Below are 71663 nucleotides of genomic sequence, written 5' to 3' on the forward strand. Positions count from 1 at the left end.
TTGAGTTGTTTTCTGTGCTTGCCCTGACAGGAACGTTTTTTAAACCCCCCCTTACAGGAGGAGAACAGAGCTTTTCTCCTCTTCTTCAGGGTTCAGTACTTTCATCCCCATACCTCTGTTTGGGCTTCAAAGAGCCTATTGTAGGAAAGCAGGGCAAATGAGGGAAGGATAGCTATTGTTTATCTTAGTGTTAAAAATGACTCACGCCATGCAAAAGACATCACTGATTAGCTTTTAGAATTTGACTTTAGCCATAGCTTTCGGTTTCTGTCATTGTGCATTTTCGATATGAAGCCCAGTGTGAGCCTCTTTGTATCTCTTCACTGTGAGCTCCAGGGGTCATGCCTCTGCACTGCACACACACAGACAGGGCTCCATTCATTTGTTCGCTTCTCAGATTACCTGGAACCCCTAATGCAACGCTAGCATGAGAACAACACTCTTAACTCTTCAAAAAACTAAACTTTCAAAGGGGCAGAGGCTTCAGACGAACATGTCAGTGTCTCCAAAGACCACTACAGACATTTCACACTTTCTAGTGAAATAAGACGACATCGCCTTACTATCTAAAAGTGCTGAATTTTCCAGCCCTGGGAGGATAGTGATAACGCAAAGTCGTGCAGATACCTAACAGGAGGCGGCCGGTTCATTAAAGATTCAGAGCTCTGACCGCCGTCACGTGAGGAGGGTTCAGTGCGGTGCGTACGGTATAGGAGCCTCTCTCTCTCTCCGAGAGTGTGTCTGCACCCGAGGCTGTGTCAGCTGCTCTGAAGCAGAGGTTCGACCCTCTCCAGGGTTCATTGTCTGCCCCCCCCCCCCATTGGACCCCGTCCAGCTGAGGACCGTTCGCCCAAGAGCCACTGGCCAACACTTGCCCGACCAGCGTGAGCTTTGAGACGAGGGCCGTCTAGGGTTACTAAGACCTGGCCATAAAACATTCATCTCTTCAGTTTACCCCACCACTGCTGCTGCCTGCAGAGAGGGAGAGCGAGATGGAGGGATAGAGACAAGAGGCAGAGAGGGAGAGAAAGTGGTAGACAAATACAGATAAAGGGAGGGAGAGAACGAAGGCAGGAGGAAAAACTGATAGAGAAAGTCATAAAGAAAGAGAGGTGGAAAGGAGTGAGCTGGAGGGAAGATGAGGAGGATAGGATGGCGAGGAAAGTAGGCCAGGCCTTGGGTTTGGGCTGGCAGCCTAGGGTCTACTTATATGACATCTGACAGGACACACACACATACACACACACACACACACACAGGAGTACGGGACTGGAGTGTGCATGTGTGTGTGTGTGTGTGTAGAGAGAGGGTTCAGGTGCGTTTATGGTGTATTCATAATCGCTTTAATGTCTCCCTCCATCAGGAGTCTTCCCCTTCAGCCTGCCTCTCAGGTGTCTGCTGATGAATAAAACAGGGGCCGGGCCGGGCTCCGCTTTCAGCTCCTCTTTCACATGGAGGAACCACAGCTGCAGACGGGGGTCCCTTTCACCCCCCCCCCCCCCCCCCCACACACACACACACCCACAGACCACCCCCCCCCTCCCCACACACAAACACACCATCCCCAACAAACACACACACCTATCCACGTTCCTGTATTAAAGGCCGAAATATACTTCTACGACTCGACTTCTTACTCCGTGGTCATGCAGTTGCCTCGATGGACTCGTTTTCATTTATGGTTCTCCGACGGTTGTGGGTATTGCAAAGCATATAAAAAAAAAGAAAAAGATGGGGGACCAAACTCCGTAGACGGTCGTATTTGTACATAAAAGTTTTTTTTTTTTGGCTTAGATTTTTTTTAAAGTTACAGAGAAATAGACACTGTGCAATGTAAAAACCCCGTTATTGTAACTGAAAAATACATCTGAGGGGATTTTCAAGGTGTCTGTGCCAGCTATCTAATGTTGGCATACTACTACCCACAAGGTAAACAGCGATGTATATTGATGGATTGACGGAGAGTTACAAAATTTGGGAGGTGCACGTCAGGCCACGGAGAAGTGCTCGGAGAGGGCTCTCTGTGTCTCTGTAAACGGACGACCATAAATTGGGCTTAACATTCAATTAATACCCTTCTACGTCTCTTTTCATTCTGGCAGGAAAATAACATTGCTTCTATTATTTGTCATAGGAATGTATCTCTACATCAAATTTTGGTGGTTGGTGGTTGGGTGGTTTTGGGAGGTGAAGGGCGTGAGCCTGGAAATCAGACCACATCAGACCAAACAGTCCAGACCGTTCATAAATTATCATCCATCTTTTCCCAAAAGGATACACATACATATGGCTTAAAAAAAACTTTTAACTTTTTATTTTTATTTTAAATCACCAGCCAAAATATGGACTTTCACTGAGTTTTATTCTAAACAGATATGGGCAATATGTCTGTGAATGCATTCTATACAAAAAATGTTGTTGGGCAGAAAATAACATCTTCTCACAGCAGCTAAGCTGCACAGTCTCTTTGATGGTTTGTTGGGTGTCTAAAAAACAGTAACAATTGAGTAAAAGCATCCAGAAACACACTTTCAAAACCTGGGAACCACATGACGGAACCATCGGAAGAATCGGAAGTCTGACTCCTGGCCAGTCAAACAGTCCTTGTTTTGTTGACAAACAGAAACGATAATCAATCAGTACAGAGCACCATTCTTTTGTTTTCGTTTTCTTAAAAAGAGTCTTAGCAAAGAAGTTTTCAAAGCGCCCTTGTGTGTCCTTCACTCGTCCCTTCTGAAGGATGCCTCGTCCTCTTCCACCTCTGTGTGTGCGTGTTTACGCAACGATGACTGTCCCTGTGTGTGGTTGTGTGTGTGTGTGTGTGTGTGTGTGTGTGTGTGTGTGTGTGAGAGAGAGGGAGTGAGTATGTGTGAGAAGGAGTGTGTGTGTGTGTGCTTAAACAGAGGCAGGGTTTGGCAGAGTTTACTGGGGGGGCAAGGGGATTCCCCGAGGGTCTGTGACCTGGCCCTCCTGCAGGTTCTTCACCAGCTGTGCCAGCCAGCGTTTGGTGGTGGTGTCGTCTTTCAGCACCTGGGCAAACGTGGTGTCCTTCAGCTGGTCAGGCAGGCATTGCCGTAGGGCCTCCCTGGCTCTGGGCGAAGGAGAGGAGATGACCGTTAGAGGTCAGTACAATCAAAGACTGTACTCCCGTGTGAGGCGACAGACAAGCTATTCACTAGTTCTTTGTCTTTAAATGATAGGAGTGAGTGCCAACGTGAGACGACTTTTAGATCAGTAAGTCTAAAGACTCTTAGACTGGTGGCATGGTTATATACAGCATGTCACTGAGGGGTTATTTTGGTCTTTGAATGACAGGCCAGAGTATAAGAAACTACAGTTATTAATATCACGTTAATCTTTTAATTGGGATAGTATGCATTTAGTCTGACCATACTAAACATATGTAAAACAATGTACAGAGCACCCCTCACGTCTTATACTAAGTGTAAAGTATGGGGTTGCAGCTGCTTACCTGGCATTGTCAGAGAGGCGAAGGTAACAGCGTACGACATGTTTAAGCAGACGTGCAGAAGGCTCTTTGGAGAGCTGCAGGACCATTTTCCCCTGAAGGCACAAGAAACAGAATCTACTGCACAATCTGGACAATTCCATCAATTAACAAAAAAAAGGAGATGTCTTCACGGAGATTTTTATGCCCTCATAATTATTAATTATCATAGTTAATCCCTAAGAGCTCATTAGGATGACCTGAAAACAACCTAGAGGATGAAGATATTGCACTGTTAAATACTATGGCAGCACAAAAGTGTGGCGGAAAAAAGCATTTCATTTTCCTTTTCCTGTTTGCTGTTATTGCGTATTCCGCATCTACACCCTTGCACACAACCTGGGACAGTTGACTTAATCATACCAGGATCATGGCCACATGAGAGAAGCGCTCGTAGGTCTGGCAAATGTACGCTAGTCCTGTGTCATCCAGGAGGATTTTCTGCAGTATGAAGGTGGCAACCTGTGGGTCAGAAACGAGAGAAAGAGGGCCGTTACCAAGGTTACAGGTGCTTCGTCTCAGGACGGAGGGCAGGTTCAGCTCTGAGAAAGAGCCTCAAGGAGAGGGAAGGCACAGTACCGTTTTGGAGAGCTCGCTGCCCGACTCCATGATTCGGAGGCACAAGGGAATGATCTCTGTCGTTAGCAGGAAGTTAATCACCTCTTGCTCATCTGTTTTTACCAATGCCCCTAAAATGTAAATGATGTGAAGTTAAATCTTTCAGTGAAGCAGTTTGAGCAGCATACTGGTCACCAAAGATGCTGTACAAATGATTGAGTTATCGTAAATTATCCAAATCATCTTCAGAGTTCTATTGGTTCAGGTCAGACTGAATGTTATTCAATTCTATTCACTTTTATTTATATAGCACCAAAACAATAAAGTTGTGTCAAGGCGCTTATGAATGTTTAAACACTTAAAAGAAGTCTTCTTGCTGAAGTGGCTCAAAGTATAAATGATTCCAATGAAATGGGAGCCTGATATAAGCATAGTGCCATGGTCTACCAGCTGAGTTGATGCATACCAATGACTCCCAGGCTTGTGAGACGGAGGTACTCAAAGGGCCGCGTTTTGCTGACCGTGTGCAGGAAAGGGTAGAGGAACAGCGGGATGTGTGCGGCCAGGAAAGCCGATCTGGAGTCAAGAGAGAAAGGCTCGAGTGAGAATCAACTAAGAGCAACAAACATGAGCGCTTACTGTGGATTACTGGAGGAAGCTTGCACGTACAGCAGTTACATTCCTGCACTTTATTTTCTTTTTCTTATGTAAAATAGTATTTATTGTTACACTAGGTCTATATTGCTCGTAGCTTGACTGCTCTCTCCCTTGTACGTCGCTTTGGACAAAAGTGTCTGCTAAATGACTAAATGTAAAGGAATCCAGCCTCACCTGGTCTCGGGGTGGGAAGCAACACATTGGAGAAGTGCTAAGGCATTGCATACTCTGTTGGACTGGTGAGCTGTCAGAGTAGGTGGGTTGATGGAGGGATATATGTTGACAATCTCCTGCAAGATTGGGGAAACAAAGACTTCAGTGTGAGGAATAGGATTACAATGCAAAACCAGACACACTTAGGTTTTGGTTAACTAAACAGCCCTTCTGAGTAAAAACATGCCCAGTAACACATTATATGTCACTGTATGTGCATACAGTAGTTTTTTTTTTTTTTTTTTTTTACAGCCAAACGGCAAACCAGGATCTGTGGTAGTGACTGCAACATGTAACACCTGACCATACATACCTGCAGGAGGGCTGCAATAGTACCACAGGAGTGCCAGAGCATCGGGGCCAGGTCAGGTACTGACTCCCGCTTCTTGCTGAGCTCCAGCAGGGCATTTTCGCGGGTCTCCGGACTGGACAGCTCATTGATCCACTGGTAGATTTTCTCTCTATCCACTTGCGCCAGCGCGGTGGTTACAGCCTGTACAAGAGGTAAACAGTTAACAAAAAGAGCAAGACCAGAACAAATTCACCAACGCGGCGGTGACTCGGATGGAAACCTTATACGTGGTGAAACAACGGGATAATAGCTGATCATGAATATACAAACACAATCTTCTCACTTGAACAAAAACCTCACACCCGGTAGTTATTTGATGGCTTATCGTGCGCCACACAATAAAGCTAACGTTAGGTGGTAAAATATTATGATTCTATACCTGCAAGCTGCTGCCGTGAAATCAGTTATCATGGAACTAGTTCAGTAACATGGTCTTTCAGAAGTACTTACCATGGCTATACAGAACCACTTTACATCGACTTCATCGTTATTCGAAACGTTACACTGATCTCTTTCGCTATCAGGACACTTCCTGGCTAGTTATCTAACGGTTAATTCGTTAAAAAGTTACGCAACTTCTCAGGTAACGTCAGGTTGTATGGCCGGCCAGCCACCAAACTTGGCTAACGTTGGCGAGCTATAGCTAACTGGCTCCATTTGACCATTTTGCATGCAAACCCTGCTAGCTAGCTAGCTGGTACAGTCATCTCTATCACACACTGCAACCTGGCAAAACAGGTTTTAAGTGGATTTCATCTAAAAAATATCAATTGTATTTAGATTACGTGACAAAATACCTCAAACCATTGTTAGTGCTAGCCAGCTACATTTTGCATCAATTATCTTGATGCATACCTTTCTAGCTGTTAGTAGCAAGCTAATAGCTCGCTAGCCTACTAAGGCAATTGGCATGTTGGTTAGCTAGCAAGCTAAATGAAGGCCTAGCATACATCATGAAATTGCAAACCCTTTTCAATAGAAATCAGTTTAAACAGCCTTACTGCTCCTGTAGCCAGCATTCTCTGAAGCGCCTGGATATAGTCCCCCTGGGGTTGCTGAGTACCTATTTTAAATAAATATCTGTGAAGTTATATTGAAAATACTCTGTTATGAAAACAGAGAAGCCCCGGTGAGCGCCGAAGCTATCCTATGACCTTTCAACTCCCATGGTCGTCATGCGTCACGTGACGATCATTTAAACTCATAAACGTCTACCCTTCACCGTCTGAGTTTGACTCTCTCTTTTTTGCCGTTTTAGTGTCTAGTGAGAAAAAAAAATGTCATTCTTTTTTCAAATAACAATTAGTAAAACTTAAAAATTGAACATATATGAATATGAATGATATGTTATGCTGAATACATCCAATTCATTGGCTGTTCCATTTATCACCGTTAGATGGCAATGTAACAAAATGTTCAGTGGCAGTTGTGGGTAAATGCACAAGAGCCGTGTATAACTCTTCTTTCTAGCGTTATAGAGTGCTCCCTGAGTTGCTGTCGTGCACCCAGTAGCCAGTAGTATATTTTATATGTAAACCTTTATGTGTATAAAGCTAGACAGACCATTCCTACACCAAAACAATAATGGCCTTTCAGCCTGAATTATTCATTAACCACATGGTTTTGGTTTAATTTAATGTGATGCAATGGTGCAGTATAGTTAACCAGTCATTTATTCATGTCTGTGTCAATCTTAAGCATGCCAGGTATTTCACAACACATCACTTTTTAGACTGGTAATGTTTATATAGTAGATGTTTGGGCAATGCAATTAAGATACTTATCTTATTTAAGTAATACAACAAAACAGTATGATGCACTCACTGTCTTTTGAGATGCAGTGCAGTTATTTTAAAAGACATATAAGATGGGTACAAATTCATGAGTCAGAGATACTGCATTGAAATCTCCAGCACTGTCCTGATTGGTAAGACTGGTGAAGGCTGCGAGACCGTTGTTTTGGTAAGAGCAACCCCATGCGCTTCCTCTGGTATTCCTTACCAAACATTCTCAAAGCAGCCAATGGGATGGGATCCTCTGGATGCCTCCACATGAGGGGGGCCCTCTCCTCTTGGGCCCCTGTACAATTATTTGGGGAGGCAGGGAATCATTGCCAACTGACCTACATAGAGGACAACGGGGCAGGTTAATGATTCTTCAAGCACACAGACTGAGTGCACATTTTAAAGGGGAAGACAAAGAGACGACTGACAAAAGTGGATGTGTCTGAGTGTCTCTCTCTCTCTCTGTGTGTGTGTGTGTGTCTGATTCTCCTCTCGGACGAGTAATTGTAACCCCAGCCATGGCTAAACTTGTGGAGTGTGTGCCCAACTTCTCAGAGGGGCGAAGCAAAGAGGTGAGGCAGTGTGAGGAAACAGAACTGTTTTATTATTTAATAATTATTTTATAATTATTTCATAATTTGGGGATTTGGCAGAAACAGATTGACTCATGTACTGTATTATTGGTATTCAGAGTCAATGCAGATATATATAATAATGTAGGTGTATATTGTTTTTCTGATGGTGATAGATGCATCGTACAACAGAGAGATAGGGAGACAGAGCGAGAGAGAAAAGTTTTCAAGTGTTCAACAAGTGTTCAAGGTCAAGTGTTCAACAAGTGACTATATAATGTAATCCAGTTCTGGTGTAAGAGAAAATCATGTTCGTGTGATTGTGAAATTAGTAATAGATGACTGCAAACTGATATGAACTGATCGACTCTTTGTAGGTGATAGATGCCATCGCAGAAGCTATCTCTGGTACGGAAGGATGCAGCCTGCTGGACGTGGATCCAGGTTCCTCCACAAACAGAACAGTCTACACGTTTGTGGGGTCACCCCAGGCGGTGGTGGAGGGGGCACTGAATGCAGCCCGCGTTGCCTTTCCGCTCATTGACATGACCAAACACTCAGGTGACTGTCCACACTTCTATCTTACACCAAAAAACTCTTGAAAATAACCATACTATATGCCAAAATATATTGCCAAAATATGTTTATATACATATTTATCTATATGCCAAAATATGTTTTTCAGTCTCTTAAAAAGGGAGCCATTGTCCTATGCTTGCTCTAGGGGTTTAGGCCTTAGGTTCTGTTAAGTGCTCGAGGCAGTGCCTAATGTTTGTGGTGTTCTATCAATAAATACAATTGGAATTGCAATTGGGAACAATATTGTTTTATACTTGATATTGATTTACAATGTTGACTTTGCATAGCCTACTTTTGGAGTTTACCATAATAGATCTGTTGAAAGATCTTATATCCAGTAAATGGGTGAATGTGTTTGCAGGGGAGCATCCTCGCACTGGAGCCATGGATGTGTGTCCCTTCATCCCCGTCCAGAATGTCACCATGGAAGACTGTGTTACCTGTGCCAACCTGTTTGCTGAGAGATTGTCTGACGCGCTACACATCCCTGGTGGGTTCTTGCTCTCGCATGGTTGAAATGTTGGGGAGCGCTTTTCTCTTGGTCTCTTGTGTTTGCAGATATAAAGCTGCATTTTGCGCTAGGTGACAGGTGTGTTTGTAGATGTCGGGGCGAGGTTTGCTCTTACGGTTTGTGCATATGCAAATAAAGGGGTACATTTTTGCTATTGCAGTTTGTGTAAGTGCAGACGTTGGGGTGTGTTGTGCTCTTACTGATTGCCTGTAAAGATATTTGGGTTCGTTTTGGGGGCTATTAGCATCATTCTATTTGTTGTCTCTATTTTACAGTGTATCTATATGGAGCAGCAGCTCGTCAGGAGAGCAGAAGATCCTTGCCCGCTGTACGTGCAGGAGAGTACGAAGCACTACCGGAGAAGGTACCTGCTACACATTTGGGAAAAGAATGCTTGTCTCTGTAATTATATAACTGTATTATATGACATTATGTAACATTGAGTGATATTTGGAGAGAAACAGCTTGTGATTCAGCAAGTTGTCCTGCAATTGTCATTTCTTCACAGCTAAAGAAGAGTGAGTGGGCCCCTGACTACGGACCTGCCACATTCGTTCCCTCCTGGGGGGCCACGGTGACGGGCGCTCGGAAGTTCCTCATCGCCTTCAACATTAACCTGCTAAGCACCAAGGAGCAGGCCCATCGCATCGCCCTTGATATCCGGGAGCAGGGAAGAGGCAAGGACCAGGTAGCCTGGATTCGTTTAACTTTATTTCACAATGAAGGGTATGATTAGTCCACATGGCATTAGACGTCATCGGTGTGTTTTGGGGGCAGTCTTGCTGTCTGCGACTCCCAAACTCATGCCCTTTGAACCCTCTCCCAAACTCGTGCCCTTTGAACCCTTTTCTTCTTGTTTGCGCGTTGCTGTGCTTTGACCCCTTGCCTCAAAGGGCTTCTGTTCGCTCTGAGCCTGTTGCAGAAAGAAAATCCTGCTAAGAGAGAAAACAATGTTTTGTCCTGTGTTAAGCAACAGTTTAATATGCTGGCACTGGCCCAGAGACTTAAGAGATTGCCAAAATAACGCTGCCAGGGTTGAGAAATGTGAAATTTAACTTTTTCTCGTGAAACAGTAATAGATCACAGGGCCATACTTGATACTGAGGCCAGAAGTAATACCTTTTGGATACTGCCATCCTGCCAGGTGCTTTGTGCTTAGACTTTCTGTGTGATATTATGATTAATGATGTATTATACTTAATATGGCCTTTTATACTTTCTTGGATTGGTAGTAGTGGCATCAGAATCAATGCTTTTGGCGTTTGTGTTGCAGCCAGGTCTTTTGAAAAAGGTGCAGGGGATGGGCTGGTTCCTGGAGGAAGCCAATCTGGCCCAGGTGTCCACAAACATCCTGGACTTCGAGCTGACTCCACTTCACACAGTCTATGAGGAGATCTGCAGAGACGCCCGGGTGAGCAAGATTCCTACCTGTGGTTCTACCGACTATGACAGACAGGTAATAATAAGAAGCTCCTCTAAAGCAACGGCCATTTCTTTTTTCTGGCCTCCTGTCGTAGGATCTGAATCTGCCCGTGGTGGGGTCCCAGATCGTGGGTCTGATTCCTCTCCAAGCTGTCCTGGACTGCGCTGACTTCTACATCCAGAGGGAGAAACTGTTCGTCGTCGAGGAGGAGCACAAAGTGCGGCTGGTGAGTAACCTGCAGGGCACAGCAAGCAGCGATGTCATTGGCTGACGGGGAAACACGCCCTGGAAGTCACAACAGACAGTGATTCTATTGGCTCAAGGCGAACATTGCCAATAACATCTGAAAAAAACAAAAACATATTCTCTAACCCGATTCCTGTGTCTGTACTGAAGGTTCCTGCGCATAATCACTTACACTCATTACTGTGACCTTTGACCTCTTCACAACTCTAATCCTCTGCACAGATAAGCTTTAGCGTATAGCAGCTAAGGCTTCCATCAAGAGCATGACTGATATGCACAATTCAGCCTTATGACACACCAGTGACAAACATCAGTGATGAAATATGATGCATTTAAAAAGCACCTTTGGAAAACAAAACATTACATTCTTGAGAGGAGTTCACTAGCGGTCGTAGTAGTGAAAGGAGAGGACGAGAAGCAGTTTTTAAACTATTGAAATATGGGATTTCTGAGGTATTGGTATTGCAGGCTCACAAATGGGGAATTGTTTGAGGGATTTGGGTGTTTTAAACAATAGCAGTGAAACTGCTCTATTTCCAGCGGCTGATTAGGATTATGTGATGAATGTGATGAATGCCTGACAGCTGAATTGAGTGTCCTATCTGTTAGGTCATCAACAAGCTGGGGCTGGACTCGCTAGGGCCGTTTGCACCAAAGGAGAGAATCATTGAGTGAGTGTCTACAATTAACCTGCTTCTAAGTCAAGCCAGTAACTGCAAAGTAAATAAACAGTTGCAATAGTTGAAATACATACATAACTAATTTTAACACCTACAAAATACATATATAACGTATGCTTTACAAAACTAAACAAGCATCATACATTTACTCTACTTATGATACGTTTATTTAGCTATTTATTTATTTATTTAGCCTAGTTGAGTTCGCTACCTAATTAGCTAAAATGGCTGTTTGGTCTGCCAGGTACATGGTGAAGGACAGTGAAGAGGACAGCCGTCTGGTGTCTCAGTCCCTGCAGCAGTTCGTGCGCAGCGTGGGGGCCAGGACCGCTGCCCCCGGGGGGGGCTCTGTCTCCGCCGCGGTTGCTGCCATGGTGATGAACCAACATGAATGCCTTCTGTTTGCCTTTACATATGCCATTAATATGACATTGACAAACCCCATGAAGCCCCATGAGTCAAGAAACAGTTTGTTCTAAGAGGAGGACATTTGTAATTCCTTGTATTCCTTGTAAATAGTAAATAAGTATTTATTATTTTTATATTATGAATTTGATGTGTATTACATAAATATATACGTTGTCCTGTGTTGTTACAATCCTTTATGTAAAACAGTCTGACACCCAGCTCTCACGGAAATCCACCTACAAGTAGCATAAAGTTTGACCTTGACCTTGACCTTGACCTTACACATAGTGCCATGTCCTTGTGGTGGTTCAGGGGGCGGCTCTTGCTGCCATGGTGGGGCAGATGACATATGGGAAGAGGCAGTTTGAGAACCTGGACGGGGCGATGAGGAGGCTGATCCCACCCTTTCACCAGGCCATGAATGAGCTGCTGGAAATGGTGGATGCAGATTCCACCGCCTTCAACTCGTACATGGTAAGACTGCAAGAGTGGTGGATGTAAGCGTTGTGATAGCATGGTGACCACTGCAGTTTCAGCCCATGGTAACACAAATCCAAGTGGAGCTTAACATGCTTCCTGGGTGCCCAGTTTATATGTTACTGCTGTGGATGCAAGGCACACATCTGTATTAGGGGAGCCGTTTCAGTTAGGAACGATAGTTTCATGATTAAAACACATAGCTTTGTATAGCAGGACATGAATGATTATACTGTCTGATTATACTAGCTGTCATGAAAAGGAGTCACTGAAGGTGCGGTTCTTGAAAAGAATGCCACCGTGCCTAGCAATCCATGTGTGGGGGTTGGAAATGATTTTGTAGTGCTAGAGTTAATTACATCAGCAAATGACATGCGTGATTTTACCTATCTTGAGGTTATCACAAACGTAATGAAAGCTCATGACAAAACGTCACATGCTTGACTTGACTTGACTTGACTTATTTGGATGTTTTTTTTTTTAATTTCAGACAGCTCTGAAAATGCCAAAAAGCAGCCCAGAGGAAGTGAAAAGGTAAATATAATGGAGATGGCGTGAGGATTGTCAGCAAAGACTTCAGCCAACAATCATAACTTGCTGAATCTGTAACGGACCTGGCCCAGGTGTGGCCCAGGTGTGGCCCAGGTGTGGCAGCTCAGAGCCAAGCCAGGCCCAGAGTCAGCCGTTTTTTTTTTTTTACGTGCAAAACAAGAGAGAGAGAGAGAGATGTAAAAGGGTGAGAATCTTTCTCCCAAGTCTGTTGAGGTACAATTCCATATTGGCTCAGCATTGCCTTCATTTTACATTTTAATTGACCTCTTCTGAGCACAATTTCCTTGTTGTGGCGTACTATGTAGTGTTACTTGTACTGTTGTTAAACCAATATCCTGAGTTGTCAAGCCAGAAAAAGGGTGTGAAGGGTAGAAAGGATCCGGTTTCCATTGACGACTTGGAGAGGAGACCCTGAGGAGAAGGCGACTCTCTTCCACCCGTCAGACACTGAAACTGTGACAGGTGCCCAGAGCCAACCTGGCAAGCGTAGACACCTAATTAAAACTGCAGGTGTAATGCAGGAGAACCTGTTGGAGGTTCACAGCTATCTGGAGAATGTGCTACTTAGACAAGGCAACGCAACACTTAGAATCACATGTCAACGTTTTATTTTTCCACTTGCTTGGCCATACCTGACAGTCTTGTCTGACCGCAGACACAAACCTGCTCAGTTTGTCAGTTGTTAAAATATTGAAATAAGCACCATGTCGTACTAAGAATGGCTAAAGAATCAGAAATACGTTTTCATTTGCATACACATTTGTACGCAATAGTGTTTTTACTGAAAGTAATGATATCATTTAATGTTTCTTATTCATCATTAATTAACTGCAGCAATCAATATCAATAAAGTAGTAATGCACAATCTAGTGTATATATGTGTATGTAACTTATCCATCATCAGGCTTTTTCTTCATCTGATCTTACAGGTAATTGTAATTTATTTTTCAAGACAGGGACAGTGCACATTAAAACATTAATCTTGTACAACAAGAGAATATGCATTGGGCCAGGTTCTAACAGATTGCTATTTCCCACCTGTAGTCCCTGGCAGTAAGGTCAGCTTAAATTAATTGGAAACTCGAAATGAAACCTTTATCTACAGTCATTGTTTATATGATATCAATGTTACCTACAGTGTCATACACAGTCAATGTCAAATTGAGGTGCTAGCCCAGTTTTTCCCACACTGAGCTCCCTTCTCCCTGTTCTCCTTCTCCTTCCACACACTGAGCTCCCGTCTCCCTGTTCTCCTTCCCCACACTGAGCTCCATTCTCCCTGTTCTTCTTCAGGAGGGAGGTGGCGATGCAGGAGGGCCTGAAGAAAGCGGTGGGGGTTCCCCTGGCTCTGGCCGAGAAGGTCACCCTACTGTGGCCCTCTCTCAAAGAGATGGTTCTCCACGGAAACGTGGCCTGCAAGTCAGACGCCCAGGTGAGTGTCAGAGACAGAGCGAGCCATTGGTGACAGGTGAAGTGGAAAAACACTAGAGGCATCGGAACCCATGTGTTAGAACCGTCAGCATCGCAGACACATTAGAAACTCAACCAGAGTCATCGGAACCCATGTGTTAGAACCGTCAGCATCGCAGACACATTAGAAACTCAACCAGAGTCATCGGAACCCAAATGTTAGAACTGTTAGCATCACAGACATATTAGAAACTCAACCAGAGTCATCGGAACCCAAATGTTAGAACCGTCAGCATCGCAGACACATTAGAAACTCAACCAGAGTCATCGGAACCCAAATGTTAGAACTGTTAGCATCACAGACATATTAGAAACAGAACCAGAGTCATCGGAACCCAAATGTTTGAACTGTTAGCATCACAGACATATTCGAAACTCAGACATATTAGAAGCAGATTAGTGCGATTGGGTACAAGTCGCAGGATTTAATGATGCCGGGCCAAAAAGAAGTGTGCATTAGTTTTCTTTTCATGAGATGTATCATTGTTTCATGAACATGTTGCACTAACCATATTTACTCAAGCGTTAATATTTTGTTGATTTTATTTTGTTTATTTTACACGGTAAATAGGTAGCGGCGAAAGCCCTGGAGACGGCTGTGTTTGGAGCCTACTTCAATGTCATCATCAATCTGAAAGACATCACCGACGAGTCCTTCAAAAGCACCGTAAGTGCTACGAAAACACCCTCGCTGTCACCCAAAAACTGCCATTTTGCTGTCACAATAACAGACAGTATCAGCCAACTTTGATGTCACCCTTGACGGTCGGCAGATAACTGTGAGATGGAGCTGGCCCTAATCTGACTATGAATAACTGCCAAATCTGTGCCAGACCTACCTGAGCCCATACACTTGCAAGGAGCAGAATGGATACAAACACAGTTCCCCCAGTCCAGAATCGTTCGCTTCACTGGGGAGCTCAATTACACATTATTGTGGATACTAATAAGCACAGAAATATCTCAGAATAGTATCTTATGCTCGTATCAAAGGCTTTTGAATAATGTACGTGTACGTACAGCCTCTGCTCATCTACCTGTCCCTCTGCTCATCCCCCTGTCCCTCTGCTCATCTCCCTGTCCCTCTGCGACCACAGACTCAGCAGAGAGCCACGGCGCTGCTCGAAGCGGCCAAAGCGAGCGCCAGCGACGTCCTGGAGGCCGCGGACACCAGGCAGTAGCGAGGGCCCGGCCAGGACGTGACCCGAACTCGGCCCCGATTGGCCCCCGGGGTGGCGTCTTCACAAGCGCCCTTTTCCACTGCTCAATTAAACATCATCACTCGTGTTACAGCTCATGACTACGTGACGTCTCTTTCTTCGGCCCTGCAGACACCTGCGGCCGTGTGTTTGTCTGTGTGTGTGTGTGCGTGTGTTTGTGTTGCACTCTGTGTCTCTGTGTCAGGTGTCTCTCACAGGGATCTGTCTGGGAAATCAGAGGTGTCAAAAAGAGAGTGTCAAAATGAAGGAAAACAAGACACACAGAAGCGTACCACTTCTCTCTCATTCTCTCTCTCTCACACACACACACACACACACACACACACACACACACACACACACACACAAAAAACAGAAGAACAGATCGCTCTCCTGTCCATCCCTGACCAAGGACTGGACACGAGCACTTGGCCTGGTCCCCGGGTACCATATAAAGGCTGCCCACTGCTCCTGGCTGCCCGTGAGGAAGGGCAGCTCAGGATGGGTGAAAAGCAGAGGACAATTTCCACCGGCGACATCTTCAGCATGCGTGTGTGTGTGTGTGTGTGTGTCCTGTGTCGCCGCCCAATGCACGGGTGTGTTGTGTGTCGTGCTGTGTGGCAAGAAATAAATGACTTTGTTAAATAAATGACACGCACAGAAACAAACACACATCCCACTTCCATTTCTCTGTCTCCCTTACACACACACCACACACACACACACACACACACACACACGGGCGGATTATAAAACCATGGGCCCCCGGTCCTGGACATGTAAAAGCCCCCCCCCCCCCTTCGCTCGCTTGCGCGCGCAAAATGTAATGACATTTTTTTTTCAACAGCACAATAACTCAATTCAGTCCAGTCCACACAGAAACAAACACAAAAACATCTGACATATATCATGGATGTAAATTCCAGGATGTCATTTCTATCCCCGTCATAAGAACGCCTCCCATTCATACTCCACCCCTGCTATACCTGAATATAATAAGACAGAGTTTAGGTATCTCCACTGCATTCAGTTCCCAGGACAGACCGCACCACTGCCACATCAGCTCTTCTAAGTAAGTACACATCTGCCTTCATCTCTTATCTTCAACTCTAAACCTGAAAGTTTCATGAGCTCACAAGTGTGTTTGAAACCATTTTAGTGCTTTAAAGGCTTGTAAGGGTTTTCTTTTTTAATTTGACCATAGCTATTAAACATTTGACAACAAACTATGATTTTAAGATGACTCAAACAGAATTCTTCTTTTGATGCAAGTTTTGATGATAGTATTATTGATTCTCAATGAGATACAGATACAGAGGTACGGATTAAAAAAAAAGAAGGTGTGTTTTGACTTGTGCGTGCCTTGTATGACTCCACCTGCAATTACATCTTCATCTGTCGTACCCAACCGACTGGTTTTGTAAATGTTGTAAAATCTCCTGCCTCTCCCATACAGGATCATCAGCTTAGACCCAGACATGTTCAGCACCACTTCAGGTATGGCGTTCACCATCCCCTAGCTGTGCTATTATAATAATAAAGTAATAACAAAAATGAATAATATGTTGTGGCTGAGATGTTCTTCATGTGTGTGTTACAGGTGGAGAACACCCTTCAGGTTTTGACCTGAACCTGAGTGATGCTATGGGAGGTTGCGACCCCGAACAGCGTGATGGGCCCGGAGACGACCGTCGCCACGGAGACCGTGAGGGTGATCGTGAAGATGATGGTCACCGCCGTGGCCCAGAGGATGATCACCAACGTGACCGCAGGCACAGTGGTGAGCACAAAGATGACCACCAACATGAGAGAAAACGCAGCGGTGACCGTGATGACCGTCATCACCGTGAACGCAGACCCAGCGGTGACCGTGATGACCGCCATCACCGTGAACGCAGACCCAGCGGTGACTGTGAAGACGACCAGCATCGTGGCCGTAGATCCAGCGGTGACCGTGATGATGATCATCATCGTGGCCGTAGATCCAGTGGTGACCGTGATGACGATCATCATCGTGGCCGCAGACCCAGTGGTGACTGCGATGACGATCATCGTCGTGGACGCAAACACAGCGGTGACCGTGATGACGATCATCATGGTGGCCGCAGACCCAGCGGTGACCGTGATGACCGTCATCACCGTGAACGCACACCCGCCGGTGACTGCGATGACGATCATCGTCGTGGACGCAGACACAGCGGTGACAAAGACAACGACCACGAGCGCAAGCACAGCCCCGGCCACAGGCGTGACCACAGCGGAGGCCGCGGTAAAAGTGGGAGTGATGGTGAGGGTGGTCACCATGGCCGCAAGAACCGGCGCCACAGCGGGGGGCACAGCGGAAGTGACAGTGATGAGGGCCATGGACACGGTCGCCATGGTCACGGACACGGGCGTGGTCACGGTCACAAGCGTGGTCACGGGCATGGGCACGGTCATAAGCATTAGTAAAGAAGACCATACTGCAGAAACAATCCGATTTCTGTTTGTGATGGTACCATGCATGGAGTTTGCATATAGTAACAGCCATCATTTTTATACTTTTTTAAAAACAAAAGTTCATAATAAAGTTGATAACTGTTCTCCAACATTCCCTATGCATAATATGTAATGATTGGACCTCCAGGCTATGTGGAGCCTGTAACAATTATCCAAAAATGTCCCAGTGATATCACAATAAATCATTTGTTGACAGAAAATTAATTTGTTTATCTTATTTCCACCTCAGGCAAAATGTTTTGGGACACATAACAGATTAACAGTAATTTCCACTGGTAAAACCTTACTGCAAACACCACACACTGTTCTTCTTAACAAATATTTTATGACACAAATGTTTTGTTAATGGGTTTATGTGCTTTTCTAAGGTAGAGTATAACATATACAACACGAAATATTGTAGTCAAAGCTATTTCCCGTTGACTGAATGGTTCAAATCTCAAATACCTCATTCATATGAACAGAACACCATCTCTTGGTACAAGTTGTGCAGTCTGTCTATTTTAAAGTTACAATAAGTTACAATTTTCCTGTTTAATGCACAGATAACAAAACTTTTTTTCTATAATTCATGCAATTAGAAGCATTGCACATTTATCATGGTGAAGTACCCATCTTGAACTTGTGGGTTTTGATTGTAAAAAATTAAAGCCTTTCTGCCAACCAGATGAAATCCAACACTACCTGTCATGATAACCCCACTTATCCCCTTACGTTATGCACAGTAGACTGACATTTCCACAGGGTGGCAGCAGTGAGCAATGATGCAGTCAGTAGATCAAGGAAACTCCACAAAAACACACTTTAGCTCTGTCTCCATGGTCCTCACTCTGAGATTGGACAGCAGGCCCCCTGGCCCTCCTCCTCCATTGCTGACTCTGTGTCTTTGATCCGTACTTTAGGCGACCTTGATCCGTACTTTAGGCGACCTTGAGCTGGCTTTTGTTTTCATGTCCACAGGGGCCACCTTGATTGGCAAACAAGCTCAGAATGAGGGAAGAGGGAGAGAGAAAGAGAGAAAGAGAGAGACAGAGGGAGAGAGGGAGAGAGAGAGAGAGAGAAAGGGAGAGAGAGAGAGAGAGAGAGAGAGAGACAGAGACAGAGAGAAAGAGAGGACAGCTGAGCAAAGCAGGGCTTTCTCTCACAGACAGTGGGGGAGGGGAAGTGAGGACCTGCGGAGCTTTGAGAAAATGCGAACAGGAGCCATGAATGAATCGAGGTTTAGGTTTCTTCAGCTTTTACCGGAGTTGTCACTGTCTGTTTGGGCTGTAGTTGTGTGTCGCTGTCTTGACCATTAGTCTTGGTTGTAAATTGAACTACTCATCCTCATGTTGTGACAGATGAGTGGGACTGATGGAGGATCTCAGGAGGACATATGATCCAGCACACATGTTCCACTCCGTCAGGCTTCCAACAGCGGTGCACATGAGTAGGATGGATGGGACAGACTAGTGTTTTAAGTTACATGACAAAACACACAGAGCAATATGACAGGTCATTTCTGTACGGGCCCCACACTGGTAAATGAGCCACTTTCATTCGCTTGCTCGCTCAACAAATCTTGTGCGTTTTTTTTTCTATGTGCAGAAGGCTTCAGCACATAAATACATACCCACAGCTAAAAAGGGTTTCACTTTATTACCACAACCCTTTCACCGTTCCTGCCACCCCAAGTCTTCAGCTTTGTTGCCTCCTCATTTCTTATTGACTGGGATCTGCTCTGAGGTACAGGCATAGGGGCAGCCATCAAAGCCCTTCTGTTCCACTTGGCACAGGATGAGAGCGTGCATGCCTCTGTGAACTTCCTCCTCGGGGATTATCAGCAGGACAGGACAGGACACTGACAATAACCAGAGCAACTGACAAAAAAAAGTGAACTATTCTGAAACAGGAGTAGCACAGCAACATTTGTGCATTTATTGAGCTTGAAATGGAACCCAGGAATGTCAGCGTTCCTATCTGAGCGTGACCCATATTTACACCACAAACCAGGACAGCGAGGCAATACAAATGAGGGTGCGCTGAGTAATGGCTGAACACAACCACATTGTTCACTCTCTGAGCCCCAAAGCGAGAAGAGCAATGAATCAGAGCACACTAAGCGTGACATAAAGGGCCAAAGATCCCGTTAGTGGGACTGAATTTGACCTGTGACATATTTTACACGAGATGGGCAGCTACCAAAATGTGAAAATAACCTGGGATTTGGGAGAGCGTCAAGTTGGTTGGTCAAGTTTCAAAGACTGGGTGGCAGGTCAGAGTCGATATAAGGGATATCTCTATACTGCCTGTCTAACTCATCCCACTGCCGCACCGCCAAAGCCACGATCTCCTCGGCCATCATGTGAGCGTAGTCCAGCAGCAACAGGTTAGCGGACGGAGGAGCCGGTGGCGAGACCTTGAGCAACCCAGAGTCATAGTCCTGCAACAAGGCTGTGCTCTCGTCCACCACAGGGTCCAAAACAAGGACAGCCTTCCCTTCAAAGCTACGGTCCAGAACAGGGAGGCTGTGCTTTGATTTAAGGCATCCCATGGTAAGACTAAGAGTCCTTTTATGAAGAGGATGACGATGGAGGGTGTAAGCTTGGTCCAGTGACGTGACCCACAAGACGGCAGCATGCAAACTCCCTTAAATCTTTTGATGTCACGCCAAAGAGTTGTACGTGCAGAACTCAACTCATCTTCATGGTGGTGATGAAGGAGAGGGATAAGAAAAGTGTTTCAGCATCAAGGCATGATTACAAAGATTTGGATTACATGATTACAACTCATTTATTATAAAACCTTAGGTTGTTCAGTAATAAGGAATGCATGATATGTGCCTTTTTGAATAAATGTGGTTATTTTTCTGAATGCCAAAATCGTCTTTTTAGTTAGTCACCCTTTCTAAATATGCTGTTGATGACCTCTGTAGAAGACATATCGTTCAGTTTTCCAAAATGGACATACTTAATTGCATATACTTATTAAATCAAACAAATATAATTACCATTCTCAAATCCGTGAGTTGCTTGCGCTTGTTATATGTATCCATAGATAACACCAGCTGGCAAGCCGCTTGCAGTGCAAAGACTCGTCCACACTTTCGTACTGGTGCAACAATACTCAAACAATCTCAACACTTCAGCCAGACTCCGGACATTTAACTAAGACAGGAATCAGTAGAACAGTAGCGCCCTCAAGCGGTTTGGCAGTGATACTAAACTCAAAAAACTCTTGTCACACACAGAGACATCCGAGGCTGTTACTGTTTGTGATACAATAAGATAATGCATACACTGCAAATAAATATATTTAACTGGGTTAAGGGTTAAATACTAGCAATAAGGGTTAATAATTAATTTGCATATAAATGGCAAACATTCATATAATGGGGAATAGAGTTGGCCCAAGATTCCAAATAAAAAACAGTCGGTAGAAGATGTTGTTCTCACAAAGAATATCATAAGGGGGATAGTGATAAGCAATACATGATTAAAATGGTAACTTTAGGCCTACGGTCGAAATGCTATCATTAAAATGTTTTCGTAACTCGGGATCAGTTATTGGTGTTAGGCTATAAACTTTGACGACTTACATCTGACATTATTTCGGCCAATCATGGGATCTTGACGACATATCAAGGAAGTGGTTGTATAAAGCAGTTCGTTGTGCAACACCGTGCCTTTCACTGGCGCAGGCGAATCAGAGGCTGAGGGAATCGCCAAAATTATCGCTACATCGGCCGACGGAAGCTTAAGCGACATCATGCTTTTCTTGGTGTACCTGAGTGTCTTATGCGTGTTTGGAGCAACCTGTTCAGGCAATTCCACAACACCTCAGCCAATAACGACGGAGGACACCGAGCAGTGCTCCACATGCGAGTTCAGGCATCAGAGCAAACTGATGAGACTCCATACCATCAAGTCCCAAATTCTAAGCATCCTCCGACTCGAACAGGCTCCAAACATCAGCCGGGACATGATAAGACAGCTCTTGCCAAAAGCGCCTCCCTTACAGGAGCTCTTGAGCCAGTATGACCTCCAGCTGGACGACAGGAAAGTTGTAGCGACTGACGATGGGGAGCACGCCACAACTGAAACCATCATTACCATGGCCACAGAGCGTAAGTTTTACGCACCGGATCTTTACTCTTCATACATTTAAATCCTGTCATTTAGTGTTTGCATACGCACAGGTCAGCCACTTATGTAAACAAAACAACAAAAAAAATAAAAGTACACTCAACAGTTAGCATATTTATTATTTTGGAATTACTCAAAGGGCGCACCGTTGCGCCGCCCCAAGGTGCGTAAAATATGGAAAGCACTATGTGGTTATTAATACTACCAAGTACAGAACCTTTGTCGATCTCTTTCTGTAGTACATTTTAAGCCAAATCTGTACTTGAAAAATCCATCATACTTTTGGCTCTCTGCACCTAGCCGTTTTGCGCTCTAATGAGGCGGCACTGGTATGGCCAAATTTGCATTGACTACTGTACATTGGTAGAGGTTTAATGACAACAGTAGTTTACTTTTCTCTTGTATTACAGGTAGCATTTTAATATGTATTATTTTCCTTTCAACAGCCCAATCAATCGTCCAAATAAACGGAATGCCAAGATGTTGCTTATTTTCCCTCAGTCCGAAGATATTACCCAACAACATCTTGAAGGCGCAGCTGTGGATACATCTGCGGGCGACTGTAGAAGCCACTACCGTCTTCTTGCAAATTTCTCGTCTTAAACCACTGTCAGAGGGCAACACGAGGGCTATTATTAGGTCCCTGAAAATCGAGGTAGATGCAGAGACCAGCTCTTGGCAAAGCATCGACATGAATCAGCTTCTACAGTCTTGGCTGAAACAACCCGAGACCAACCTTGGTATCGAGATCAGGGCGTTTGATTCCAAAGGAGTGGACCTGGCCGTCACCTCTGCTGAATCTGGCTCGGACGGACTGGTGAGATTTCTGTCAAATGTCTCTGGAGAGTAAAGATTTTCAGATGCTCAGATGAAAGAAAGACACGCATGGCTCTGCACATAATTGTTCTGTCTGTAATTCGTGCATTTCCATAATTTGTACACATCTCTCATCATCTCACATCTCTTGTAATGTATTTTCCATATTCTCAGAAACCTTTTATAGAAGTGAAAATAGCTGAGACGCCCAAGCGGTCAAAGCGAGACAATGGCCTTGACTGTGACGAGAACTCCCCCGAGTCCCGCTGCTGCCGCTACCCTCTCACCGTGGACTTCGAGGACTTCGGCTGGGACTGGATTATTGCGCCGAAGCGCTACAAGGCCAACTACTGCTCGGGAGAGTGCGAGTACATGCACCTACAGAAGTATCCACACACTCACCTGGTGAACAAGGCTAATCCACGGGGTACCGCTGGACCTTGCTGCACTCCCACCAAAATGTCTCCAATCAACATGCTCTATTTCAATCGCAAAGAACAGATTATCTACGGAAAGATACCCTCAATGGTGGTGGACGTATGTGGCTGCTCCTAGACTTATTTCACGCCATTGGTCTAAATTGGAAACGGAAACAGGGATCTTCAGGATTTCAGGCGTATGTCGATACAGATTTATGTTGACGGATGCATCAAAGAAATAACATCCAGCACCCTGTAGCGGACATTTTAAGGGAAACAAACTGTCTTACAAACTGTCCAAGTTCACCATCCATTAAATCATTCTAAAGACCGAAGTCCACATAATACAATATATTACAGAAATGTATGTGTATAAGTATTCTAAATGTAAAATATATTCATTTGACATAAAGGAATGCTGGTTGTTTCATACATTAGGATTACAAACAACAAACTTGCAGGTCTGATATTGCGGAATAATGAAAGTATGAGAATTGAGACAAACACGTATGACCCCTTTCTATTCTACTGACTCTCTTACAGTGACATCTGGCCGGCAGGGGCGTAGCCAGGACATTATTTCTGGGGGGGCCAGCTCTGGCCAGTCTTTTATTTGGGGTGGCACTCGATTGTCAAAAACTACTATTTTAAAACTCACACACTGCATCACTCAGAGCAGCAGTTTTCTAACGGCTCATCTAGCCATAAACAATGGATTGAACCTTCTTATGGACACTAATGATGTCTTATTGATAATCCAATGTTATTGGAATGGGTGCTTAGATAATGTGTGAGTGCAATGTGTCATGATTATGTGAGGGGGTTCGGGACCTTAACATGAGACAGGGATGTTTTTAGTGCAAGTGACAGACACGATATTAATTGTCATTTTAGGCGATAATTTATTTAGGTCAACTGTGGCATTTTAAGTGCAATATTCCATTCATTTGCGATAATATATACATATACATATGTATACATAAAGAGAAAGAAAAGCAAAAACATTACATCACACACACATGTCCCATAATACATAAAGAAAAAAAAATATCAACAATATGTATAATGTACATTGAACAGTATCCAGGGGTTAAAGCAAAAAAAAATCCTGAGCCTGAACTTTTTTTGGTGTGTGGGTGAATGGGCGTGGACACATTCGCAAACAAAAAAACAAACAAACAAAACTGCAATCCCAAGAAAGGTCAGCAATACTACTCCACCTCACTACAATATGGTACTAACACATGTAGCATTTACGATTTCTTTTGATATCAAGTTTTGCTGCTAAGCTTCGTCCTTGAAAGGTTACAAGATGACCTACAATCCCAAGGTGACATGTTATAAGGGTATGTGAAATTCAGTCAGTGGAAGAAGATTTGATTTGGAAGCATTTAATTGAGGATATATGAAAAAGGACAGCGATTAACTTTTTAAACCGTTGAACTGTAGATAATAATGTAGTTTTATATTGCAACATTTCCATAATTACTTTGTTCAAAAGAAATAATCGTAAATTAAATACTAGGAAATTAATAGAAAATATATCAATAAAATAAATAACAAGCAAAACATTAAAATGTTACAAGAACTGGTAACTTAAATGTTGGGAAATAAATACAAAACAGGACTTTGTCCATGTTCTTGTTGGTGGCTTCGTCGACATTTAAGGAAAACATGCCGTTTTTTTTACTTTTCTGAAATACGTCTTTTAATCTCTGGTGTTATGCCGTGTGTGTTAAAATAGCTGGCATGCTGATTGGATATCGACAGTTTAGTCAAAGCAATTGTCTTCAGCTATTTTTTGGCATAAATTCACCACGGGTTGGGCGGGCCTAAAAGACAGATCTTGCTATGCGATGAACGTGCACACGCGTATTTTCAGGTCACACACACGGTCAGTTATTGATGCTGGTACATCAGCTGTGGTTGTTGCTCCCGGTAACGGCGTTGTGTGTTGGAGAGCACAAACGGCTGCTCTATGAGCAGGGTCTAACTCATGACGTGGAAGCACTTTTTTCCGGGTCGTTGCATATAGTATCTTTTTCGAGCACAAAGTGCAGAAGCAAGCACCTGCTTCTCTTAACTTCTTAGTTACACCAGCTACCAAAAGGCTTACTGTCCTTCCCTATCTCTTCTATCCATGCCCAGCGCGATTTATTTTTCAATCTTTTATCAACTAGGAGAGCATCTTCCCCAGGATTCATGAACTTACTCTCCATCCTACTCTCCTTCGGTGACATCTCTCTACTCGGGCATCTACGCAGCATAGGCAGAGCGATAGAGAAAAGTCGGTGTTTGAAGCACATTTTCCCAAGACCCGCCCCAATCTACTTCTGATTGGCTAATAATGTTATTTTGAGAGCGGGAGAGTTGTTCTCCTTTCATTTCATTGGCAGACGAACTCATAAACTCGAAAGTGATGGTGATGATATCGAGACGTGTGTTTTTTTTTTTTTATTATTTTTTTTTTTTTATAAGACTTTTTTCCGCAGCCAAACGCCGCACGCCGGAAATCCGGCACGGTGCCGGAATACTTTAATCCCTGAGTATCACTACAAACAGTGAACAATATCACTAGCTTACTACATCAAACAGATTGTGGTGCTGAATGAAAACAGAGAACTGACAAACCAGGTCTACAAGGGGCACTCTTTGTTTGCTTGTGTGTGTGTGTGTGTGTGTGTGTGTGTGTGTGTGTGTGTGAGTGAGTCAGTGAGTGTAGGTAGATCCATGTAAATCATTTTACATAATTGACTTTTTTGTTTGTTAGAGGTAGAGGCTTCACTTATGGAGTATTCTAACCAGGGATGGACTGCATACCACTCACCCTTGAAGCTCCTACTTCGGTCTCCCTGGAGTGTCTTGGGGAAATTTAGTTGAGGTTGTGCTGGAGCTTCACCCCTGGACTTGGAAATGTCTGTAAAACACCAAAGAATCCCATTAGTATCAGCTTTTAACATAAGTACTATCCACTTCCAATTACATGTTGTTCTTTTGTTGTTTTTTAAGACTAAACATGCAATCATTAACATTTTACAGATTGACTAAATATATGTGTATTATATGGCCAGCCTTAGAATTATTTTTGTTTGCCATAACCCGACCGACCCTGTCCCATTCTTCAGCTACGTGTGCTGGCAAAATAATCATGGATTTTCCTGTCTCCCCCTGAGGCACTTATCCTTTTCATTGTGTCATCTTTAAAGAAAAGTTTTACACAACATTAACTATAGACTGCTTTTATTTCAATTTCAAGTGTAAACTAGCGACAGTGTTTTATCTATGACTAAGTGACACCTGGGAATGGACTTAAGCTAACTAGCTAGCGCTAGCTCGCTAGCCAGAGATAATCTTACAAGTTTGCAAAAATAACAGCAGCAGCCTAACTCAACTCACTCTGCCACAATTCCTCAATGTTGACACATACTTACACATTACATTGAGTGTGAAGATAACTTTATGATCTTATCATTTCAATGATCCTTTCAAGTATCACCAACTTACTCACCTGTTAGTTACAGTGGTATCCAGTGGTTAGCTGCTAGTCTCCATTGAAGCGCTGTCAGAATGCAGGCACGTTGGTTTGTGTCTTTGCGCTGTTGATGGGGGCGTGGCCCAACATGTTGCAAATATGGGGCTTGTAGCGTAAGTGACAAATGACAATATAAGACGACTTGATAAAAAAAATATGAATGCATTTATTTCAGCTTTATACCGTTTCTGTTCAGGTGGGTTTTTTGTATTTTTTTTTTTGCCGTGCCGTGAGGTTGGGGGGGCCGGCAGGGTGGCCATTCTCTGACCAACGGTGGCCGTGGCCCCCCCTGGCCACGCCCCTGCTGGCCGGCCTAGTTGGTTATGTAAAGGGAGACAAATAAGTGGTGCTCTGTGAGAGCAACTTTACCCTAAAGTGCCTTTTCTCCCCCGATAACCCCAAAACAAAACGCAATTACTGATGCCGCTCTCACCACGCGGCTTGTAAACAAGGCCGGAGCACTTTGGTTTAAGGACGTGAACCTGGCCGTGGTCCCTCCGGATTGTTTTACTCTTGTGTGCGCTCTGGCTGTGTCCTCTGCAGACCAGGAGACCTCTCTGGGGACAAGCTGACATGTGCAACAACAGATGTTTCTCACTGGGAACCTTCTCCAAAAATGTCAGTAATATCTCCATTTAAAGGCCAGCAACCTTAAAAGTAATTTGACATTTGAATCGGACGCTAACACTATGCACAGAAAACAATGCCATGAGCATTCTTTTGGAGCACGGATACTGAAATGAAATCCGTTCTTGAAGGTCAAAGTAGAGAGATGCGGCTGAACTTAGTTCAGGAACGCGAGGGTGAAAAGAAATATTTTGCAATCCAGAATGTGCGATCAGAGGGGGTCAGGCTTGGAACATAAGCGGACATCATAATACAGCGTCCAACTGTTTAGGGAGCGGGGCTGTTCTCCTAAAGCAGCCAAGATAACCAAGTCTTTAGAAATATCTGTTGTTTGAGAAAATATTATTGGGATCACTTCGAACATGCAGTGTCAGCATAAAGTGCTTTGAGGGAGCGAGCAACGATGAACTTGCACCAAGCTTTCGTTTAAAATGTGATGAGTTCACACTTCAGCAAAGGTCAGAGTTCAGGGAATGCAACTAAAACATGCTTGCAATCAGATGATGTTGTCAAAAAGAGCTGAAGTAATAGCACTAATCCCAGTCCTGATTTGAGAGCCACGGGGCATCCACAGCTGATGTGAGATGAATGACCTCATGTAGATGATTGTGTCAACAATCAAAAATCATAAAGGACTCCCTTTTCCTCGTGTCCATTTTCTGGAATGCATCATATCAGACACTCAGAGTTGGGTCCACTGGGGCTAAGTTGAAACCTTTTCAGAATAGATGTATCCCCCCCAGCACTCAAAGAAGGTGTAAAAACCGCACCAAGTGAAACAGATGCAGTCATGGGTCAATCATTTCCAATAATTGTGCCTCTTGAATAACAGAGAACAATTCTACTTCCTACACCTTTAACAGTCATCTTTCAGAGCTATTTGGACATTTGCAGTGGGCAGCTGTGGTGACTCGACATCTCGTCAGGCCCCTGGGTTAGGCTCACCTTGACCATAGGGGAGTTCACATAGCCCTTGCACTTTGGTCTGAGAGACTAGACTACATCACACTTAAATGGGCTGCAAGTCTCTGAGGCACAAATGTTTTTGTTCAAATGGACAAGTGGTTGCTTCCAGCGTCATGGAGACTACTGGTTAACCGTGTGGTGACAGTCAACCCATACCTAACTGATATACTGAATCCATGTGGAACTGTAAACCATGTTAAAAGCTAGGTTACAATAAAACCAATAAACACAAACACTGGGTACCCAAGACTGATTATTGCACCACATTGTGCATCCAAGCTGCAGACACACAGACTGACTAGACTTACCTACGCAGAGGGCTGTTTGTCCTTTGAACCTTGTGTGCAAGTTCCAAGGTTATACCGAGCATGCACTTGTGCGAGAGTTCTGACAACTGACATTCATTCAACAACTAATTATAAACCAGTGTCACTTGAATAAAATATGCATTTATAAATATTACTTTATTGCAGCGAGGAGTGTCATCATCCCTTAAAATTAAACCAGAAAAGATATCATGAAGTAGTTGGTAACAGTATATAAATGTTACTTTTGAAAGTTTAAAGGGGATATCAGTTATGTGGTGTCAACTTCAACACAAACGAAAATGGAAATGCATCCAAAAGGCCTCCACAACGATTTTCAAGTATGAGTGACCAGTTTTTAATCGAAACATCGGTGCAACATTATTTCAATGTTACATCACTGCATGTCCTGTAAGGTTCACAATATTTACAAAAACAAACTCGCTGCTTACAAGAAATCATAAAAATCTAAAAAAAAAAAGAAAACAAACAAAAAAGAAAAACTGAAACAATTAGAAATGATGGACTATTATGGGCTATTTCTAAACACCCACATCAATGCTACCGGCAACAAATGAAATCAAGTGCACAACATCCTTTACAAATTCTACGGCTGTAAAGTATATATTGGTGAGAAAAATATATACTTAGTTACACGTTGGAAAGCAACAACACAGAGAACAGAGAGGAAGAGCGGTTGGTCATACCAATAGGACAAACAGAAGAGAGGAGAAAACAACAGAAAGAAAACACACACACACACACACACACACACACACACACACACACACACACACACAAGCTTACAATCATTAAAAGATGAAATAAACTGTTCAGCACACACCCATACCAATCAGGTAACATACACGGCAAACAGTTGACCATTCTGAACAGAAAGTGTTTTGTTTTTTTGACCTCTAACAGAAAATAAAAATTGGGAAAGGAAAAAAAAAAAAAAAAAAAAATCAAGACCAAGTACACCAAAATAATGTGTATGAAATAGACCAGTCGTTCCACACAAGGGGGAGTTGGTACATGGGACTGCTAGTCTCCATGTCATTGCACAAACCACAGAATGAACTTTACCACCAGTGCTGATGATTCTCATAGGGTTAGCGTTTGCTTGGCAGAGAAACTCTGGCCCACTTTGCATTAAGAGTCCTCAGGACTGCGTATTTCAGGAGCAAGCAATACTTAAACATACGCACCCCTCGTGTAAGTGCACCACCCCTTAAAGGCGCAGTCCTTGATTACAATACAATACAGCGAATCCCATCACGGTCCTCTATAGGTTGTGTGTGTGTTTGTGTGTGTGTGCATATGTGCGCTCAATATAACTCTGGTGTTCTTTTTTTCGTGACTCAGACCAAGTCTTACACTATTCCAGCCAATCACCGTCAAGTGCCATTCGTGCTGCAACATTGCTTCAGCTGTATCGAAGAGAGGGGTGTATTTGATTGGCTGTTGAGCACCAACATTATCAACCTTCTGCGAGTATCAAGGACTGCACCTTTGACCAAACCCAGCCCATCCTGTAATAGCATTTGCTAACACAAGTTGTACATGGTGATGGATTCAGTGGTGTGCATAGTGCCTGAGGCCAGTTAACAGAAACTTGGGTCAAATTCTCTAAATTCTGGATGTACACATCAGTCATGGTTGGAGGATATTGTAGTCTGCTTAAAGTTTGAGTACGTCGGTGTGTAACAAAAAAAGGAAAGGAAAAAAACAAACAACACATTGTAACTAAAAGAGGCTACAAATATTCTGATAGTATACCAACATGACGGAGTTACGTTACATTACGTTATATTGCACTTGACATTTTAGTAGTGACTAGTTTGATGTGGCACCATGAAAACATGCTTAGGAAAAACATAACAAAAAAGAAATAAAATACTCCATCTTCAAGACACGTTAAGTCGTAAAGTTTCTCTGCTATGCTATGGTTATTTTCATCTTGACAGTTGAGACCAAGCTCTTAAGTGTCACAGTCTCTGCTTAGTTGTGACGAGACCAAGACTTCAGTGAATATTTCATGCTAGTGTTGCTATATACTGACTTTCCTCATCCTCCGCCCTACAACACACAGGCACACACATCCTCCGACATGTATTTCATAAACTCTTAAACAGGTCTGCAGCTTCTACGACTCAAGTGGGATGCAGGCGGGCAGAGGGATCAGCCACAAGACCAATGCAAAGCTGTCTTGGTAGCAGCATTTGAAAAAAAGAGAGATAAAAAAAAAAAGTGTATTTTTCAGTGTAACATGAACATTAAAATCACATGAAGTTTCTGTCCTTGTGTGGTTCGAATCACGTTTTAAGACTTTGAATCCTCACCTTGTGACCAACGCATCTGAAATCACTATTGTTTAGTGTGCTACACGTATGTATGGTTTGAAATCTCAAGTAAAAATGAAAAGCGTAGTGTTTCTGTTGAAGCTCATGGCTGCAGTCACCATCCAGAGGGACTCTTTAAGCCAAAGATCGAGCTTGAATGTAATACAAACAGGTATATTTATCTATAAGGACAGGGCCTGCATCCCAAAACAACATACAGTATAAACATCCCATTAACAGACCATTCTCAGCTCCTGCCAGGTGTCAACCGATTGGTATATTTAATGAACGGATACTGACTGGTTGACCTATGTACGTTTATATAGTTAAAAATAAAAACCGTGATGTTCTCTCACACATAACACAGCCACACATGCGAAGACACTCGTCCGCAGACTACAGCGTACAGCTTTGTGAAGTCTGTGAACTATAGCTTTGATGAAAACGACTGGTCTTCCTGAGACGAACGCGAGACCGGTTACTGGAGACAGACTGTTTTGTCAAAAGGAAGCAACATCTTTGCGTTTGCGCTTGAGTTGCCACAAGACTACCATGACACAAAGTAACAGTGCTGAAAACTGCCTTACACAATACGACAACTGCACCCATAAAAAAAACACTTTAAATAAGACGGAAAATAATATATATATATATATAGAGAGAGATTCTGTTAACAGCTAAAAGTGAATAATACTGAATACAAAGTTTGTTCCTCTCTGTGCAAGAGAAATATATATCTATATATATATGCTTTGTACATACATGTATAAGGCTTTCTCAGAGTATTCAAACTCATGGTTTGTATTATTGCCAACTCTAAATGTGTGGTTCAAATAAATATCGGAATACTGTACATAAATAATTTACAACAAAAATACGAAACTTATAAGGCCCCTAAATGCAGCTACAATATCCTCCTCCTGGCTGATGCAGGACCGGCTGCTGACACCATCAACCCCATCCTAAGCAGTGCAACAAGGTCTACTGAGTGTTTCACGCACGTAGGAGATCCATGATGATCCCAAAGTGACACTCGAATGCTGTGATTAAATCAATCAATCAATCAATCAATTAATGAATGAATGAATGAATGAATGAATTAAGAGCACCAGCCATTTGTAACAGAAAAGAAAATTAGTTCCTTTGAGCTAATGAATAGTTATACAGTCATGATTTTGAGCATATTGCATATAGATTTGCGGTGATTTAAAAAGATTGAGTCTATTTTCCGATATTGTCTTAGGAATCACGTGGCGTAGGGACCTTGCAGCACCCACGGATGTGTGAATGAGGCCACAACAGGCCCCAGAGGACTTCGCACAGCTGGTAAAGTTCATTCTGCTTGGACACATATACATATACCGTATGAACACGCATTAGTGTGTGTGTGTGTGTGTGTGTGTGTGTGTGTGTGAAGGGGGTCAGCCATACACAGACAGGGGTGGGGGGTGTGTGTGTGTGTGTGTGAGTGTATGTATGTGTGTGTGGGGGTAAGCAGGCCAGCTCCTCCCGCTCTTGCTTGATTACAAAAAAACAAACAAAACAGCAAAAAACAAACAAACAAAACAGCAAAAAACAAACAAACAAACAAACAAACAAACAAACAAAACAACAGACAGCGCATTTTTTTTCTCTGTCATGATCATATAAAAGCTGTAGGCTGTCTGTCTCTCTGTCATCTTCTTCAGTCAGTTCTCTAGCGCACGGGGTCATATTGACCACGCGCTGAATAAAACCAAGGACATTGGTACACCTCTGTCTGGTTTGGGAGTCTTCTTGTTTTCTTTTTGTACAATAAAAGATAGAGTGTGCATTAGGTCTGCTTGTACATGGCATTAATGTACAATATATACAGTTTTGCTTTTTCTCTTCTCGGCATTTCACCATGAAATTTTCTGTTTTCTATATACATATTGAAAATGTATCAGAAATATTTGGACTGTCTATTTTTCTTAAATGCAATAATTTTTTTTTTTTCCTTTTGTGTATTTTTTTCAAGTTTTTGTCATCTTCTTGTATTCTAGAAAAAAATAGTTCTTCAGCGAGCTGTAGACAAATTGCAACCATTTTGAGTTTTTTTCCCCCTCCTTTTTTCTCTCTCTCCTCCCAAGAAATGTTTTTCTTTGCAGTTTTCTGATTGGCTTATCCAGCCCCTTCACTTACAGTCTATCAGTCAGACAGATAGAAGGACTTGGGACAGCACTGCACCTAAACTGACGGTCACAGCACCTAAAGGGGAGGAGGGAGAATAGAGAATGGGGATGGCGGGTGTGTGTGTGTGTGTGTGTGTGTGTGTGTGTGTGTGTGTGTGTGTGTGTGTGTGTTAAACACAACCTCCTTTGAGGCTGGATACCGCACTGACTGCTACCCCTCAGAACTCAATGTTATCTGGAGATCTTTCTCCGCTTCGGTTTGGGCAGCCGGACCTGGCGCTCTCGCGACGGGATCTGGTGAACCTACACACACACACACACACACACACACAGGTAAACATTATAGGGAGGCTACTATAAAATAATCACACACTCACAGCGCAGTCAGTGCCATACTCACAGCGCAGTCAGTCACACACTCACAGCACAGTCAGTGCCATACTCACAGCACAGTCAGGTCACACACTCACAGCACAGTCAGTCACACACTCACAGCACAGTCAGTCACACACTCACAGCACAGTCAGTCACACACTCACAGTGCAGTCAGTCACACACTCACAGCACAGTCAGTCACACACTCACAGCACAGTCAGTCACACACTCACAGCACAGTCAGTCACACACTCACAGCAGATTCAGTCACACACTCACAGCACAGTCAGTCACGCACTCACGGCACAGTCAGTCACACACTCACAGCGCAGTCAGTCACACACTCACAGCGCAGTCAGTCACACACTCACAGCACAGTCAGTCACACACTCACAGCACAGTCAGTCACGCACTCACAGCGCAGTCAGTCACACACACTCACAGCACAGTCTGTGTCACACACTCACACTCAGTCACGCACTCACAGCGCCACACTCACAGCACAGTCAGTCACACACTCACAGCACGGTCAGTGCCACACTCACAGCGCAGTCACACACTCACAGCACAGTCAGTGCCACACTCACAGCACAGTCAGTGCCACACTCACAGCACAGTCAGTCACACACTCACAGCACAGTCAGTGCCACACTCACAGCACAGTCAGTGCCACACTCACAGCACAGTCAGTGCCACACTCACAGCACAGTCAGTCACACACTCACAGCACGGTCAGTGCCACACTCACAGCGCAGTCACACACTCACAGCACGGTCAGTGCCACACTCACAGCACAGTCAGTCACACACTCACAGCACGGTCAGTGCCACACTCACAGCGCAGTCACACACTCACAGCACAGTGTCACACACTCACAGCACGGTCAGTGCAATACTCACAGCACAGTCAGTCACACACTCACAGCACAGTCAGTCACACACTCACAGCGCAGTCAGTCACACACTCACAGCACAGTCAGTCACACACTCACAGCACGGTCAGTCACACACTCACAGCGCAGTCAGTCACACACTCACAGCGTAGTCAGTCACACACTCACAGCACAGTCAGTCACACACTCACAGCACAGTCAGTCACACACTCACAGCACGGTCAGTGCCACACTCACAGCGCAGTCACACACTCACAGCACAGTGTCACACACTCACAGCACGGTCAGTGCCACACTCACAGCACAGTCAGTCACACACTCACAGCACGGTCAGTGCCATACTCACAGCGCAGTCAGTCACACACTCACAGCACAGTCAGTCACACACTCACAGCACAGTCAGTCACACACACTCACAGCACGGTCAGTGCCACACTCACAGCGCAGTCACACACTCACAGCACAGTCAGTCACACACTCACAGCACAGTGTCACACACTCACAGCACGGTCAGTGCAATACTCACAGTGCTTATCTTGTCCAGCTCACTCATGGCCTCCTGGATAGCAGCTTCCAAATGATTATTCAGCTTCCCAGACCTGAGGAAGACACAGAAAACAAAACATTGAACACACATTTGAATTAAGAGTCACGGCTTCAGTACGGGCGGAGTTCTTTGACCACACACCGATTAGACCCAGTTCTGAATAAGAATAATACTTTTGAAAATAATTTCATAAAAAATGAAATGAAATCTCATGCATACTGCACCACTGAGACTCCATCACTAACCATCAATCATGTCGGCAATTCATAATATTTACTAGCGACCCCCACCGCCATTATAGCCTGACGTTGTCATACTCATAATTTTAGTCAGAATATGAGTCTGATACTGCTCCATTGGGCTGTGATTATGGGACGTGTTTCAACCGAACAAGGAGAAAAAAATCCCTCTTCGCTCAATTGGTTACCTACAACCAATCAGAGCGACGTAGTATGTGACCAGGGCCAGCTGATAAATTAAACTTTTACCGGATCCCGTAGGAAGGACGGCAAAAACATCTTTTCGATTGACAAATGCCTTGATCGCGTTTCTCTGTTCCTCTTTCAAAATGAATTGTCTAAATGGACTCGAATCTATACATTTCAGCTCTCCAGCGGAAGCCATGTTTGTTGAAAACGAATTCAACCCGTGTGTTGGTGACGTGGTTGATTACGTTACGGTTCTGTCCATCATCGTATAAAGCCCGCCCTGACAATTTGATTGGTAAGCTCAGCTTCAGGTCGGGCATCATTTCTCCCCAACGGAGCAATGCCAGACCGAACTTCTAGACCTCAAATGTTGTGGGCGGGGCTAAGTTTGGATGGTATCCAGTCTACTGCCATTACTACTGAATTGAAAAATATCTTCGGTTTCATCTTCAAACATACAGTACTACATGCATGTTCAAAGCTGCTTATAAAGGTTAGTCCATGAATGTCCTCTATAACATGCCAATGTGTTGGTTTCTGAGGAGATGGACGTGTGGCCCCCTCACAGTGGACAAGCAGCCTCCACGGCCAGTAACACAGTAATGTATGCAACTCAATCTGAGGAGCAGGCAATGAATCGGTCACCACAGGCATACCTCACGTTTCAGACACACACTCTGGTTCACACATGCACCAGAGGTGCACACGCACGCACGCACGCACGCACGCACGCGCGTGCGCACGCACGCACGCACGCACGCAGCTGTTTCCTACTGTAGGTTAGCGGTGAGGGCATCATGCAGGTGACAGTGAGACTGATGCTAGTCTTTGTTTGTGACAGCGTAGCCTCAGTTGTATTACTCACTTTGCACAGAGTTTGAATTGCTCTAACTAGAAAATATCTGAGTAAAACAGTCTAACACTGTAGCGGTGTAAGCTGATTTAACAGCGCCATCTAGTGTCCACATGTACAAAGAGTAAACCTTTGACAGGGCTCTACCAATAATTAGTGCATCTATAAATGGTCATTTTCATTATGCCAGCATGTCTAAAATTAGGGCTTTTCAATATTTTGTCCTTTCAAATCAAAGAGCATCTGATATATTTCACAGGAATTCATCTTACTAGATGGAACAAAGAGTGTGTGTGTGTGCGTGTGTGTGTGTGTGTGTGTGTGTGTGTGTGAAGAGGAACACTAAGGATGCAGAGGGCCGTGGACAGTCAGAGGGAAATTCAAACACTGTACTTAACTACTAGATGAGCACAACGTATGTCTATAATGTAATGTCTTGTATACCTACATGTAGTTACTAGATTTACTTCAGACGATGGTTAGGATTTCGCATGGGTTCGTTATGAAGATGAAATTACATGTAGTTCCAAGGAAAGCCTGTAGTAGTGTTATTTACTTAAGTAAATGGTCATAAGGACACCATATATAAAGTGGGAGAACACCCACCCCCCATTCCTGTAAGATGTCTCCATCCCCGTGTCTTTCCCAAGAGGCAGTGCGGCAGCTCCTGCTCTTACACCCATGCAGGCTTTTTGTGGGTCATGTCAGGCGTATGAGGAGGAGGATGAGGAGGGGGAGGAGGAGGAGGAGGAGGGGGGGGGTATTACGCAACATCATTATCATAGGGGACACAGACCGCTGGTCCCACAGGCCCAAACCAATCCAGAGGGGAAAGAACTGAAGGGTTTATTCACTGGCGGAGAATCAGATCACTGGCAAAGTAGTCAGAAGCAAATTTAACGCAGTCAAACTACACACTTCACCTTTAACACAGAGTACTCATTATTCAAGTGATGCTAGCGTAAGAACTGAAAATGGAACAGTTTCTTAATATTATTCATCGTCAGTGTCGACTACACTTTTCAACCTGCTTTGTTTTGAGTTGAGGGTGAAGCAGGTTTTGGACGGAGTTGAGCGCAGCGACGAAGAGTTGACGAGTATAAGAGTGTTTGGATGGTGTTGAGAGCAGAGAAGAAGAGTCGACGAGTATAAGAGTGTTTGGAGTCGAGGGTGGAGAAGAGTTGACGAGTATAAGAGTGTTTGGATGGAGTTGAGAGCAGAGAAGAAGAGTCGACGAGTATAAGAGTGTTTGGAGTCGAGGGTGAAGAAGAGTTGATGAGTATAAGAGTGTTTGGAGTCGAGGGTGGAGAAGAAGAGTTGACGAGTATAAGAGTGTTTGGAGTCGAGGGTGGAGAAGAAGAGTTGACGAGTATAAGAGTGTTTGGAGTCGAGGGTGGAGAAGAAGAGTTGACGAGTATAAGAGTGTTTGGAGTCGAGGGTGGAGAAGAAGAGTTGACGAGTATAAGAGTGTTTGGAGTCGAGGGTGGAGAAGAAGAGTCGACGAGTATACGAGTGTTTGGAGTCGAGGGTGGAGAAGAAGAGTTGACGAGTATAAGAGTGTTTGGAGTCGAGGGAGGAGAAGAGTTGATGAGTATACGAGTGTTTGGAGTCGAGGGTGGAGAAGAAGAGTTGACGAGTATAAGAGTGTTTGGAGTCGAGGGAGAAGAAGAGTTGACGAGTATAAGAGTGTTTGGAGTCGAGGGTGGAGAAGAAGAGTTGACGAGTATAAGAGTGTTTGGTGTTGAGAGCAGAGAAGAAGAGTCGACGAGTATAAGAGAGTTTGGTGTTGAGAGCAGAGAAGAAGAGTCGACGAGTATAAGAGTGTTTGGAGTCGAGGGTGGAGAAGAAGAGTTGACGAGTATAAGAGTGTTTGGAGTCGAGGGTGGAGAAGAAGAGTTGACGAGTATAAGAGTGTTTGGTGTTGAGAGCAGAGAAGAAGAGTCGACGAGTATAAGAGTGTTTGGATGGTGTTGAGAGCAGAGAAGAAGAGTTGACGAGTATAAGAGTGTTTGGAGTCGAGGGAGGAGAAGAGTTGACGAGTATAAGAGTGTTTGGATGGTGTTGAGAGCACAGAAGAAGAGTCGACGAGTATAAGAGTGTTTGGAGTCGAGGGTGGAGAAGAAGAGTTGACGAGTATACGAGTGTTTGGATGGTGTTGAGAGCAGAGAAGAAGAGTTGACGAGTATAAGAGTGTTTGGATGGTGCTGGAGAAGTAAAGTGTTTCAGTTATTGTCTACATCACGCAATAACCCCTTCTGAGGTTTACACTAGTTCTTGCGTACACTCAATTTTCAGTTATAGCCCTTGGTAAACAAGAAGAAGGATGGGGACGGCAGAAATTAATTGTTTTGAAGTTCTTTGATAAAACATCCTGTCGTTGTAAAACAAAGAACGTGTAGCAATTGTGAGTTATGGACAGATTTCTCAAGGATGGCTACTACACTAAAGTGGCTAAACAGATTCACATTGTTAAAAAACAGATACAAGCAAATAAGACTAATTCGAATTTTTAATCGTTTGGGCTTACTGATGATCATGTTTCACCGAATTTACAAAAAAAAAAAAAACAGCCGCTATATGTAAACACAATAAAAACACTTTGAAGTTTTGCTTGGACGACTGTAGAATGTTGGTAACTAACGTCAAAATATCGACTAATTATATTCATATCATATCATTAATGTTATGCTTCGCTCTACGTGCTGAGACCAACCCCATCATAGTTGCATAGTCTTTTAGTTGACACAAGAGACCTCCCGCATGAACCCCCGCCCATAAAGGCATTACCGTAATTTCCGGACTATTGAACGCACCTGAATATAAGCCTCACCCACTGAATTTAAAAAAAAAAATTATTTTTAACATAAATAAGCCGCACATGTCTATAAGCCGCAGGTGCCTACCGGTACATTGAAACAAATTAACTTTACACAGGCTAAAATGAATATCAAAAGTAATACAATAGTGATGCATATTATTAGTTTTGCCAGTTACGATAAGTGCACTGTTGCTTTAAGAGAGCACAGTTGCAAGAGTCAATCAGAAGCTAGAACGTTAGATTGAAGACAGCGAGATAGAAGAAAGACGCTAGTTTGAAACCAGTGAGCTAAAGAACTTGAAAAGACTGGATTTGTATTGTTGTAAACTTTTTTTTTATTTTCTAAAGTGTTTTGAGTTGTGTTCTGTCTACGCCGGTAGACTGTGGTTATTTTGACATTAGTTAAGTTATTGAGAGATACTGAGAAATCGCGTGGAGCTAAGCATCCATGCGGCTGCATCCATGCTAGCATCCTAGCTCCACAAAGCCACCGTAAACACAAAGCCACCGTATACAATCACAGGTATCATAGTCCATAAATTAGCCGCGTCATTGTTTAAGCCGCGAGGTTCAAAGCGTGGGAAAAAAGTAGCGGCTTATAGTCTGGAAATTACGGTAAGTGTAAAGGACTTACTTTCTATTCATCTTGGCTACCCTCTCCAATGCCTCCAGGTCATGCGTTAGTGTTTTCAGTTTCTCAGGCTCCACCTTAGAAGAGAACAAAATAAAGATATTATGCAGAGATTATCATACTTCACAACAGTGCAAGAACCACCCAATCACAAGAGGTAAATCATATACACAAACCAGCTGTACCCTTGCTAAGTCTCGTAAATTGCAAAAAACGTGCGTAAATAATCTATTTTACAGATGGACCAATGGGGGAAAAAACAACAACAACAACAAAAAAAAAAAAAAAACACATGACATTAATCATCTAACTTCAGTGACATAAGTGTTACTTTCATAGACTGAACGGTGGCCTACTTAGCCAGGGAGATATTTTAAGAAATAAGGGGCTAAACCCTGATCCACTACTTCAAACGCTCCCATCTGCTCACTGGACTGGAAGTATTGGTTTCATAACCATCACAAGTGGCAACATTTCAGCGCCTCCTCCACACCATCAATGAAAGAGAACCCTGCAGTTAGGGGGCCAGTTTGGCTGCGTCTTGTTCTTCTGCACCCACACCTTTTAGCACTGGGATCTACAGAGGATTTACTTCTCCAAGTTTGCGGCAGCATGGCCTGACATCACAGGAATCTGGCGTTTTCTCTCTGTGTGTGTGAGTGTGTGTGTGTCAGTTTGTTTACTAGTTACAGACCCAGGACTGTAGACTAAGACACTAAAACAGACAGCTAGAAGAATAATCAAGGTCCTCACTTCACAGACAGGGAGAAATGGGGCTTCACCTTGTCCTGGCCAACATAATGATCAACATTATTATTATTAGGAGGAGGAAGAGGAAGAGGAGAAGGAGGAGTGGTAGTGGTAGTGGTAATATTGAAAAGGACAGGAAGGGAGGTGTGGGGTCTCACCTTGCCCGGCTCAGAGAGCTGCATGCCGGCCTTGTGCAGCTGCTCCTCTCCGCCCGCCAGTTTGCCCGGCCAGGGCGGGAAGCCCTTGATCTGGCTCCAGACCAGCTCGCCCATGCTGAAGGCGCGCTGGCGGTAGTGCAGCAGCTCAGGGGCGGGCGAGTCCGGGTGGCGCAGCTCCTCCTCGCTGCTCAGGCTGCGCGTGTCCGAGGGGCTGGGCGCGCAGTGCCCGTTGTAGTGCCCGTTGTAGTGGCCGTAGTCCTTCGCCAGCGGGCCCTCCAGGCTGGTGGAGGAGCTGGGCGACTGGTCGTCCCCCGTCAACTCCTGACGCGGGGGGCCCAGCGGGTCGCTGTAGGCGCCGCGGGCGGCCGGGATGGGGCCGCCGCCGTTCATGTGGGCACAGCGCTCCACGGTCTGCTCCAGACGCTCCTTGTAGTTGATGGGCGTGCGGCCGCCGAAGCGGAAGCTTTCCTCCAGGTAGGAGGACGGCGTCCGGTCTGAGGAGAGACCCGCGTCGACGACCGGGGTTGGCTGGGCGGGGCTGCTGCGTACGTGGGTGGAGCATTCTAAGAACTCCTCCCCTGCCCCGCCTCCCGTGGCTCCTCCCCCCTGCCACGGCGCCTGTCCACCTGAGTCCAACCCCTCCCACTGCCCTCTGGGAGTGCCCCCGCCCCCGCTCCCGCCAGACGGAGAGCGGAAGTACTCGTGGGGCGTCGCCTCAGGAGGACTCCTGCCCTGCTCGGAGTTCTTGCGCGGGCGGCCAGGCCGGGGTTGCCTAGCGCCGCCGGGGCCACGTGTAGCAGGGTTGGCGGCGACGGAGGGTTCCCCCTGCTGGCCGTGCATGGCGGCAGCGGCGGCAGAAGTGTTGATGTTGCCATGGTGCTGCAGGGCGTGTGACTCGCCGATAGAGGCGGTGAAGGCGCTCATGGCGCTCAGCGCAGTCACAGGGCTGGCCTGCGTGCCCCCGCTCGCTGTTGCCGTGGTGATCGTCACGTGCACGCCCTTGCTGGCCGCGTCCACCACTGCTCGATAGATGGCGTCGACAGACTCTGGACCACCGCCGCCGCTGCTGTTTGCTCCGGGTCCGGGTCCACAAGCCCCTGGACCAGCCGTCCCAGCAGACCCCAGAGCCTCGTTTCGGGCCTTCATGTCTCTCAGCGCCTGTTGTTGTTGTTGTTGCTGCTGTTGTTGTTGTTGTTGTTGTTGTTGGTGGTGGAGGTGCTGCTGCTGCTGCTGCTGCCGCTGCCGTTGCTGTTGGTGGTGGTGGTGGGAAGCCTGGTACTGCTGCAGGGAGTGCTGCATCCCAGAGACCTCCTCGGGGAGCGAGCTGAGGGGCTGCGAGGTCATCTGGGGATGGGCCAGCTGATGGGACATGGAGCCGTTGTCAGGCATACAACCCTGAGACGGAGACAACAGGACGAGGCACCATGAGGATTACACTCAACACGCCAACCTCACAACCCATCAGTTACAAAGCAGGCAGGACAACAACTCTCAACTCACCGACTAATAATTACACAAAATATAACAAGGGACAGGTGTGTGTGAGGGGTGGGGATTCACTGGCTAGTAGATATGCAAAACCTCACAACTTAAAAAGGTTAGTACACAAGTACACAAACCTTCACAACTCACACTGAAGCGGATGTAGGGCTCGCCCACTAAGTTCTAAGGTAAAGAGAAACTGTTTGATTCAAACTTATTTTACTGACCGCTCTGATGGAGGAAAGCCAGAGTGTTAGCGTAGATGCGTTATCGGACAGTTTGTTGAAAAATCGATATGCTAAGTCTATTTATAGATTAACGTTATGTATAAGGTTAGCCAAACTTACGGTTTTCGAGAGAGATATTTGTCCTTTTTAACTTGTAAGACTCGTTTAACACCGCAAGAAAACGTATTTCTAAAAATTTCTATTCATGTTTAGGGTGACACGTTACATGAGTACGTTTTCGCCTGCGTCAATTATAGGACACTCCCACTTTGTTCCACCTACCGCGTTGGTTTTCGAGATAATAATATGCTTTCCTCCTCCTTTGACATATACCGGTCTAATTTCTGTACAAATGACTTTGTCACAATATGTTTTGACAAGCAAATGTTAATCTAACTACCGGTAGTGTTATTTTTGTTTAATTTGGGTTATTTGTGGGCTTTCTTTGACCTGATGCAGTCTATTCACTTAAACATGCACAAAACAAACATGGCATGATTATGTATGTTATGTATTAAAAATGAAGACATTTATTATAACGGTATTGTAATTGTACTTTTGTTCGTGGAAATACAACATTTTAATCTAATTCAACTTTGTTTAAGTTAAACTGTAAACGCAACTACGGAAGGCGACCTTCCTCACCAAATCGCGTTATTCTCCCGCCCAATTTCTCAACAAGTGCCTTTCATATTGACATAGGTCTAAAAGACCAGAGTAATCGGATTTGGTCTCTGTAAGCATCCGTACTTACATTACATCATGCTAGCTGTTTTTAGCATTTGAAAGTTTTTAGCATATTCTCTGGAGAGAATAAATCTGACAGTACTTTAAGACCAAATAAAATATTCGTCGCGCCGCTAAGTGTTCCACACTATAATGTACACGCAAAAGTACAACACTATTTCACAAGCTTAAATTAGATCTACAGAGTTAATTTTAGTAAAGCTTAAATGCCCTATTTTTGTGGGAGCTTACGTTTCTTGCCATAGTCGCCCGAAGTTGATCACGAGAGTGAATGTAAACATGACAACGCCGAATGTGTCCTATAATTGACGCATGCCGGTAATTGACGCAGCTCCGCTAAGGTACTCAGGAAAACTCCACAGCTCACCGGTAAATATTCACTTACACACATAAAGGGGCCTGTGGCGCACCCTATGATATGCGTGGTGTGTGTGTGTGTGTGTGTGTGTGTGGGGGGGGGGGGTAACCAAAGAAACAATCCTCTTCTGACTCACCTGATAGTTCTGGTAGATGCAGGCCATGGAGTTAGACGAGGAGTTGTCCATGTAGAGGTTTTCCTGGTACGGGTGCTGGGCCTGGAAGGCAGGGGGTGGCCCATGCATCCCCTGCAGGCCAGGATGGAGAGGCTGCTGCTGGGCATGCTGCTGCTGCTGCTGCTGCTGCTGCTGACGCATGGTCTGGGGCTGGTACATGTGGCTGGAGGGGTTAGACATGCCGCCCATCTGGGGGTTAGACATGCAGTTCATGGAGGACCTGTCACCTAGGGGGAAGCACAGGAAGACACAAAGCAAGTGGATGTTATAGGATAAAATTATATATACTATATATATAACAGCAGGTTTCAAAGGAAAGAGTGAAAGTTTAAGTTCAAGATGTACTTAAAACCAACTACGGTGGGCAACTGCAGGACAGTTAAATATTCATGATCCAGTGGCTAACTGTGCTAGCAATATAGTTTTCTTGACATCCCAGATGATATGATGAAAATAAGTTAATAGTGTGAAAATCAGTCTCAAGTTTCCCATCCCATTGACATCACCCTATACTTAATCCTTCTTCCATATCACATCCATTCACTTGAAGAATCACATAGCACACGAGTTAATAATTAAATAAATAATTAATATCAAATAAATAAAATAACATAATATTATATTATATTATATTATATTATATTATATTATATATATATATGAGAGATAGATATCTATATATATACATATAATAATTTTATATTATATATGAAATTCAATAATATATTATTATATTCGTAATGGCTGTCTTTTAACCAAACAGGATAAATGTAGTCCCTATAATCTGAAGAGAATGAGCTGGTCTGCTTCGGTGTAGTAGCAGTATGTAGCAGACAGAGGGCGCTCTGGCGTACTCTGGCCTCTGCGTCCTCCAGATGGCTTGGGGAGTCTTTTCTCTCAGAATAAAGGATGTACAAACACAGCCAGGCCCCTCCACCAATCAGGGGGCCGCCTTTGTCAACGCATCTGTGACAATAGCTTAATCTATGAACGGCACACGGAGGGCACCACAGATCTCACCATATTAGGCAAGCACAACGGAGCCCTATGGGCAGGATGTCACTTCTTCAGCCAATAGAAACATTTGAGTCTTTTTACATCTTCCAGCATTAACCTTCTTTTCACATTGTACCTTGTGGAGCTTAACCCATCAAAACGTGTGAAAGAATCTGTTTGACTGACATTTAAATCTGCCAACCCAAGACTACCGTGTGTACCTCAATGCCTCTTGTCTGCCAAATCTCTGCAAGTAGCAATAAAAGTAGGGCCATGTTGGTGGCAGATAATCGTGAAACACTAACAAGCGAGAAGCGCCCTTTGATTTTCTTTTTTAATCTGCGAGATACTAGCATTCTAGTTTTGTGGGGGAGATGACTCAGCAGCTCCAGCAGTAGCAACGGTGGCACGTCAGTCAAGACCGCCCAGAAATAACTGACTCAGCCGAAACACTCGCAATCTTTATTGACGTCTGACGAAGAGCGAGCGGCCAACGCACAGCTCTACAGTCTCGCACAGCTTTAAACAATTGCAGAAAAATAAAACACTCACTACCCCCTCCTCAATGCGAAAGGGGTAAAACCAGAGGTGCTCTACAGCGGACAACAATAGGAGAGTTCATCTTAATGAAACCTATAGCTGGACGAAGCACAACAACACGGTTACGGCTAGATTGATAATGATTTATTTTAGGGGGACCAGATGGGTTTCAAAAGAAAAAGGCAATCCTGAAAGTTCCCTCTTCTATTAAAGTCACAGGGCCCAGCCCTGGTCCACATGGTTTCTGTGAGTGGAGGTTTGAGTGGCTTTCAAGCAACACTATGCAGTAATTTACCTCCCGTAAAAATGCAAGAAAAGCTTTTCCAGAATGAGATCACCAAAAGACACCAGTTGGCATGCAACAATCACCAGAGCAAAGTGTGCAGTAGTTGGTGTTTCCAAGGATTTTGTGTAGAGGCCTCTTAGGTAGTTAGCGTGCCAGTTTTTTTTAACCACAACTCCTTAGTACTACTGCACTGCAAACCTCCCAGCACAGCACTTCTTTTGAAATGTCACTGAAGAAAACATTTACACAATCACGGGAGATGTCCACGGGAGACTCTTTCCACTGGAGCCTAGCCAATACGTTCAAACAAGCAAACAAATTTAACACGGCGCAATAACAATCCCAGTGGATACAGCCCGACACACTTTCCCGACACTCCAACGAGGAAATGCCACATCAGGGAAGAACTCACACAGCTCAAGTGAAAGTACATCGGACAGAGAGAACACAAAGTGTTGGACACATGAAGATCAGGAGAGCATCAGCTAAATAAAAAATAACAAGAGTGTAAGAGTGTGATTTAGGTACAGCACAAAGTATGGTGCCTACCATAGTGGTCAAAATGAATGAATTAATTATCAGTTCCAAATCAGTCTCATCTGATCGGTTTTGTAACATTTACTTAACTATCAATTTGGAACTCCGATTAATAAACTTAGTAATTACAACTAAAATTCCCATATCAATAGCTATGAGGGCTGGGCAAATTCATCGAATTTCAATTTCTGCTCTATTTTCTCAGTTATAGTATCATACCAGTCAAAAGGCTGGCCTAACCCAGACCTAGCGTTAGCATCTCTTCTGATCTGTAATCCGTCAACAAGTTAAGTATGAAATAAGGTTTTATTTTGTCTTGACAAACACTTGAACAGCTCTGTTTGGGTTGATGCAGACTAACTTTCCAGTACCATATTCATGTCACAACCCCATATATAAAAAAAAACATCTGCAAGTTATTTTTCCAAACATACAGTGCACCATTAGTCACTGTAGGCCTACATCAACATACAGTACATATCTTTTCCACTGAGTATGAAAACAAAATGCATAGTATTCAGTACACAAATTAACTAAATATGATTTTAAATAACACTTGTCTGTACACATAGACAATTTACTATATAGGTTAATATATTATTATAATATATAAACATACTACGAATAAAGTAAAAAATATTCTATTAAATAAAAACATTAAGGGGTTCAACGTCGCAGGCTCATGTCTGTGCACAACCATACCGCTGCTGGAAAAACTCATTGGGGAAACACTGAATGGCGTTAAATAATCTTGATCTCAATATGGAGCAAAATAATCGTGAGATGATTTTTGCCATAATCAAGCAGCCCTAATGGCTAGTAAAGGTTGAAGGTCTTTGGAGTTCTGAATAGTAAAGGCTGGCAGGATTCACTCTTGTGCAACATTAAATAGACCATACAATCAAAAGCATTTACAAAATTATCAAAGGTAAAAAAAAATGTAATCTAATTAGATGTACTGAACTAAAGGTGTGTGTGTGTGTGTGTGTGTGTGTTTGTGAGAGGGAGTGCGAGTGTTTGTTAGCATGCTCCAGAGTGCGCATGTCAGGTGCGTGCCAGGAAGAATGTGTGTGTGTTCCTTTGTTCTGCCCTGGTACGTTCTGTGTGCACATACGTGTTCACATACGCATGAACATACATGTTAGGTCAGACACAAAGGGGTATGTGAAGTGGGATCTTTGAGGTTCCTCTCTGTGCGTGTGTGACGATGTTCAAAGTGTGTGTAGGCTATGTGCTTCATGTAGGATAATGATGCCAGCTTAGAAAAAGAGGATGGCTAGTTTTCTTGCAAGACCCAGCGTCTGTGTGAGGCATAACAAACATCAACTCACATATGGTGTTGTGAGGCCAACTCCTGAACACGAACAATGAGCATATATCACAACAGTTGTGTTCAGCAAATAAACCAAACCAATCAATGAATACTGACAAAAGTTTAGCTGCCCAACGCTTAGCCGTGTACCTACTATTGCAGCTGTAAATAAACTTGTTTATTATATGTCTAATGAGGTATCTTAGGCAAGCTCTTGCGTTGTTGTTGTAAGAAAAAGTTCTCTGTGTGAGTCAGGACTCTGCGCACGGAGAAGAGAGCTCGAGAGCAATGTTTTCAGGGAATGAGAGAGGTAGGAGAGTGAACGAAGGAGAACTGTGGTTTTGTTGACCAGGTCAGGGGTGTGGGTCCAGGTGATAATGGATTACAGCTAGTGACAGGAAGTGCTTGGAGGAGGAGAGGTGGAACTGTTTATGGAGCGCTTATGCTTAAGGGTTCCTTATTACAGATGAATTCATTCATTGTGTGATTTTAGATGATTTAGGTATGTGTAAGGTAGAAGGTTGTCAGTAACGTGTGTGTGTGTGTGTGTGTGTGTGTGTGTGTGTCAATGTGTGTGTGTGTGTGCGTGCGTGCGTGCGTGCGTGTGTGTGTGTGTGTGCTGATGTGCGTGGCACTGGTCCCAGGCGGTGACTAAGCTGAGTGCTGGCCAGCAGACCCAGCAGCTGCTGCATTACTGGATAGCCCGCTGAGCCCCCTTGTCCCTTCAACCCCTCTCCTTCTTTCCTCTCCTCTTCTCTCATTCCCTCCCTCCCTCCCTCTCTCTCTTTCTGTTGTGGCCGTCAGTGAGGGCTCACCCAGCGCGGACTCTACATATGATGTACCGACGGCTGCTGGTTGCCGAGCAGGTTGCCATGGGAACTGGGGGATGATTGGTGGCGCTGTCCGAGGCTCGATTCGGGCTCCCAGGCCGTTGGGGGTTGAGGGACATGATTTAACAGGTCGGGGGAGGTGGGGGTGGTCAGACGCACAGCCCTGCGCTGGGTAGTGCCCTGTAGCTGGGGCAGTGGTGGACGTCCACACTGCCTACGATATCCTCGCCCGGCTCGCTCAGATCAGCCCTAGCAACGCCTTATGCTGAAGCCATGATTGGTTACATCAACATGTTGTAGACAGTTACATACTCACACTACAAGCCAGTCAGTCCTGAAAAAGCATGACAGAAACACAGGCTCTCAAACCATACTTTGCCATTTTGCTTGCAAAACACAGCTTTTTTCTCCACTGAGGAAATGAACATCATCAACGATCTCACACTTCTGAATGACAGCTGAATAGCTGACATTTGTAATGCACGAATGTAGATTTGCATGTGATCTGATTGTGGTAAATGGTCAGGTTACTACCCTTTGCTTGTCTCATCACACGCAAACCAAGAGGTAGGAAGCAATATGTCTACATTGCCACTCTATATCCCTAGTGATCTAGTGAGAAGTAACCCAGGAATTCTGGTTAAAAAATACATAAATAGTATTTATTTATTAAATACATTCTGCATGGCCGGTTGTAGCGCTAGCCAAAAGACCCAGTCACAAAATGGAAAAATAGAAACTGAGCTTTTGCATTCGCTCAGGTCTAGACAAACATTTGACAATACCTTTAACATGGTCTACTCAAAACACCAGGTACAGATTAAGCTGCCGACACATAAATAAGAATATCACCAATTCGAAAGCCTCCGATATAGCTAGTGCTAACTGTGCCTCTGATATAACTAGTGCTAACTGTGCCTCATCTCTGATATAGCTATTGCTAACTATGCCTCATACCACATGTCACAAAATGCCTTTGGGACAATCAGTGTTTGGCAAATCATGATCTGTTAATGATATCGTTATACAAAGTCATTATGCAATTTGTAATGTAGGAAATTGTATGTTGTCTATGTTAATGGTTATTTAACAAAGAAAGCACAATCTAATGTATTGTAATAAATGGCTCATGGTTGGTAAGGAGGTCAAATATAGCGGTATCTGAACATTTTTGATTATTTGCCAAACCCTACCACTATCCTCTTTCTCCATTTCAATGTATTAGTAGCAAATACATAAGCACAACAACGTAAGAATCAGACATGACTGAATGCACCACTGTAGTTTGCTAGCAGAAGTAGCAAACCAACCATGCTAGTGGCGATGAGCTAGGCTACTCTATCCTTATGCAGGGCTACCACTTCTCAAGCTTTCAATGTCAGGCACTTATGCCATGCTACAATCTTCTCCAATGATGGTCGTCATCTCCAACACCAAATTTCTGGATTGCATGTTAGCTCCTTCTCCCATCAAAATAGTCCTAAAAGTTCGCAACGCTATGGAAGTATTTGGGCCAATTGTGCTCCGTGAAATTACATTTCAATTTGCTAGTAATAAAGAAAAACAACAATCGTGCTGTAGATATCAGCATTATATATCTGGAGGAGACATTGCTACCTAAAAATACAAAACAAAACACCCCTTTTGGTAAACGGAAAAAAGAGAGGGACACTTCCAGGAAAACGGTCCTTCAAAAGCATCCATTGAAAACACACAGGAGTCTCCTCTGGATTTCCAAGAAAGAGTTAGTCCTTGGGGAATGTGGTTTCACTACAGTAGATAATGTATGCATGGAATCTTGGACATAATATTGCATGGCCAAGAGGCACTGGGGAGTCAGTCAAGCGCAATGAAAGGAAAAATAATCTTATCTCGAGTCCAAATCCAAGCGCAGTGGGCACGTTGAAACCAAGAGGATGAGTCACACCATGAGAAAACACTGAAGGACAAACTTCCCACTTCCTATGAAAAACAACCAAGATATCATAATACTACTCTGTACTCCAAAGAGAGAGGATTCTCCTGCATTCTTCCTAGCTAAAATATGGCAATGCAGATGTTATCAACGTGGCAAAGAAAAGTATTGAAATTCATTATCCTGGAAGGCTGCTGGAAGGCCATTCTTCATATATAGTAGACCTGACAACTACAGGGCAATTAACTGATTGGAAAGCAAAGCAAGCCAGCCAAGCTAGAGCTGGGGCATACAATACACAACTCCTAAATGATTCTATGCAAATAATTGGCCAAGTGCCTAAGTCAAATAGCTTCTTAACTTTGGGGTATAACAGGGCCTTAAGTCAAATGGCATCTTACATTTGGGGTAAAAATCACAAGACATGGTCAAACTTTGCTAATCAAACTTCACTAGTCTACTTAGCATGGAGCCGACAACCCATATAAAAGCTTTGCCCTCAAGGACACAGATGTACCCAAAAGTGAGCCATTTGGTACAAGAACACTATGTGGTATGCGGCTTACCGGCCAAGTTGCTATACCCCGTCTCATCCTTACGTAGCTTCTTTTTGTTAGGTGGTACTAACACTACAGTTTTACCCCAAAGTGTCATCAGACTCTTCAGGTTCTGGTCAAGTTATTTGCATAGAAGACTTTTGAGACCCCATGGTATAGAGCTCCCTGGGTAAGATGGGAAGCTCCCTTACCTGGCTCCGAGATGGCTTGAGCACAGCTTCCGTCGTTGCTGCTAAGCATCATCCCTGAGACATTTGCACGTCCATGGCTGAGGGGATGTCCCTGTTGCTGCTGTTGCTGTTGATGCTGTAGGTAAGACAGTTGCTGTGGGTGAGCGCCTGGGTGTCCCATTGAAGGGTTACCCATGGGGAGTTGCCCGCCTTGCCCCATGGGGCCACTGTTCCCCATAGCCGAGGCCTGGAGCTGGTTCATCATCCCGCCGTAAGGCATCTGGGTGCCCTGTCCTGTTGGGTCCAAGGGGGGGCAGTGCATGCCATCGACTGGACCACGGAGCCTCTGCTGTGCCTGCAGGTTCTGGTGGCCCGGCCCGCCAGACATGACCCCATCCCCAAAGTGCATCTGAGCAGGTCCGAGACCGGGCCCTGGTCCTAATCCAGGTCCGGGGCCCATCCTGGTGTTCTGGGCCATGTGCGAGTTCTGGGAGCTCATGGACTGTAGCAGCTGGGCCATGGAGGTGTTGGGGGGCAAGCCGGCTAGTCGCGATTGGGCCTTCCTTATCTGCTCAGCCGAAGGAGGGGGCCCGCCAGGCATGCGAGGGTGGGCAGCCATGTCAGGCTTGAGCATGTTAAAGACCATGCTGTCATGGTGGCTGGTGCCAGTGCTGCCACCACTACCGCTGGGCTGCTTGCGCTTGCGGAGCGGGTCCCTCTGCTGAGCCATCAGCTTGTCTCGCAGGGCGGCGCGGCCACTCTGTGCGCCCTCAACCACGGAGTTAAGCAGCATGGCAGCGTTGGGAGGAGGGAGCATGGGGTTTTAAAGTGCTGTGCCCATCCACACCCTTACTGCCATGGATGCCCACCACCTGCGCCCGTACCTCCACCTGCACCGCCACTACTAACACCACCTGCACTGCCCATGCCCGCTCCACCGCCACCCATCTGTTTTTGATTCGCTAGCTGTGCTTTGGCTGCTGCTGACAGAAAGGCTACTGGCTGGGAGGAGGCTGCGTTATGCTGATTCAGGATCTGGTTGAGGGGCATTCCCAGAAGGCCTGGATGGCTTTTCTGGGGTTACCACCACCACCACCGCCGCCTCCAACGCTGCCACCACCTCCACCGCTACCACCACTGGCTGAGGTGGAGGGGGGAACATGGGGTTGTGCTGGGCGCTAAGGGTGTTGCCCATGCCTGCCAGGAGCTGGTTGGGCATGTCTTTGTATTGGTGTAGAGCGTCTGGCTTGGCCAGAAGAAGGGCTGGAAGGCATCGCTGGCCCGAGGGGATCCTAGGGAGGACCTGGGGGAGCGGGGTGGGACCTTCATGCTGCCGGGGGCAGGGGCCCTGGGGGGGCCGGGTGGGCATGGCGAAGCTCCCGTGGTCGGAGGACGTGGAGGACGAGCGGGAGCGCTGTGGAGATGACTCCAGGCGGCCGTGCGGAGGAGCAGCCATGTGCACTGGGGATGTGACGGGGGACGGGGAGATGGAGGTTGACGCCGTTGGCTGAGTCCTCTGCACGTGGCCGCTGTGGCCCACCGGGCCAGGCTTCACTGTTGGCAATGGGAGGTTGCTTGGCAACGGGACGATGGCGGGAGGGATGTTTACATTCATCATTGGTACCTGAGAGTGGACGCCAGGAGGGAAGGTGGAGGAGTTGGGATTGGCCATAGGGTTCGGGTTGACCGGCTTGCTTGGGATGGGGTCCAGAATACCCAGCGGGTCCTTCTCGGAGCTCACCTGCTTCTTCTGGAGCATGCAGGCCTGGGGCATGGCAGGGGCGTGGGGGGAGGGTGGGGAGTCGACTGCGCCTTCCCATGATGAAATACTGCTCGGGGCATATCCATGCCAGGGGGGAAGTTGCACATGGGTTTCTTCATTATGGGGCTCTTGGTGGCGTTGGGGGAGAGGGGCGTGTTAGTCCTTCCCGCCATGACGCAGGATGTCTGCGAGGCGGGAGAGCCGTGGAGCATGACTCCAGGTGGCGACAAGGGCGTCCTGCTGTTGCCGTGGATGGGGCTGGGGCTACTGCCCCCTGGAAAGCGCAGGGGTTGACCCCCCGGGCAAAGGCTTCCGGGCTGCCCAGAGGGTCAGTCCTGGGGAGAGCGGGCTGTCCCCGTACACTTGTGAGCCGCTGGAGGTTGGACTGAGCATGCCAGCGGTGGTGGGCCCGGCGCGGAAGGGCGACTTAGGCCCGGGCTCAGTGCCTGCCAGCCTCTGTCTCTGGTACGCAGAGAAGAGTTCCTGCTGCTGCTGGTGTTGGAGTTGGTGGTGTGGGCTGCTGCACCCATGTCCTGTGGGTGTGGGTGTGGGTGTGGGTATGGCCGAGGACCTGCTGCCATCATCATCTTGAAAGGGTTTTTGCAGTCAGAAGCCGTGCCTGATCCGGACAGACCCTCGTGTAACTTATTCCTTATTGCTCTTGTGGTTGCTGAACGCGTGGGGCCCACTGTAGCAGCAGCTGGGGGAACAACAGAAAAGAAATGTAATGAGGAACAGTTTAGATTCACATCTGAGCTTAGATGTGTTTTAAATGGGGCCAACTCTGGGGCCAGTTGTACTGGTCCAAATTACTGCTTTTGTAACATAAGGCTGCAAAAAATGTTGTTGACCTTCTAGGAATTTTTGGGATATATATCATTTTTAGGAAATATATATATATATATATATATATATATATATATATGTTGTGGTGTGTGTGTGTGTGTGTGTGTGTGTGTGTGCAAATGTGCGCTCAATATAACTCTGGTGTTCTTTTTTTCGTGACTCAGACCAAGTCATACACTATTCCAGCCAATCACCGTCAAGTGCCATTCTTGCTGCAACATTGCTTCAGCTGTATCGAAGAGAGGGGTGTATTTGATTGGCTGTTGAGCACCAACATTATCAACCTTCTGCGAGTATCAAGGACTGCACCTTTGACCAAACCCAGCCCATCCTGTAATAGCATTTGCTAACACAAGTTGTACATGGTGATGGATTCAGTGGTGTGCATAGTGCCTGAGGCCAGTTAACAGAAACTTGGGTCAAATTCTCTGTAAATTCTGGATGTACACATCAGTCATGGTTGGAGGATATTGTAGTCTGCTTAAAGTTTGAGTACGTCGGTGTGTAACAAAAAAAATGAAAGGAAAAAAACAAAACAACACATTGTAACTAAAAGAGGCTACAAATATTCTGATAGTATACCAACATGACGGAGTTACGTTACATTACGTTATATTGCACTTGACATTTTAGTAGTGACTAGTTTGATGTGGCACCATGAAAACATGCTTAGGAAAAACATAACAAAAAAGAAATAAAATACTCCATCTTCAAGACCCGTTAAGTCGTAAAGTTTCTCTGCTATGCTATGGTTATTTTCATCTTGACAGTTGAGACCAAGCTCTTAAGTGTCACAGTCTCTGCTTAGTTGTGACGAGACCAAGACTTCAGTGAATATTTCATGCTAGTGTTGCTATATACTGACTTTCCTCATCCTCCGCCCTACAACACACAGGCACACACATCCTCCGACATGTATTTCATAAACTCTTAAACAGGTCTGCAGCTTCTACGACTCAAGTGGGATGCAGGCGGGCAGAGGGATCAGCCACAAGACCAATGCAAAGCTGTCTTGGTAGCAGCATTTGAAAAAAAGAGAGATAAAAAAAAAAAAAGTGTATTTTTCAGTGTAACATGAACATTAAATCACATGAAGTTTCTGTCCTTGTGTGGTTCGAATCACGTTTTAAGACTTTGAATCCTCACCTTGTGACCAACGCATCTGAAATCACTATTGTTTAGTGTGCTACACGTATGTATGGTTTAACATCTCAAGTAAAAATGAAAAGCGTAGTGTTTCTGTTGAAGCTCATGGCTGCAGTCACCATCCAGAGGGACTCTTTAAGCCAAAGCGCGAGCTTGAATGTAATACAAACAGGTATATTTATCTATAAGGACCGGGCCTGCATCCCAAAACAACATACAGTATAAACATCCCATTAACAGACCATTCTCAGCTCCTGCCAGGTGTCAACCGATTGGTATATTTAATGAACGGATACTGACTGGTTGACCTATGTACGTTTATATAGTTAAAAATAAAAACCGTGATGTTCTCTCACACATAACACAGCCACACATGCGAAGACACTCGTCCGCAGACTACAGCGTACAGCTTTGTGAAGTCTGTGAACTATAGCTTTGATGAAAACGACTGGTCTTCCTGAGACGAACGCGAGACCGGTTACTGGAGACAGACTGTTTTGTCAAAAGGAAGCAACATCGTTTGCGCTTGAGTTGCCACAAGACTACCATGACACAAAGTAACAGTGCTGAAAACTGCCTTACACAATACGACAACTGCACCCATAAAAAAAACACTTTAAATAAGACGGAAAATAATATATATATATATAGAGAGAGATTCTGTTAACAGCTAAAAGTGAATAATACTGAATACAAAGTTTGTTCCTCTCTGTGCAAGAGAAATATATATCTATATATATATGCTTTGTACATACATGTATAAGGCTTTCTCAGAGTATTCAAACTCATGGTTTGTATTATTGCCAACTCTAAATGTGTGGTTCAAATAAATATCGGAATACTGTACATAAATAATTTACAACAAAAATACGAAACTTATAAGGCCCCTAAATGCAGCTACAATATCCTCCTCCTGGCTGATGCAGGACCGGCTGCTGACGTCATCAACCCCATCCTAAGCAGTGCAACAAGGTCTACTGAGTGTTTCACGCACGTAGGAGATCCATGATGATCCCAAAGTGACACTCGAATGCTGTGATTAAATCAATCAATCAATCAATCAATCAATCAATCAATTAAGAGCACCAGCCATTTGTAACAGAAAAGAAAATGAGTTCCTTTGAGCTAATGAATAGTTATACAGTCATGATTTTGAGCATATTGCATATAGATTTGCGGTGATTTAAAAAGATTGAGTCTATTTTCCGATATTGTCTTAGGAATCACGTGGCGTAGGGACCTTGCAGCACCCACGGATGTGTGAATGAGGCCACAACAGGCCCCAGAGGACTTCGCACAGCTGGTAAAGTTCATTCTGCTTGGACACATATACATATACCGTATGAACACGCATTAGTGTGTGTGTGTGTGTGTGTGTGTGTGTGTGTGTGTGTGTGTGAAGGGGGTCAGCCATACACAGACAGGGGTGGGGTGTGTGTGTGTGTGTGTGTGTGTGTGTGTGTGTGTGTGTGTGTAGTATGTATGTATGTATGTATGTGTGTGTGGGGGTAAGCAGGCCAGCTCCTCCCGCTCTTGCTTGATTACAAAAAAACAAACAAAACAGCAAAAAACAAACAAACAAAACAGCAAAAAACAAACAAACAAACAAACAAACAAAACAACAGTCGGCGCATTTTTTTTCTCTGTCATGATCATATAAAAGCTGTAGGTTGTCTGTCTCTCTGTCATCTTCTTCAGTCAGTTCTCTAGCGCACGGGGTCATATTGACCACGCGCTGAATAAAACCAAGGACATTGGTACACCTCTGTCTGGTTTGGGAGTCTTCTTGTTTTCTTTTTGTACAATAAAAGATAGAGTGTGCATTAGGTCTGCTTGTACATGGCATTAATGTACAATATATACAGTTTTGCTTTTTCTCTTCTCGGCATTTCACCATGAAATTTTCTGTTTTCTATATACATATTGAAAATGTATCAGAAATATTTGGACTGTCTATTTTTCTTAAATGCAATAATTTTTTTTTTTTCCTTTGTGTATTTTTTTCAAGTTTTTGTCATCTTCTTGTATTCTAGAAAAAAATAGTTCTTCAGCGAGCTGTAGACAAATTGCAACCATTTTGAGTTTTTTTTCCCCCTCCTTTTTTCTCTCTCTCCTCCCAAGAAATGTTTTTCTTTGCAGTTTTCTGATTGGCTTATCCAGCCCCTTCACTTACAGTCTATCAGTCAGACAGATAGAAGGACTTGGGACAGCACTGCACCTAAACTGACGGTCACAGCACCTAAAGGGGAGGAGGGAGAATAGAGAATGGGGATGGCGGGTGTGTGTGTGTGTGTGTGTGTGTGTGTGTGTGTGTGTGTGTGTTAAACACAACCCCCTTTGAGGCTGGATACCGCACTGACTGCTACCCCTCAGAACTCAATGTTATCTGGAGATCTTCCTCCGCTTCGGTTTGGGCAGCCGGACCTGGCGCTCTCGCGACGGGATCTGGTGAACCTACACACACACACACACACACACACACACACACACACACACACACACACACACACACACACACACACACACACACAGGTAAACATTATAGGGAGGCTACTATAAAATAATCACACACTCACAGCGCAGTCAGTGCCATACTCACAGTGCAGTCAGTCACACACTCACAGCGCAGTCAGTGCCATACTCACAGCACAGTCAGGTCACACACTCACAGCAAAGTCAGTCACACACTCACAGCACAGTCAGTCACACACTCACAGCAGTCAGTCACACACTCACAGCGCAGTCAGTCACACACACACTCACAGCACAGTCTGTCACACACTCACAGCGCAGTCAGTGCCATACTCACAGCACAGTCAGGTCACACACTCACAGCACAGTCAGTCACACACTCACAGCAGTCAGTCACACACTCACAGCAGAGTCAGTCACACACTCACAGCGCAGTCAGTCACACACACAGCACAGTCTGTGTCACACACTCACACTCACAGTCAGTCACACACTCACAGTGCAGTCAGTGCCATACTCACAGCACAGTCTGTGTCACACACTCACAGTGCAGTCAGTGCCATACTCACAGCACAGTGTCACACACTCACAGCACAGTCAGTCACACACTCACAGCACAGTCAGTCACACACACTCACAGCACAGTCAGTCACACACACTCACAGCACAGTCAGTCACACACACTCACAGCACAGTCAGTCACACACACTCACAGCACAGTCTGTGTCACACACTCACAGCACAGTCTGTGTCACACACTCACAGCACAGTCTGTGTCACACACTCACACTCACAGTCAGTCACACACTCACACTCACAGTCAGTCACACACTCACAGTGCAGTCAGTGCCATACTCACAGCACAGTGTCACACACTCACAGCACAGTCAGTGCCACACTCACAGCGCAGTCACACACTCACAGCACGGTCAGTGCCATACTCACAGCGCAGTCAGTCACACACTCACAGCACGGTCAGTGCCATACTCACAGCGCAGTCAGTCACACACTCACAGCGCAGTCAGTCACACACTCACAGCGCAGTCAGTCACACACTCACAGCAGAGTCAGTCACACACTCACAGCGCAGTCAGTCACACACACAGCACAGTCTGTGTCACACACTCACACTCACAGTCAGTCACACACTCACAGTGCAGTCAGTGCCATACTCACAGCACAGTCTGTGTCACACACTCACAGTGCAGTCAGTGCCATACTCACAGCACAGTGTCACACACTCACAGCACAGTCAGTCACACACTCACAGCACAGTCAGTCACACACACTCACAGCACAGTCAGTCACACACACTCACAGCACAGTCAGTCACACACACTCACAGCACAGTCAGTCACACACACTCACAGCACAGTCTGTGTCACACACTCACAGCACAGTCTGTGTCACACACTCACACTCACAGTCAGTCACACACTCACACTCACAGTCAGTCACACACTCACAGTGCAGTCAGTGCCATACTCACAGCACAGTGTCACACACTCACAGCACAGTCAGTGCCACACTCACAGCGCAGTCACACACTCACAGCACGGTCAGTGCCATACTCACAGCGCAGTCAGTCACACACTCACAGCACGGTCAGTGCCATACTCACAGCGCAGTCAGTCACACACTCACAGCGCAGTCAGTCACACACTCACAGCGCAGTCAGTCACACACTCACAGCGCAGTCAGTCACACACTCACAGCGCAGTCAGTCACACACTCACAGCGCAGTCAGTCACACACTCACAGCGCAGTCAGTCACACACTCACAGCGCAGTCAGTCACACACTCACAGCACAGTCAGTCACGCACTCACAGCACAGTCAGTGCCACACTCACAGCACAGTCAGTCACACACTCACAGCACGGTCAGTGCAATACTCACAGCACAGTCAGTCACACACTCACAGCGCAGTCAGTCACACACTCACAGTGCAGTCAGTGCCATACTCACAGCACAGTGTCACACACTCACAGCACAGTCAGTGCCACACTCACAGCGCAGTCACACACTCACAGCACGGTCAGTGCCATACTCACAGCGCAGTCAGTCACACACTCACAGCACGGTCAGTGCCATACTCACAGCGCAGTCAGTCACACACTCACAGCGCAGTCAGTCACACACTCACAGCGCAGTCAGTCACACACTCACAGCGCAGTCAGTCACACACTCACAGCGCAGTCAGTCACACACTCACAGCGCAGTCAGTCACATACTCACAGCGCAGTCAGTCACACACTCACAGCGCAGTCAGTCACACACTCACAGCGCAGTCAGTCACACACTCACAGCGCAGTCAGTCACACACTCACAGCGCAGTCAGTCACACACTCACAGCACAGTCAGTCACGCACTCACAGCACAGTCAGTGCCACACTCACAGCACAGTCAGTGCCACACTCACAGCACGGTGTCACACACTCACAGCACGGTGTCACACACTCACAGCACAGTCAGTCACACACTCACAGCACGGTCAGTGCCACACTCACAGCACAGTCAGTGCCACACTCACAGCACAGTCAGTGCAATACTCACAGTGCTTATCTTGTCCAGCTCACTCATGGCCTCCTGGATAGCAGCTTCCAAATGATTATTCAGCTTCCCAGACCTGAGGAAGACACAGAAAACAACACATTGAACACACATTTGAATTAAGAGTCACGGCTTCAGTAAGGGCGGAGTTCTTTGACCACACACTGATTAGACCCAGTTCTGAATAAGAATAATACTTTTGAAAATAATTTCATAAAAAATGAAATGAAATCTCATGCATACTGCACCACTGAGACTCCATCACTAACCATCAATCATGTCGGCAATTCATAATATTTACTAGCGACCCCCACCGCCATTATAGCCTGACGTTGTCATACTCATACTCATAATTTTAGTCAGAATATGAGTCCGATACTGCTCCATTGGGCTGTGATTATGGGACGTGTTTCAACCGAACAAGGAGAAAAAAATCCCTCTTCGCTCAATTGGTTACCTACAACCAATCAGAGCAACGTAGTATGTGACCAGGGCCAGCTGATAAATTAAACTTTTACCGGATCCCGTAGGAAGGACGGCAAAAACATCTTTTCGATTGACAAATGCCTTGATCGCGTTTCTCTGTTCCTCTTTCAAAATGAATTGTCTAAATGGACTCGAATCTACACATTTCAGCTCTCCAGCGGCAGCCATGTTTGTTGAAAACGAATTCAACCCGTGTGTTGGTGACGTGGTTGATTACGTTACGGTTCTGTCCATCATCGTATAAAGCCCGCCCTGACAATTTGATTGGTAAGCTCAGCTTCAGGTCGGGCATCATTTCTCCCCAACGGAGCAATGCCAGACCGAACTTCCAGACCTCAAATGTTGTGGGCGGGGCTAAGTTCGGATGGTATCCAGTCTACCGCCATTACTACTGAATTGAAAAATATCTTCGGTTTCATCTTCAAACATACAGTACTACATGCATGTTCAAAGCTGCTTATAAAGGTTAGTCCATGAATGTCCTCTATAACATGCCAATGTGTTGGTTTCTGAGGAGATGGACGTGTGGCCCCTCTCAGTGGACAAGCAGCCTCCACGGCCAGTAACACAGTAATGAATGCAACTCAATCTGAGGAGCAGGCAATGAATCGGTCACCACAGGCATACCTCACGTTTCAGACACACACTCTGGTTCACACATGCACCAGAGATGCACACACACACACACACACACACACACACACGCAGCTGTTTCCTACTGTAGGTTAGCGGTGAGGGCATCATGCAGGTGACAGTGAGACTGATGCTAGTCTTTGTTTGTGACAGCGTAGCCTCAGTTGTATTACTCACTTTGCACAGAGTTTGAATTGCTCTAACTTGAAAATATCTGAGTAAAACACTCTTTACTCTTGCGGTGTAAGCTGATTTAGCAGCGCCATCTAGTGTCCACATGTACAAAGTGTAAACCTTTGACAGGGCTCTACCAATAATTAGTGCATCTATAAATGGTCATTTTCATTATGCCAGCATGTCTAAAATTAGGGCTTTTCAATATTTTTTCCTTTCAAATCAAAGAGCATCTGATATATTTCACAGGAATTCATCTTACTAGATGGAACAAAGAGTGTGTGTGTGTGCGTGTGTGTGTGTGTGTGTGTGTGAAGAGGAACACTAAGGATGCAGAGGGCCGTGGACAGTCAGAGGGAAATTCAGACACTGTACTTAACTACTAGATGAGCACAACGTATGTCTATAATGTAATGTCTTGTATACCTACATGTAGTTACTAGATTTACTTCAGACGATGGTTAGGATTTCGCATGGGTTCGTTATGAAGGTGAAATTACATGTAGTTCCAAGGAAAGCCTGTAGTAGTGTTATTTACTTAAGTAAATGGTCATAAGGACACTATATATAAAGTGGGAGAACACCCACCCCCCATTCCTGTAAGATGTCTCCATCCCCGTGTCTTTCCCAAGAGGCAGTGCGGCAGCTCCTGCCCTCACACCATTCAGGCTTTTTGTGGGTCATGTCAGATGTATGAGGAGGAGGATGAGGAGGAGGGGGAGGAGGATGAGGAGGAGGGGGGTATTACGCAACATCATTATCATAGGGGACACAGACCGCTGGTCCCACAGGCCCAAACCAATCCAGAGGGGAAAGAACTAAAGGGTTTATTCACTGGCGGAGAATCAGATCACTGGCAAAGTAGTCAGATGCAAATTTAACGCAGTCAAACTACACACTTCACCTTTAACACAGAGTACTCATTATTCAAGTGATGCTAGCGTAAGAACTAAAAATGGAACAGTTTCTAAATATTATTCATCGTCTGTGTCGACTACACGTTTCAACCTGCTTTGTTTTGAGTTGAGGGTGAAGCAGGTTTTGGACGAAGTTGAGCGCAGCGACGAAGAGTTGATGAGTATAAGAGTGTTGGGATGGTGTTGAGAGCAGCAACGAAGAGTTGACGAGTACAAGAGTGTTTGGATGGTGTTGAGAGCAGAGAAGAAGAGTCGACGAGTATAAGAGTGTTTGGAGTCGAGGGAGGAGAAGAGTCGACGAGTATAAGAGTGTTTGGAGTAGAGGGTGGAGAAGAAGAGTTGACGAGTATAAGAGTGTTTGGATGGTGTTGAGAGCAGAGAAGAAGAGTTGACGAGTATAAGAGTGTTTGGTGTTGAGAGCAGAGAAGAAGAGTTGAGTATAAGAGTGTTTGGAGTCGAGGGTGGAGAAGAAGAGTTGACGAGTATAAGAGTGTTTGGTGTTGAGAGCAGAGAAGAAGAGTTGAGTATAAGAGTGTTTGGAGTCGAGGGTGAAGAAGAGTTGACGAGTATAAGAGTGTTTGGAGTCGAGGGAGGAGAAGAAGAGTTGACGAGTATAAGAGTGTTTGGAGTCGAGGGTGGAGAAGAAGAGTTGACGAGTATAAGAGTGTTTGGAGTCGAGGGAGGAGAAGAAGAGTTGACGAGTATAAGAGTGTTTGGATGGTGTTGAGAGCAGAGAAGAAGAGTTGACGAGTATAAGAGTGTTTGGAGTCGAGGGAGGAGAAGAGTCGACGAGTATAAGAGTGTTTGGAGTCGAGGGTGAAGAAGAGTCGACGAGTATAAGAGTGTTTGGAGTCGAGGGTGGAGAAGAAGAGTTGACGAGTATAAGAGTGTTTGGAGTCGAGGGAGGAGAAGAGTTGATGAGTATACGAGTGTTTGGAGTCGAGGGAGGAGAAGAAGAGTTGACGAGTATAAGAGTGTTTGGAGTCGAGGGTGGAGAAGAAGAGTTGATGAGTATACGAGTGTTTGGAGTCGAGGGTGGAGAAGAAGAGTTGAGGAGTATAAGAGTGTTTGGATGGTGCTGGAGAAGTAAAGTGTTTCAGTTATTGTCTACATCACGCAATAACCCCTTCTGAGTTTTACACTAGTTCTTGCGTACACTCAATTTTCAGTTATAGCCCTTGGTAAACAAGAAGAAGGATGGTGACGGCAGAAATGAATTGTTTTGAAGTTATTTGATAAAACATCCTGTCGTTGTAAAACAAAGAACGTGTAGCAATTGTGAGTTATGGACAGAATTCTCAAGGATGGCTACTACACTAAAGTGGCTAAACAAATTCACATTGTTAAAAAACAGATACAAATAAGACTAATTCGAATTTTTAATCGTTTGGGCTTACTAATGAGGTTTCACCGAATTTACAAAAAAAAAAAAACACAGCCGCTATATTTAAACACAATAAAAACACTTTGAAGTTTTGCTTGGACGACTTTAGAATGTTGGTAACTAACGTCAAAATATCAACTAATTATATTCATATCATTAATGTTATGCTTCGCTCTACGTGCTGACACCAACCCCATCATAGTTGCATAGTCTTTTAGTTGATACAATACACTTCCCGCATGAACCCCCGCCCATAAAGGCATTAAGTGTAAAGGACTTACTTTCTATTCATCTTGGCTACCCTCTCCAATGCCTCCAGGTCATGCGTTAGTGTTTTCAGTTTCTCAGGCTCCACCTTAGAAGAGAACAAAATAAAGATATTATGCAGAGATTATCATACTTCACAACAGTGCAAGAACCACCCAATCACAAGAGGTAAATCATATACACAAACCAGCTGTACCCTTGCTAAGTCTCGTAAAATTGCAAAAAACGTGCGTAAATAATCTATTTTACAGATGGACCAATGGGGGAAAAAACAACAACAACAACAACAACAAAAAAAACACATGACATTAATCATCTAACTTCAGTGACATAAGTGTTACTTTCATAGACTGAACGGTGGCCTACTTAGCCAGGGAGATATTTTAAGAAATAAGGGGCTAAACCCTGATCCACTACTTCAAACGCTCCCATCTGCTCACTGGACTGGAAGTATTGGTTTCATAACCATCACAAGTGGCACCATGTCAGCGCCTTCTCCACACCATCAATGAGAGAGCCCTGCAGTTAGGGGGCCAGTTTGGCTGCGTCTTGTTCTTCTGCACCCACACCTTTTAGCACTGGGATCTACAGAGGATTTACTTCTCCAAGTTTGCGGCAGCATGGCCTGACATCACAGGAATCTGGCGTTTTCTCTCTGTGTGTGTGTCTGTGTCTGTGTGTGTGTGTGTGTGTGTGTGTGTGAGAGTGTGTGTGTGTGTCAGTTTGTTTACTAGTTACAGACCCAGGACTGTAGACTAAGACACTAAAACAGAGAGCTAGAAGAATAATCAAGGTCCTCACTTCACAGACAGGGAGTTAATGATCAACATTATGATCAACATTAAGAGGAGGAGTAGGAGTAGGAGGAGTAGGAGTAGTAGTCGTAGTAGTAAGAGCAGTTGTAGTAATATGGAAAAGGACAGGAAGGGAGGTGTGGGGTCTCACCTTGCCCGGCTCAGAGAGCTGCATGCCGGCCTTGTGCAGCTGCTCCTCTCCGCCCGCCAGTTTGCCCGGCCAGGGCGGGAAGCCCTTGATCTGGCTCCAGACCAGCTCGCCCATGCTGAAGGCGCGCTGGCGGTAGTGCAGCAGCTCAGGGGCGGGCGAGTCCGGGTGGCGCAGCTCCTCCTCGCTGCTCAGGCTGCGCGTGTCCGAGGGGCTGGGCGCGCAGTGCCCGTTGTAGTGCCCGTTGTAGTGGCCGTAGTCCTTCGCCAGCGGGCCCTCCAGGCTGGTGGAGGAGCTGGGCGACTGGTCGTCCCCCGTCAACTCCTGACGCGGGGGGCCCAGCGGGTCGCTGTAGGCGCCGGGCGGCCGGGATGGGGCCGCCGCCGTTCATGTGGGCACAGCGCTCCACGGTCTGCTCCAGACGCTCCTTGTAGTTGATGGGCGCGCGGCCGCCGAAGCGGAAGCTTTCCTCCAGGTAGGAGGACGGCGTCCGGTCTGAGGAGAGACCAGCGTCGACGACCGGGGTTGGCTGGGCGGGGCTGCTGCGTACGTGGGTGGAGCATTCTAAGAACTCCTCCCCTGCCCCGCCTCCCGTGGCTCCTCCCCCCTGCCACGGCGTCTGTCCACCTGAGTCCAACCCCTCCCACTGCCCTCTGGGAGTGCCCCCGCCCCCGCTGCCGCCAGACGGAGAGCGGAAGTACTCGTGGGGCGTCGCCTCAGGAGGACTCCTGCCCTGCTCGGAGTTCTTGCGCGGGCGACCAGGCCGGGGTTGCCTAGCGCCGCCGGGGCCTCGTGTAGCAGGGTTGGCGGCGACGGAGGGTTCCCCCTGCTGGCCGTGCATGGCGGCAGAAGTGTTGATGTTGCCATGGTGCTGCAGGGCGTGTGACTCGCCGATAGAGGCGGTGAAGGCGCTCATGGCGCTCAGCGCAGTCACAGGGCTGGCCTGCGTGCCCCCGCTCGCCGTTGCCGTGGTGATCGTCACGTGCACGCCCTTGCTGGCCGCGTCCACCACTGCTCGATAGATGGCGTCGACAGACTCTGGACCACCGCCGCCGCTGCTGCTGTTTGCTCCGGGTCCGGGTCCGGGCCCACAAGCCCCTGGACCAGCCGTCCCAGCAGACCCCAGAGCCTCGTTTCGGGCCTTCATGTCTCTCAGCGCCTGTTGTTGTTGTTGCTGTTGTTGTTGTTGCTGTTGTTGTTGTTGTTGTTGTTGTTGTTGGTGGTGGAGGTGCTGCTGCCGCTGCCGTTGCTGTTGGTGGTGGTGATGGGAAGCCTGGTACTGCTGCAGGGAGTGCTGCATCCCAGAGACCTCCTCGGGGAGCGAGCTGAGGGGCTGTGAGGTCATCTGGGGATGGGCCAGCTGATGGGACATGGAGCCGTTGTCAGGCATACAACCCTGAGACGGAGACAACAGGACGAGGCACCATGAGGATTACACTCAACACGCCAACCTCACAACCCATCAGTTACAAAGCAGGCAGGGCAACAACTCTCAACTCACCGACTAATAATTACACAAAATATAACAAGGGACAGGTGTGTGTGAGGGGTGGGGATTCACTGGCTAGTAGATATGCAAAACCTCACAACTTAAAAAGGTTAGTACACAAGTACACAAACCTTCACAACTCACACTGAAGCGGATGTAGGGCTCGCCCACTAAGTTCTAAGGTAAAGAGAAACTGTTTGATTCAAACTTATTTTACTGACCGCTCTGATGGAGGAAAGCCAGAGTGTTAGCGTAGATGCGTTATCGGACAGTTTGTTGAAAAATCGATATGCTAAGTCTATTTATAGATTAACGTTATGTATAAGGTTAGCCAAACTTACGGTTTTCGAGAGAGATATTTGTCCTTTTTAACTTGTAAGACTCGTTTAACACCGCAAGAAAACGTATTTCTAAAAATTTCTATTAATGTTTAGGGTGACACGTTACATGAGTACGTTTTCGCCTGCGTCAATTATAGGACACTCCCACTTTGTTCCACTTACCGCGTTGGTTTTCGAGATAATAATATGCTTTCCTCCTCCTTTGACATATACCGGTCTAATTTCTGTACAAATGACTTTGTCACAATATGTTTTGACCAAGCAAATGTTAATCTAAACTACGTAGTGTATTTTTGTTTAATTTGGTTATTTGTGGCTTTCTTTGACCTCAGTTGATGCAGTCTAATTCACTTAAAACATGCACAAAAAAACATGGCATGATTATGTATGTTATGTATTAAAAATGAAAGACATTTATTATAACGGTATTGTAATTGTACTTTTGTTCGTGGAAATACAACATTTTAATCTAATTCAACTTTGTTTAAGTTAAACTGTAAACGCAACTACGGAAGGCGACCTTCCTCACCAAATCGCGTTATTCTCCGCCCAATTTCTCAACAAGTGCCTTTCATATTGACATAGGTCTAAACGACCAGAGTAATCGGATTTGGTCTCTGTAAGCATCCGTACTTACATTACATCATGCTAGCTGTTTTTAGCATTTTGAAAGTTTTTAGCATATTCTCTGGAGAGAATAAATCTGACAGTACTTTAAGACCCAAATAAAATATTCGTCGCGCCGCTAAGTGTTCCACACTATAATGTACACGCAAAGTACAACACTATTCACAAGCTTAAATTAGATCTACAGAGTTAATTTTTTCACAAGTAAAGCTTAAAATGCCCTATTTTGTGGGAGCTTACGTTTCTTGCCATAGTCGCTCCGAAGTTGATCACGAGAGGTGAATGGTAAACATGACAACCGCCGAATGTTCCTATAATTGACGCATGCCGGTAATTGACGCAGCTCCGCTAAGGTACTCAGGGATAAACTCCACAGCTCACCGGTAAATATTCACTTACAACACATAAAGGGCCTGTGGCGCACCTATGATATGCGTGGTGTGTGTGTGGTGTGTGTGTGTGTGTGTGTGTGTGTGTGTGTGTGTGTGTGTGGGGGGGGGGGGGGGGGGGGGGGGGGGGCGGGGGGGGGGGGGGGGGGGGGGGGTAACCAAAAAAACAATCCTCTTCTGACTCACCTGATAGTTCTGGTAGATGCAGGCCATGGAGTTGGACGAGGAGTTGTCCATGTAGAGGTTTTCCTGGTACGGGTGCTGGGCCTGGAAGGCAGGGGGTGGCCCATGCATCCCCTGCAGGCCAGGATGGAGAGGCTGCTGCTGGGCATGCTGCTGCTGCTGCTGCTGCTGCTGCTGACGCATGGTCTGGGGCTGGTACATGTGGCTGGAGGGGTTAGACATGCCGCCCATCTGGGGGTTAGACATGCAGTTCATGGAGGACCTGTCACCTAGGGGGAAGCACAGGAAGACACAAAGCAAGTGGATGTTATATATATACTATATATAACAGGATAAAATTATATATACTATATATAACAGCAGGTTTCAAAGGAAAGAGTGAAAGTTTAAGTTCAAGATGTACTTAAAACCAACTACGGTGGGCAACTGCAGGACAGTTAAATATTCATGATCCAGTGGCTAACTGTGCTAGCAATATAGTTTTCTTGACATCCCAGATGATATGATGAAAATAAGTTAATAGTGTGAAAATCAGTCTCAAGTTTCCCATCCCATTGACATCACCCTATACTTAATCCTTCTTCCATATCACATCCATTCACTTGAAGAATCACATAGCACACGAGTTAATAATTAAATAAATAATTAATATCAAATAAATAAAATAAATAAAATAACATAATATATATAATATATATATATATATAGAGATAGATATCTATATATATACATATAATTATTTTATATTATATATGAAATTCAATAATATATTATTATATTCGTAATGGCTGTCTTTTAACCAAACAGGATAAATGTAGTCCCTATAATCTGAAGAGAATGAGCTGGTCTGCTTCGGTGTAGTAGCAGTATGTAGCAGACAGAGGGCGCTCTGGCATACTCTGGCCTCTGCGTCCTCCAGATGGCTTGGGGAGTCTTTTCTCTCAGAATAAAGGATGTACAAACACTGCCAGGCCCCTCCACCAATCAGGGGGCCGCCTTTGTCAACGCATCTGTGACAATAGCTTAATCTATGAACGGCACACGGAGGGCACCACAGATCTCACCATATTAGGCAAGCACAACGGAGCCCTATGGGCAGGATGTCACTTCTTCAGCCAATAGAAACATTTGAGTCTTTTTACATCTTCCAGCATTAACCTTCTTTTCACATTGTACCTTGTGAAGCTTAACCCATCAAAACGTGTGAAAGAATCTGTTTGACTGTGACATTTAAATCTGCCAACCCAAGACTACCGTGTGTACCTCAATGCCTCGTCTGCCAAATCTCTGCAAGTAGCAATAAAAGTAGGGCCATGTTGGTGGCAGATAATCGTGAAACACTAACAAGCGAGAAGCGCCCTTTGATTTTCTTTTTTTAATCTGCGAGATACTAGCATTCTAGTTTTGTGGGGGAGATGACTCAGCAGCTCCAGCAGTAGCAACGGTGGCACGTCAGTCAGACCGCCCAGAAATAACTGACTCAGCCGAAACACTCGCAATCTTTATTGACGTCTGACGAAGAGCGAGCGGCCAACGCACAGCTCTACAGTCTCGCACAGCTTTAAACAATTGCAGAAAAATAAAACACTCACTACCCCCTCCTCAATGCGAAAGGGGTAAAACCAGAGGTGCTCTACAGCGGACAACAATAGGAGAGTTCATCTTAATGAAACCTATAGCTGGACGAAGCACAACAACACGGTTACGGCTAGATTGATAATGATTTATTTTAGGGGGACCAGATGGGTTTCAAAAGAAAAAGGCAATCCTGAAAGTTCCCTCTTCTATTAAAGTCACAGGGCCCAGCCCTGGTCCACATGGTTTCTGTGAGTGGAGGTTTGAGTGGCTTTCAAGCAACACTACGCAGTAATTTACCTCCCGTAAAAATGCAAGAAAAGCTTTTCCAGAATGAGATCACCAAAAGACACCAGTTGGCATGCAACAATCACCAGAGCAAAGTGTGCAGTAGTTGGTGTTTCCAAGGATTTAGGTAGTTAGCGTGCCAGTTTTTTTTACCACAACTCCTTAGTACTACTTCACTGCAAACCTCCCAGCACAGCACTTCTTTTGAAATGTCACTGAAGAAAACATTTACACAATCACGGGAGATGTCCACGGGAGACTCTTTCCACTGGAGCCCAGCCAATACGTTCAAACAAGCAAACAAATTTAACACGGCGCAATAACAATCCCAGTGGATACAGCCCGACACACTTTCCCGACACTCCAACGAGGAAATGCCACATCAGGGAAGAACTCACACAGCTCAAGTGAAAGTACATCGGACAGAGAGAACACAAAGTGTTGGACACATGAAGATCAGGAGAGCATCAGCTAAATACAAAATAACAAGAGTGTAAGAGTGTGATTTAGGTACAGCACAAAGTATGGTGCCTACCATAGTGGTCAAAATGAATTAATTAATTATCAGTTCCAAATCAGTCTCATCTGATCGGTTTTGTAACATTTACTTAACTATCAATTTGGAACTCCGATTAATAAACTTAGTAATTACAACTAAAATTCCCATATCAATAGCTATGAGGGCTGGGCAAATTCATCGAATTTCAATTTCAATTTCTGCTCTATTTTCTCAGTTATAGTATCATACCAGTCAAAAGGCTGGCCTAACCCAGACCTAGCGTTAGCATCTCTTCTGATCGGTCATCCGTCAACAAGTTAAGTATGAAATAAGGTTTTATTTTGTCTTGACAAACACTTGAACAGCTCTGTTTGGGTTGATGCAGACTAACTTTCCAGTACCATATTCATGTCACAACCCCATATATAAAAAAAAACATCTGCAAGTTATTTTTCCAAACATACAGTGCACCATTAGTCACTGTAGGCCTACATCAACGTACAGTACATATCTTTTCCACTGAGTATGAAAACAAAATGCATAGTATTCAGTACACAAATTAACTAAATATGATTTTAAATAACACTTGTCTGTACACATAGACAATTTACTATATACGTTAATATATTATTATAATATATAAACATACTACGAATAAAGTAAAAAATATTCTATTAAATAAAAACATTAAGGGGTTCAACGTCGCAGGCTCATGTCTTTGCACAACCATACCGCTGCTGGAAAAACTCATTGGGGAAACACTGAATGAGTAATGGAGTTAAATAATCTTGATCTCAATATGGAGCAAAATAATCGTGAGATGATTTTTGCCATAATCAAGCAGCCCTAATGGCTAGTAAAGGTTGAAGGTCTTTGGAGTTCTGAATAGTAAAGGCTGGCAGGATTCACTCTTGTGCAACATTAAATAGACCATACAATCAAAAGCATTTACAAAATTATCAATATTATCAATATTATTAGGTAAAAAAAATGTAATCTAATTAGATGTACTGAACTAAAGGTGTGTGTGTGTGTGTGTGTGTGTGTGTGTGTTTGTGAGAGGGAGTGCGAGTGTTTGTTAGCATGCTCCAGAGTGCGCATGTCAGGTGCGTGCCAGGAAGACTGTGTGTGTGTTCCTTTGTTCTGCCCTGGTACGTTGTGTGCACATACGTGTGGGCATGAACATACATGTTAGGTCAGACACAAAGGGGTATGTGAAGTGGGATCTTTGAGGTTCCTCTCTGTGCGTGTGTGACGATGTTCAAAGTGTGTGTAGGCTATGTGCTTCATGTAGGATAATGATGCCAGCTTAGAAAAAGAGGATGGCTAGTTTTCTTGCAAGACCCAGCGTCTGTGTGAGGCATAACAAACATCAACTCACATATGGTGTTGTGAGGCCAACTCCTGAACACGAACAATGAGCATATATCACAACAGTTGTGTTCAGCAAATAAACCAAACCAATCAATGAATACTGACAAAAGTTTAGCTGCCCAACGCTTAGCCGTGTACCTACTATTGCAGCTGTAAATAAACTTGTTTATTATATGTCTAATGAGGTATCTTAGGCAAGCTCTTGCATTGTTGTTGTAAGAAAAAGTTCTCTGTGTGAGTCAGGACTCTGCGCACGGAGAAGAGAGCTCGAGAGCAATGTTTTCAGGGAATGAGAGAGGTAGGAGAGTGAACGAAGGAGAACTGTGGTTTTGTTGACCAGGTCAGGGGTGTGGGTCCAGGTGATAATGGATTACAGCTAGTGACAGGAAGTGCTTGGAGGAGGAGAGGTGGAACTGTTTATGGAGCGCTTATGCTTAAGGGTTCCTTATTACAGATGAATTAATTCATTGTGTGATTTTAGAGTCCCAATTGTACCAACAGAGCGTATGATTTAGGTATGTGTAAGGTAGAAGGTTGTCAGTAACGTGTGTGTGTGTGTGTGTGTGTCAATGTGTGTGTGTGTGTGCGTGCGTGCGTGTATGTGTGTGTGTGTGTGTGTGCTGATGTGCGTGGCACTGGTCCCAGGCGGTGACTAAGCTGAGTGCTGGCCAGCAGACCCAGCAGCTGCTGCATTACTGGATAGCCCGCTGAGCCCCCTTGTCCCTTCAACCCCTCTCCTTCTTTCCTCTCCTCTTCTCTCAT

General features: G+C 45.1%; 4 protein-coding genes and 1 pseudogene across 5 annotated transcripts in view; 2 read left to right on the forward strand and 3 right to left on the reverse strand.

The window, feature by feature from the left end:
- Positions 1-2855: 2855 nt before the first annotated feature.
- On the reverse strand, positions 2856-6458 carry cnot9 (CCR4-NOT transcription complex subunit 9). Of its 2 annotated transcripts, none has more exons than XM_012829287.3 (8): positions 6290-6458; positions 5250-5429; positions 4898-5013; positions 4533-4642; positions 4088-4197; positions 3872-3970; positions 3473-3564; positions 2856-3091 (listed from the first exon to the last, which is right to left on the reverse strand). In XM_012829287.3, the coding sequence occupies exons 1-8, from the start codon at positions 6305-6307 to the stop codon at positions 2923-2925; spliced, it is 894 nt and encodes a 297-aa protein (XP_012684741.1). In that variant the 5' UTR covers positions 6308-6458; the 3' UTR covers positions 2856-2922. The 2 variants fall into 2 exon arrangements, with proteins under 2 accessions (XP_012684741.1, XP_031414545.1); XM_031558685.2 differs by lacking the exon at positions 6290-6458 and adding an exon at positions 5739-6026.
- Positions 6459-7480: 1022 nt separating this feature from the next.
- Positions 7481-15282, forward strand: ftcd (formimidoyltransferase cyclodeaminase). Its single transcript, XM_012829280.3, has 14 exons — positions 7481-7644; positions 8022-8205; positions 8585-8713; positions 9010-9098; positions 9243-9422; positions 10008-10145; positions 10252-10383; positions 11013-11074; positions 11328-11457; positions 11804-11965; positions 12459-12502; positions 13814-13952; positions 14562-14657; positions 15088-15282. The coding sequence occupies exons 1-14, from the start codon at positions 7591-7593 to the stop codon at positions 15169-15171; spliced, it is 1623 nt and encodes a 540-aa protein (XP_012684734.2). The 5' UTR covers positions 7481-7590; the 3' UTR covers positions 15172-15282.
- A 6045-nt stretch (positions 15283-21327) lies between these two features.
- mstna (myostatin a) lies at positions 21328-23459 on the forward strand. The gene is made up of 3 exons (XM_012829281.3): positions 21328-21793; positions 22259-22629; positions 22803-23459. Exons 1-3 carry the CDS (start codon positions 21436-21438, stop codon positions 23181-23183), a joined length of 1110 nt encoding a protein of 369 aa, XP_012684735.1. The 5' UTR covers positions 21328-21435; the 3' UTR covers positions 23184-23459.
- Positions 23460-32506: 9047 nt separating this feature from the next.
- On the reverse strand, positions 32507-53371 carry LOC116218147 (annotated as a pseudogene).
- Positions 53372-56007: 2636 nt separating this feature from the next.
- The window catches only part of LOC105901772 (methyl-CpG-binding domain protein 5-like), a 21906-nt gene continuing 6250 nt past the window's right edge, over positions 56008-71663 (reverse strand). Inside the window, 6 exon segments of the mRNA XM_031558553.1 lie at positions 56008-56764; positions 59337-59409; positions 63209-63282; positions 64140-64505; positions 64507-65532; positions 67169-67434. Coding sequence (XP_031414413.1) covers positions 56693-56764; positions 59337-59409; positions 63209-63282; positions 64140-64505; positions 64507-65532; positions 67169-67434 — 1877 coding nt within the window. The 3' untranslated portion in view covers positions 56008-56692.

Source organism: Clupea harengus, chromosome 21, assembly GCF_900700415.2.
Source record: "Clupea harengus chromosome 21, Ch_v2.0.2, whole genome shotgun sequence".
In the NCBI taxonomy this organism is placed as follows: Eukaryota; Metazoa; Chordata; class Actinopteri; order Clupeiformes; family Clupeidae; genus Clupea; species Clupea harengus.

Bases quoted from the DNA above. Each gene is read 5' to 3' on its own strand.
- mstna (XM_012829281.3), top strand. From the start codon at position 21,436: ATGCTTTTCTTGGTGTACCTGAGTGTCTTATGCGTGTTTGGAGCAACC. The intron at 21,794-22,258 runs GTAAGTTTTACG...TCCTTTCAACAG, and splicing joins CATTACCATGGCCACAGAGC to CCCAATCAATCGTCCAAATA. The intron at 22,630-22,802 runs GTGAGATTTCTG...CCATATTCTCAG, and splicing joins AATCTGGCTCGGACGGACTG to AAACCTTTTATAGAAGTGAA.
- ftcd (XM_012829280.3), top strand. From the start codon at position 7,591: ATGGCTAAACTTGTGGAGTGTGTGCCCAACTTCTCAGAGGGGCGAAGC. The intron at 7,645-8,021 runs GTGAGGCAGTGT...GACTCTTTGTAG, and splicing joins CAGAGGGGCGAAGCAAAGAG to GTGATAGATGCCATCGCAGA. The intron at 14,658-15,087 runs GTAAGTGCTACG...CTGCGACCACAG, and splicing joins ACGAGTCCTTCAAAAGCACC to ACTCAGCAGAGAGCCACGGC.
- cnot9 (XM_012829287.3), bottom strand. The intron at 4,643-4,897 runs GTGAGGCTGGAT...TCTTGACTCCAG, and splicing joins GCTTCCCACCCCGAGACCAG to ATCGGCTTTCCTGGCCGCAC. The intron at 3,092-3,472 runs GTAAGCAGCTGC...TCCTTCGCCCAG, and splicing joins CGCCTCTCTGACAATGCCAG to AGCCAGGGAGGCCCTACGGC.